Source organism: Aristolochia californica, unplaced genomic scaffold (assembly GCF_029961685.1).
Source record: "Aristolochia californica isolate CCGP_79_NKW_82.1479 unplaced genomic scaffold, dmAriCali1.0.hap1 SCAF_5, whole genome shotgun sequence".
Taxonomy (NCBI): Eukaryota; Viridiplantae; Streptophyta; class Magnoliopsida; order Piperales; family Aristolochiaceae; genus Aristolochia; species Aristolochia californica.
In genome coordinates this window covers 40,858,935-40,919,882 of record NW_027182214.1, presented here as the reverse complement: position 1 = coordinate 40,919,882, position 60,948 = coordinate 40,858,935, and the positions used below count along the sequence as shown (strand labels likewise).

The following is a 60,948-nucleotide window of genomic DNA, read 5'->3' as shown; positions in this document are numbered from 1 at the left end:
AAATGCACCAACAAACTTTACCAGCAAAAAAAAAAAGAAATTGTAAAAGAGAATTTCATTGGCAGCAAAATCACTATTTTATGCTCATTTCCTTTAAGATTGCTCCCTTCCCACAAAATTTACATCCCTCCCCAACCTCTCTTCCTCTATTAGTATAATTTACCTTCTCTAGTAAAGTTTTGCCTCTATCTCAGGTGGATGTAATATTTTTTAAAAATAAAAAACAAAAGAAAGTGATTTGTGGGAGTTTTTGCCTTCCCGTTAGTGTAAGTAAAACCCTTGCCTTTCCGTCTCTTTGTTTCCAACAGGGGGGGGTTCATATCTTGCGATTGCCAAACCAGTTGACGTTGTCATTTCCCTCGGGTCGCTCTTAACAATGACAAAATATCAAGTATGATCTTCATAAAAACACTTAAGATCGATAAGGAGCATGGATGCTGTATGGATTCTGGTCCGTGTTTCATCGTCTTTCTTTCTATCTTCCTTGTCTTTTCTTTCAAATCACTCGACAGCGTCACGGAACGGCATTGCCACTTTGACGCCAGCCGTCCACGAGGGAGGGACCAAACCAGTTTGGCACCCATTTGCCCTTTGAGAAAGTGGGTATCAGACATAGATGCCCACCCTTAAGTTGGGTTGGGTCACCCCTATGTAAAGTTCAATGTTGGGATCGAAGTGAGTCATGGGCTCTCCTCCAAAACATAAAGGGCGTGTCCGTGTCCAATAGACCATGTTAGGAACATGTCCACTTCAAATTTCATCAATTTGACCTACTTTTTCTTTTTCCACCGTCCTCCCGTGCGGGTCCTACTTCAAATACGTTTGAAGACTGTGCAAGATTTCCTGTCTAAATGTGACCTGTCTTGATCTTGGAATTTTGACGATTTGAATTCCTATAACACAAATAAATAAATAATTAAAAAATAAAAGAAATATTCCCTCGAGGTGAGTTCATGGGCACATCTTTCACGATCTTTCTTAAAGTGAGACGCGACTTAGATGCGCTTTACAAAAGTAAAAACTATTCCTCCGACACGACAGGCAAGTAGTAAGATCTCCAGCATCTCATCTCTGTTCTTTTAAAGTTATTCGTTTTTTCCCCTCCTTTCTGACAATCCATGTGGTTCTCACCGAAAGAAAAAGTCATTGTAGCGCAAAGGTGAAAACGTGAAACGAGTGATTCGTGCCTCCGTGACAAGGCTTCGAAGGCCGGAGGATAGGGTGTCACAAATGTTATGTGGGTGTGCCTCAAATCTCTGTAACCAGTTTTTTTTTTCATCTTTTTCCGTATCCGAACTTCACGAATTGGTGTCGTCGTGGACACTGTCAGAGTGCAGTCTCAAGCCCCTGCCCGGACTATATTAAGAAGCAGGAGGCTCTGCTCCTGCCCCAAGCTAGCTTTGCGACTCTTCCATTTCTCCCGGATCTCCCCACAGAATGGGCGTCTCCTCCGAGAAGAATCGGAGGTTGAACCTCACCGCACCTCTCCGGCTCGCTCCCTTCAGCGATGAGGGAGCCGGTGAGGGGGAGACTGACAAAAGCGTAAACGGGGGGGACGAGTTTGATCCAGGTGCTCCGCCGCCTTTCAGTATTGGGGATATCCGCGCAGCTATCCCGAAGCATTGTTGGGTGAAGGATCCCTGGAGGTCGATGAGTTACGTTGTACGAGACGTGGTTGTCGTTTTCGGATTGGCCGCCGCCGCTGTCTATTATAACAACTGGTATGTCTGGCCGCTTTACTGGGTCGCGCAGGGAACCATGTTCTGGGCTCTCTTCGTTCTTGGTCACGACTGGTAAAATTTCACTGCTTTTTTTTTTTTTTTTTTGAAATGTCTTTGCTTCTTTCGACTGTTATCATTTTGTTTTTCCTCGTTTTGACTGTTGAATGTGGCTTACATTTGTTCCTTGTCAAGGGAAAAACAGTAATCTCAGTGTGATAAAATGCTTCCACCCCTCTTTCTGTGTATATTTTGACTGATGCTGAGTTTATTATTTGTATAGTGGGCACGGGAGTTTCTCAAACAACCCAAACTTGAACAGCGTAGTTGGTCATTTATTGCATTCCTCCATTCTCGTACCTTATCATGGATGGTAATATTTCTCTATCCGTAGCTTTGCGATTCTATTCTGCAGATTTAGTCTCTATCCATGCTCCAAATTAAGGAATGCGGACAGTTTACAATCATGATCAAGCTACATTTCGGTTCCGCTGTGAAAGTTTATGCCTTTTTTCTTCTCTCTCTATGGTCGGCAGGAGAATCAGCCATCGTACCCATCATCAGAATCATGGGCATGTTGAGAATGACGAATCATGGCACCCTGTTAGTATCTCTCAATCTCTCTCTCGTCCACTCAATTCGTTGAAACGACGACTATGTTCTTTTCTTAAGCTGGTAGATACCGGATGGATGGCTGTTTAATTTATAAAAGTTTTGTCTTGAAGCTCCCAGAGAACATTTACAAGGAGTTAGATCCTCTCACCCGCAAAATGAGATTCACTGCGCCTTTCCCCATGCTCGCATACCCTGTCTATCTGGTGAGTTTCTGAAATTTTCTCTCCATGCGCCGAGGTAAATTACTTGTGCAGGGAGGTGTTTCACAGTTCGTCTCATCCTCTGTTTTCTTGTGGATAGTGGTGGCGAAGTCCAGGAAAATCAGGGTCCCATTTCGATCCAAACTGTGACTTATTCAACCCAAATGAAAGGAAAGATGTGACGATCTCTACACTGTGCTGGACGGCAATGGTGGCTCTGCTGGTGGGATTGACAGTCATCCTGGGTCATATCCCGATGCTGAAGCTCTATGTGGTGCCATACTGGGTATCTTCATTACGATGTTCCTGTTTATCTACAATTGAGCCCCAAGGTTTTCTCTGATAAAAAAAAAGTTAACATAATATTTGTTGCAAATTTTCTGCTAAAAATGCAGATATTTGTTGTCTGGTTGGACCTTGTTACCTACTTGCATCACCATGGATCTGACGAAAAGCTTCCTTGGTACCGTGGAAAGGTATTATTAGGGTGCAGCTTTTTTGGTATTCTCAATTTAAGGCTGGCTGGCTGGAGGACAGTTCACCTTCTTCCTCTGTATTTATTGGGTTCTTATGAAGCCATGTTTTACAGGAATGGAGCTATTTAAGAGGAGGACTGACAACTGTGGATCGTGATTATGGATGGATTAACAATGTACACCATGACATCGGGACCCATGTCATTCATCACCTCTTCCCTCAGATTCCTCACTACCGTTTAACTGAAGCTGTAAGGGCTCCTCGAATGCTTTTAAAAAAGAAAGAAAAAAAAAATAAAAGAGCATCTTTTGAATAGCTCAATTCGTTCAATGCAGGAGTGGAACTAATTCTTGCTTCTTCTGTTGTGTAGACGAAGGCTGCCAAGCCCATCCTAGGAAAGTATTATCGAGAACCCAAGAAATCCAGCCCCCTTCCGTTTCATTTATTAGGAAACCTGCTTAGAAGCTTGAGGCAAGACCACTTCGTTAACGACACAGAGACTGTTGTGTACTACCAGACTGATCCCAACTTGTTTGCTCCCTCAACGAAGAAGACGAAGTGAAGCCTCTGGAGCTTAGATAAGTCACCGAGAAGAGATGCCTCCATCTTCTCTGGGAGTTGATTTGGAGGCCAAAGATTATTTTTTTTCCCTTTTTTGGTCTATTTATGAAGGAGGGGCTGTAAGATAAAACTTTCTGCAGCTTAAATCAAGTGATAATCAAACCAATTGAGCATATTTTCTGCAATTTTGTTGAATAAACTCAGGTAGAATTTCAGAACTTGTGCACTCTCCTATTTCAATGGCTTCTATCTTTCGTTCTGTATTAATAAAAAAAAACACAAGGCCAAAACACAAGTCGATGGCGGGACCACAAGGCCAATGGTTCAGCCTCTCTCGTGGTCTTGCCTCTTGCAACATAAAACAAATCCAACGTTATCTCTTACCCATACAACCACATGGTGGTTTTTAGATCCATGTCGTCCATTTCAGTCTTTTAAGGCTATGTTGGTACTCCTGGTTAGAAATTACTAACCTAAGGAAAACTAAAAATGATTTTCTTAAGATATACATTTTCAAAAAAAAACTTCAAATAAAATCCTATTAGTGCCTTACTAGGAAATTATACGGAAAATTAAATGGAAGTGTTAGTGCTTTTTCCAAGGAAATAAATGAAAATTAATAATCAATCTCGTACATTACAATACTTATTCGATAAAATTTTAATTAAATAAAATATCAAATATAAAATTGCCATAAAAATACCTTGTGCTGAAAGTATTACCGCATCAATTATATCGTATTTATTCAAAAAAAAAAATCTATATGGTTTTTTGGCCCACGTAGGCTGAAAAATCTTACAAAAAAAACTCCTATGATTTTCCTGATAAGATTTTCAAGTTAGAGAAGTATTTCCAAGAAACATATGGCACCAATAGTCTCTAGAAACATGTTTCTACTAGAAATGATTTTCCAATGTTTCTTATTAAAGGCATGTTTATGCTCAAATGGAATGCTGGTTCTGGTTTTTAAAATAAGTTGACAAGAGGGTCACATTGAAGTGATCCATTTGAGCAGAGCTCACTCCCATTAATAGTTGAAAATACTAACAAACAAGGACTTAGGAGTGGCATCAAGCCAAGTCAAGCTCAAACCTGCATATGTTCGAGTTTGGCTTGATTTGAATACTTTCAAAAAATTTAACCGATTTCGAGCCCGAGCTCGAGCTAGGTTAAAGCTCCAACCTACATTTAACTTTTTTTTATAAAAATAAATAAAAAAGATATTGTGATGACCTTGTTGCCATTAAAGTGCGAGGTATCGCAAAGGAGTCCAATACTTTGCAATGGAGCATACTAATGTATAATAACCAGCTTATTAGACCTAAAAGAAAGAGAAAATACCTTCATCAATAATATTTATTCTATAGGCAAACAACAACATTAGATGATGGACCCAAAAAGGTTGAACGACCAATCGTCTTTAAGGTTTGAGGTAAATTAGAGTAACTCAACTAATTAAAGAGAGATTTTACAAGATCAATTAGAGTTAAGAGTATTTTCGTAAAAAATCTATATTAACAAGTAGGCTAAGGAACTAACAAGCCGAGCTAGAAAGAGGTAACTCAATTACTGTAAGAAACAAATGACACATGTGAGGGATGGAGGTAACTCTTAAGTGGGAGTGAAATGAAGTCACAGACTCGTACTCAGTAATCATCCTCACACACTAGGCATGCTTCATGCTTGCCATGACCCCTTACCACCCCGGGCATGCCAGCCATGCCTTTCACATCGGTCTTTCCTTTCCCTGCCTCGGATGTCCTGAACTCTTCTGCAGCCACAAGTCTGAAGGCCCGTCGCTTAACGCTTCTCTGCTCTCCCCCTCGTCGCCATGTAAACTGCAGAATGCCGGGGAAGGGATTACTTCGTGTAGGTCCAGTTGTGATTCTTCGTCATTCAAGTACCGTACGAGGCAACATTTATTTATGTATTTATTTTGGTCTCCTCCGCCTCTCCGGCACCACCACAACTGAAGCAGTTGTTTTAACATAAAGAGCTCCTTCCACAGCTTCAACCACCCGTTTCCCGTATGAGATAATCGCCATCAATGAGAACTGGTACATTTTGTTTGTTTTTCTATCAATAAATTTAATCTTCTGACGGTCCCCAATTGTACAGTCGCCCTCAGCTTTAAATTGCGGAGAGTTTTGAATTCTTATACAGCTGGATTTGCAGGAGGCCATTGATTTCCCTCGCCTGTCAAAATTGAGAGTTATAGCTTGCGAGTAATACCGACCAACGAGACAAAAATGCTTAACTAAGATTCGGCTGCTTGGCCCTAGCCGACGATGAGTCTGTTGATTGACTAGAGATATCAATTATGTTACTCTGTCAAGTTTATTCTCAAGATGTACCAAGGAACAGAAGGTTAAGATTGTATTTGAGTAAGTTACCTAATTTTGAAGCGATCGTCATAATGGCTAATGGCCGTCAAAGCCACATATCGGGCAGCGAGGAGGACAACACCGTGCACCAGAACAGATTTGCCTGCGGTTGGCATAATGGCTCCCACAACCATTGGGGCAGTGATGGGTTCGACCAGAGCTGTAGTGGGTGGACGGTCAAAACCACGGGATGCGCCGGTGAAAACAGCTCCAGGAGGAACAGGGCTCTCGAGCAATTTCTAGAAGAGCTCAAATACCTCAGCTTTAGAGACAAGGAGAAACAGGGGAGAGGCTTTAAGGCCATTTGTGTAATGGAGAAGTCGATAAATTGGCACAGAGCCCATGGAGAAATCAGTGGAATTTGTTGGTGTTATCGATAGGTTTGCTTATCGCGTGAAACTGGTCACAGAGACCCTGAAAAATGTGGGTGTAGGCGACAACAGATTAATTGTTGCGCCTTAACTACTGGAGGTCATCCTTGAGAAGGATTTGGCGAGCCTTTGACAGGTGGTTAAAGGCATTTTCTAACGCGAGTCTAATCTCACGTGAATGGGGAGGCCAACGGCTTCGGCCATTGCCTCCTCGGTAAAGAAGAAATTAGGAGGTTGAGAAGGCATTGATCCATTGCTTTTCATGCAAAATATCTGGCAATAGGGGGGGTAGAATGCGCGACAGCAAATTGAGGTGGTAGTGCAAAGGTTCTGTCTACATAGCTGAAGAGATTCTAATTTTCAAGAAGGGGAACAAATTGGCTTTTACAGAGGAGGTAGGTTGTGGAGGAGAATTTAATGATAATCATATGAATTAGGGTATGAAAGGGGAAAAGATGAGGAAGATTCAATGGCCATTGAGGTTTGACTTGAAGACCGACTAGTTATGGGGGGGTTAGTCCACAATGAACTTGAAATGAAGTGAAAAATTCATTTCATCTTAAATAAATTGATTTAACTTCAACTCATCCATGGGTGTTAGTATAGACAAGTTCAAGTGCACTGGAAAACAAATTCCAGTGTTAGTGCCCCTAAATGAAAAGTATGATATAAACAAGAGAATGAGTAACCTTTTATAATATACTTAAATAGAACATATACCTCAACAGATAATTAACCAAAGTAAACATGGTTACTACACTTATAAGTGATTTAACGTGTAGTATTAAAATATATTAATATCCTAATTAATGAAAAACTATATTATATTACTTAATGATTATAATTTATTATAAATTAATACAATAATTACGTGTGACTACAATAAATTATTAAATGAAAAAAATAACATAAGCGAATATAATAAATAAATAAATTATTTTTTAATAACATAAGATATGTTTTAACATTAAAAACCACTAATTTAATACAATAATAAAAAATTAGTTTAATATATATATTTATGTATTATTAATTAATAATAATCACAAAATTTAAAACCATCGGTTTAATTAATTATAGTAATGGGATAATTAAACCAAAACAATTTATCAAATATTTATTTTAAAAATGTTTTAATTATGATTATTAAATCACAAATTTAATATAGTAATTATAAAAATGAATATATTAAATAAATAAAAATAATTATTTTATAAATAAAAAATAAAAAAATATTATTTTTATGACGATGGTTTAATTTTTCCTAACTTAGGAAAAATTAAACTATCGTCTTCCTCATGCATGCACGTCGTCTTCCTCAACGGCGGGTTAGCGGGCAACGGAGGTAGAGGGGGGGGAACATTTTGTGGGGTGGGAGATGAAGTCCCGCACTTCAAGTAATTGATTCGAAAAACAGGTCCGAATCTAAATTCCTTGTTTTTTGCCTCAAGGAATAAATTGATGTGATTCACTTGAAGTGGAATTCATTCTACACTAACCCCTTAATCTAATGAACTAAGTAATGCAGGAGTAATTCCCCTAGGGTTAGTCAACAAAACGAAAATTTGAAGTTCATCTTCATCTCCAACATGAACTTACTGTTAGTCATCTACATGAACTTTATCTTCGCACTTGGTATTAGTGTTAATGTTATGAGACATCCTAGTTATGGGTCTGGGTTAAGTACCTATGTCTTCCGCTCCTAACAGGCCGGTCTTTTGGGTAGCATTGGCTAGGTACTTAACATTTGGTATCAGAGCCGACCCTCGGTCACGAGTTCGATTCCCGACAACGCTGCAGAGGCTGGATTTAAATACTGGTAGGCCGTAGGATAAAAACCCGGGTCGGGCCAGTGTCGTTGCATCACGCGCAAAGGCTGGATTAAAATACAGGTAGGTCGTAGGATAAAAACCCGGGTCGGGCCTGTGTCGTTGGCTCGTGAAGGGGGTGTGATGTTATGGGACATCCTAGTTATGGGCCTGGGTTAAGTACCTATGTCTTCCGCTCCTAACAGGTCGGTCTTTTGGGTAGTATTGGCTAGGTGGTTAACAGTTAACTACTTCATGTGCATTGGAAAATTGTTTTCCAGTGTTAGTGCCCCAACATGAGAAAAACATAAAAAATAAAAGAATCCCTAGCCTTTACAGTACACTTAATTACAACATAATCCTTAAGCCCCAAATTAGGTAAAACAACCATTATTACTATAAGAATAAGTTATTTAATGTATAATTAAAATATATTAATATATTTATTAATTGAATTAGATATTTTATTGTACATTAATATGGTAATTACGTGAGCCAATGAAATACGCACATGATTAATCACAAGTAATAAATAAATAACATTATAAATAACAAAAACGAAAGTAATACGTTTAGTTATTAATTTATTAATAACATATGATATACTTTAACCTAAAAATGAATGATTTAAGAGGAAAAATTGATCTACTAATAACTTTAACACACTATATATTTGTACGTAATATTAATTTATAATAAATTTGGGGGAAACTGAAGTCGAAGGGTGAAATCGAAGTTGAATGGGGAAATCAATGCCGAATCGAAGTAGAAATTAAGAAATCGAAGCCCAAATGTCAAAATCGAAATCGAAATAGGAGAAATCGAACGAAATTAGAAGGTATTTTGGGGGAAAAGATAATAGCGACAAGGAGAAGGGAGTGAGAGGCTGGAAGGGAGAAGAGAGGGAGAAGAGAGAGAGAAGAGAGGGAGGCCGAGAGGGATAAGAGAGAGGGAGAAGCGAGCGAGAAGTTCAGAGGGAGAGCGAGTTCGAGATGGAGAGAAGGACGCCGAAAGGACGTTCGTAGCGAGAGATGGAAGCTGTAGAGAGGGAGACCGGAGAGAGACGATGGAGACGAGAGATGGGGTACAGGAGATAGGGCAAAAAAAAAAAAAAACGAAACGAGAAGAGAGCATAAGAGGGTGTGCGTGAGAGAGAGGAGGGAAAAAATTAACCCCGGTGATCGTTTCATGTGGATGAAGAGCAAATATGGGCGAAAACCACATTCCGTCCCTTACGCCTTGGAGATGATTTTCAAAGTTATGTTAGTCATCTAAATGACTTGAAGTCTGGTGGAGACGAGAGAGGGGGTGCGGGAGATAGGGCGAAAAAAAAACGAAACGAGAAGAGAGCATAAGAGGGTGTGCGGGAGAGAGGGAAGGGAAAAAATTAACCCTGGCGATCATTTCATGTGGATGAAGAGAAAAAATGGGCGAAAACCACATTCCGTCCCTTACGCCTTGGAGATGATTTTCAAAGTCATGTTAGTCATCTAAATGACTTGAAGTCTGGCTCTCCACTAACGACCTCAAGAGATGAACTGAATAGTGTGGCTGAAATTCATCTCCTGAGTCAAGTTGACTAACCTGCCCCCCCATCCCTCTCCCCAAGATCGTGCAACTGCACATTCTTGCAAATGCATCATCAGTCATCACTCGCAGTCGAGCGGATAACAAAACGAGTACGAAACGAAGTTAAGGAGCTGAAGAAGCAGGACTGTGATCTAGAGGAATTATCAACTTTATGTACAGAGATATCTAGATTGATCAAAGGGGATATGAAGAAAACGAACCGCGTTTTCAGGGAGAGGTGGAAAGGAGAGGATTTTGAAGAGATTGGGATGGAAGTGGGTCTCCAATTCTTTGATCGTCTTCTCCACGAAGTTCTGAACTTTGGTTGTGAGGTGACCTATGCTTCTTCCCATCTCTCCTCGGCGACATAGGCCTATGGGAGTGAAGATTGTCAAGCAGCAATCACACTCAAGGACTCAAGCCCTCAGTTTTAGGATAGTGTTTGGGCTTTAAGATTTCGAATGGATAAAGGGCTGTGGGCTCCCTAGAGAGGATTGGCCATCTAGAGCGAGGAGTGCCACAAGCTGATTGATTCCATAAAAGTATAGTGGGTGGGAATGGGAGGGGACGCTTGGGCTTTTTAATTAGGGTGACACATGTCATATCAGACTAATTCGCGCCACATGAGATGTATCAGCTGATATGAGACGTATGTCGGTGATACATCCACCCTTGTGGACTATAACCTAAAAGGTTAGTTTTTGTGCAATTGTTAATTGCACTTAGATTTGGTCAGCGGCAATCCGTTGTAATTAAATTAAAAGGCTACACTTTTTCTTTGTAGTGGGGTTAGTGAATGAAACATGTAGATCACGTTGGGGAAAAGAGAGTAAAAATTCATTTTCAAGAGAGCTTTCGAAAAAAAAAAAAAAAAAGAGGGGAGGGCATCCCTTGCATGGCAGGAGGGGAGGGAAGATCGACCCTCTTTTTTTTTAATTATTATATAAAAATATAGAAATTGTAACATATTACTTATTAAAAAGTGAGTAGTTAAATAAGTTTAATGTTTTTTAAGATATAATAATAAATAGTATTAGATTAGGTTTGAATTCAGGATATACAATTTAATTGAGGAATACATTATCTAGAGGATTATATTAAAACACATCTGACTTTTGAGGACTTGGGAGCATGGTTGCTTGCTTGTTAGTCAAGCAACTGGATATGGGAAAGGATATAGGAATCTTGACCTTATATCTCATTTTCCTACATTACTTGGTCCATGAATTTTAACAAAAAAGAAAAAAGAAAAAAAAAAGCCCTTGACCTCTTATTCATTAGTGTCGAAGGTCTCCCTCAGTCCCAATCATCTCCTGTCATGTATGAAGCTGAGAAGCTAATCCAGTCACAGCCATATATCAGTGTTGCTTCTTGACTCTTCAATTCGATGTAAATCTAGGAAACCAGAGGGAAGTAATATACAACACGGTTTGCTGATCGATGAACAGTTTGGTTGGTACCCTCGTCTTCTTATGCACTTAAAAAATTTATAAAAAGAATTGGATTGAGGCATTGGGGGCATTGAGCAAAGCTTTCAAATATTTTCCTTCTTTCTTCAAGTTGAAATCAACGCTACGAGGGCACACAATTGAAGTAGCCAGAAGACCCTTTTGGGTTGTTGCTTTACCTGTATTAATCATACAATTCAATCGGGTTCCACCGTGTCCACACACTCAACGATCATGAATTAGCATCAACCAAATAGAAAATGAGGAGTTCAAGACACAGCAAGTGAACATGAAAATGTAATAAAAAAACTCTGAGAAACTTTTGTTGAGTTGCAGAGAAATGAAGAAGAGAATATACACGAAAAGTAAAAACTTATGATAAGTAAAGTTTATTAACTGATAGTGTTCTTGAAACTTTGAGCTCAATGTAGTCACGTAATTCTAGACTTACAGTGCTGTAACGCGTTAACATGGAATAGAATCATTTGACTGTAAGTCAATATTGAATTTAGTGCAATGAAAATCAATTCGACAAAAACTGTTCAATTTTCAAAGTTGAAAGTTCAAACTTCAAAACTCCGGAGTTCAAATCCATTCAACTCCGGAATTCAAATCCATATGACTGACACTCACTGCGAAGCATCAGTTATATCAGATCCCAACCTTGTTTTGGCCAAATAGGACATTAGAACATCTAATGCTGTACTTCTCCATGATCTTTCTACTTTTTTTTTTCTTTTTTTTTTTTGAAATCGTCCAATACACACGAGTCTGCACCTAAGATTCCATCTAATTAAATAACAGTATTAAAAACTGATAATAATGGCCGACAATTGAACCAGAAGAGCTCGGCTCCTAAAGTAATATCGTCTGATCCAGCCATAAAGCAGATAACAACTATTTGTAGAAAAAGATAAGGTCACTCTCACGAGGAATTCTTTTTCTCCTTCTTCTTTGTAGGCAAGCAGTCGATCCGCAGGCTTTTTCCTTTCCTGCCAAAGAGAACCAAAAGGCGCGCGTCCTTATTTAACAAAACTATTTACTTCATTTAACTCCTGGTTCAGGAGAAGAACATCGGAGATGAAGCGGAGAAATTAATTCTAGAGATATGTAGAGATGGACAAAGCGAGATTCATGGAAGGAGAGAGATAGAAAAGTGAGGAGAAAGAATACATGAGTCGTCTCCGCCTAACGTTTGTCGTAATGTCGTCTTCCGCCATTGGCCTCATCTGATTGTAATTTTATTCTTCTGCAGGCCGACCTCTCCTCCTCGCTGCTTCTAGATTGTTGTTGACGAACGCCTCCGTTGAATATCTGGTTGGCTTGGCGCTCCTATGATGTATCTGAACCGTCCGTTTGAAGATATCGGGAAATAATTTTTGCATTTCCTTTGTTCTTGCTGCTTCCATTTGAGTACCAAAAGATTATGATAATGATGTCACTGAAAGCTCTGGAGATTAACAGTTGGACGGTCTCGATCGAGTTAGAGGAGAAAGCTGATAAGGTTCCCCAGTGGGCCCTGATGGTTTCCACGTGAGATAATGATCTGCAGCTGTCGTTTTAATAAAGAAAAGGAGACTCAACGGTGGAGATGGAGTTAGAGGCACACGTCCACATCCGAGACGAGTCAATCCATGGGGAGTGGTCATCGAACGAGTCGAGCACAACGTAGACGGCGGAGAAGACGCCACGTCATCTAGTGAGGAACGCGTAAAAGTAAAAATACTGGAATCTTTTGAATTTCCCCCGGTCATCTTGGTCAAGCCGCGTCAATGTGAGATTACCGGCACGTGGCAGCGCAGCCGGTTAGATTTTTTATCAGTGAGTAGTGGAGCGCGGAATCTTTTGTTTTTTTAATATTTCCTGCGTCTTTATTTATGGGTTGTCACCCCACCCGCCCGCTCGGCTTCCCCACTTTCTGAGCTCCGAAAGCGATACTTGAATTTCATGTGGGTTTCATTTGGGTTCATTCGGGCTGGATTTGGATTTAGGGAGCGCGAGGGGCAGGGACTAGCTTCCTCCGTTGCGAGTTCTTTTTGACCGGGACCGGAGAGAATTAAAAAACCGAGACTTTCCTCACGCCTTCCTTCTTCGCCATCGTTTTTTCTCCACTTTCTTCTCTTCCCCGCTTCACAGCCTTTGCTACAAAAAGACTCAAAAGCCTGATCTTCTCTTCGTCTCTCCAGGCCCTCTCTCTCTCTCCTCCAGAAGCAAAATTGGTGGAAACCGTTTCCGGAAAATCCGATCGCCCCTTTCTTTAGGTATGTTCTAGTCTGGATTGTTTGGATTTGTTCTTTTTCTTTTACATTCTTTTTGTTCCGGGTTTTTTTCATAGATGTGCTTTGAGGTTGTTTTAACTTCGGTATGAGTCGTTGTTATTGGGAGTTGAGGTTTTCCAGAGGGGGTGATAGGAAGATCATTTCTTTTTGTATGGAAGAAAGTTTGTCCGAAACATTTCACCACTTGGTCTTGTTTTAAGGTTATTGAGTTCGTTGCTGTAGGTTGGTTGATATTATATTTAGTCTAAAACGATTTATTGTGAATTCTGTATAGGTCGGACGATTTAGCTGTTTCTGGAGAGGTGTTGGACGAAAAGTAGGGTTGCTGACGACCTATTTTTGACGATGTGCGGTGTTCCGGAGAATACCAAGAGCGCATCGAGCCCTCCTGGGTTTGGAATGGATGCGGAGTTTAAGAAGCGGAAAAGTTTCGAGCAGTGCTCGGTTCTGCTCGAATTATCGGCTTTCAATGACCTGGTTGCTTTCAAAAAGGTTGTGGAAGAAGAGGGGATTTCTGCTCATGAACCATCTTGCTGGTATGGGCGATTTATCGGGTCTAGAAAGATGGGCTTCCAGCAAAGAACCCCTTTGATGATCGCCGCCTTGTATGGCAGTACGGATGTCCTGAAATTCATCCTCTCCATGGACGGCGTGGACGTTAAGAAAACCTGCGGGTCCGATGGTGCTGCAGCCCTCCACTGTGCTGCGGCTGGTGGGTCGAAGAACTCCGTGGAGATCGTCAAGCTCTTGCTTGAGGCCTCTGCTGATTTGAATTGTGTTGATTCGAATGGGAATCGTCCTGGGGATGTTATTCCTCGTTCTTTGGGCGGCACAAAGGTGAAATCTTTGGAGAACATGATTAAAGGCGAGGATGCTGGTAATTTCAGTGAGGAATCTGCCGCCTCAGGTTCAGAGTCTCCCCGGGTGGAGCAAGCTTCTGGGGAGAAAAAAGAGTACCCCATTGATCTTTCTTTGCCGGACATCAAGACCGGAATTTATGGCACAGACGAGTTCAGGATGTATACCTTCAAGGTAAAACCTTGTTCCCGGGCGTACTCTCATGATTGGACTGAGTGCCCTTTTGTTCATCCCGGGGAGAACGCCAGGCGACGTGATCCTCGCAAGTATCACTATAGCTGTGTTCCATGCCCAGAATTTCGCAAAGGAACTTGCAGACAGGGAGATGCTTGTGAGTACGCACACGGTGTGTTCGAGTGCTGGCTCCATCCGGCACAGTATCGGACCCGTCTTTGCAAGGATGAGACGAGCTGCACCCGGAGAGTATGTTTTTTTGCTCACAAGCCAGAGGAGCTACGCCCACTGTACCCTTCCACAGGGTCTGCTGTACCTTCACCTAGGTCGTCTACTGTAGCTTTGGATATGGCTTCTCTCAGTCCATTAGCTTTGGGTGGATCATCCATGCTTATGATCCCCACTTCAACTCCGCCTATGTCGCCGTCAACAGGATCTTCCTTGGGTGGACCTACCTGGTCGAACCAGTCCATGGTTCCCTCAAATTTGCAGTTACCTGGTAGCCGGCTCAAGTCAGCATTAAGTGCTAGAGATATGGAGTTGGACATGGATTTGGTTGGGTTGGAGGGTCTCCATCAACAGCAGTTGATCGATGAGATTGCAAACCTGTCTATGCAATCCAATCGGCCTAGTTCGTTGGCTAATGCGCTTGCTGCATCAGCTGGTAGTCGCAGTGGGAAATTTAGTCGCGTAGGCTCCGTAACTCCATCGAATCTCGATGAATTTTTTGGGTCTGTTGATCCTTCAACGGTAACTCAGCTGCAGGGGCATTCACTGAAATCCACCGGGTCCCAGTTCCAATCTCCAAACATGACCCATAGTTATGCGGGGAACCTTCCTTCATCCCCGGCAAGGACGCCTTCTCCCTTTGGTCTGGATCCATCAGTGGCCACTGCCGTCATGAATTCAAAGTCAGCTGCTTTTGCCAAGCGGAGCCAAAGTTTCTGTGACCGCAGTGGAGTGAATCGTTTTAACGGTCTCGCTACGTCAGCAATGGCTACCACTCCAACAACTAGTTCAATGATGTCGGATTGGGGATCTCCAAGCCCAACAACAATTTATTCGGATTGGGGATCTCCAAGCGGCAAACTGGATTGGGGAGTGCAAGGTGAGGAGCTGCACAAGCTGAGGAAGTCTGCGTCTGTTGCAATTCGCAGCGTGAACGGCAGCAGTGGGATGGCTGCAGTAGATGAACCAGATGTTTCGTGGGTCCAGTCACTGGTGAAGGAAGCCACTCCCACATCCCAAGGATGGCTGGGGGTGGATAATTATAACAGCAGCGGGACATCGGAGATGCTTTCTCCATGGGCTGAGCAGATGTACATGGAGCAGGAGCAGATGGTGGCCTGAAGGGCCGGGGCAAATGGCTGGCCTGCCCGTCTTCCCTAAGAGAACTAACAAGTTTTTCATCCTATTTTTTGAATTTTTAATATATTTGTTATATTCAAGCCAGGACGATGAAACAGCAAAACAAAAAGTGGTGTGAAAGAAGAGAAGCACCTACCACCGAAAAGGAGCAGGAAGAAGACACCTCCTCGCCCCCCCCTGAATTTAGACTTGTATGTAGCATAGGGTTTTTATTTTACTTTTTTTTTTCCTTTTTATTTTAGTGGGAGAAGAGGTAAGAAATGAAATAGATGAATATTTATTTTTAGGTAATTTCAGTCGGAGAGGATGATAATATATGGGGTTCTCCGGGTGGCATCGAGCCGAACGAGCCCAAATTTGTTTATGTTAGAGTCAAGTTGAGTTCGAGCCGAGTTCGAGTTTTAATATATATTTAATTTTTTTTTAAATATATATCGAATAAAATGTATATAAAATTATGTATATATTTTATATAAAATTGGGCATGATTTTTAGACATAACTTATATATATAATATGTGTAAAAGATTGGGTATAATTTTAATTTAAAATTAAATATAATTTATATATATAATATTTGTATAAAATTCGAAACTTTTACTTAAAATTGGGTATAATTAATATATATAATAATATTTGTATAAATATTTTATAAAATTATTTATATATTCTATAAACACTCCATAAAATTGTTTATACACTCTATAAAATAGTCTAAATATTCCATGTAAAACATTATTAATAAATTTCATACAATAATCAAATACAACAAAATTAAATAAAATATTACTATCAATTTACAATCACCCAAATAAAAACTATAAATCTTTTAAATAAAATCTTATTACTATTAGAGACTTACTAGAAAATTATACAAAATATTTTAAATTTTTATTAGGAAAGTTAAATGGACCTCTTATTGCTTTTTTTAAGGAAATAAATAAAAATTAATAATTAATCTAATATATTATTATACTTATCGATAAATTTTTAATCACATAAAATGTCAAACACAAAATTGTTATGAAAATTGGCTCATGCTCAAAGTATTATATCATCAACTGTAAAATACTTATTCAAAAAATTTCTATATAGTTTTCTAACCCATCTTGGCAAGAAAATCTTACTTAGAAAATTATATGATTTTTTAAAAATAATTTATAATTAGAAAAAATATTTTGAAAAAACATGATGCACTAATGGTCCCTATTTTTCTACTAAAAATGTCTTTTCAACATTTATTGAAAAAATCACTAATAATCTCTAGAAATGTATTTCTACTAAAATATCTTTTCAATTTTTTTAAGAGCCATGAGGAAAGGACAAAAATATTTTTTTTCCTTGTTTATGATCTCGCACGTAAGGGTGGCTTTGAATAAATTCTATATGAAATTATGCATACATTTTAAAAAAATATAATGATAGGGGAGGTTCAGGATTGAATTTCAATAATGGATTAAAATGCACCAATATTAATCTTTTTTACTCTAATTGTTGTCTAGCTTGTTTTGTAATTTTTGAATCTGGCCATAATTTATTATGACCTCCTTAGTGCCCCTAGATGAAAATTTATATTCTAAGAAAAACTAAAAATATTTTTCCTATGATACATATTCCCAAAAAAACTTTTAAATAAAATCTTATTACTATTAGTTACTTATTAGAAAATTACAAGAAATATTTTAAAATTTTCTTAGGAAAGTTAAATGGACCTTTTATTGTCTCTTCTAAGGAAATAAATAAAAATTAATAATCAATCTAATATATTATTATACTTATCGATAAATTTTTAATTAAATAAAATATCAAACACAAAATTGCAATGAAAATTGCTTCATGCTAAAATTATTACAGCATCAACTGTTAAATACTTATTCAAAAATTTTCTATACAGTTTTCTACCCCATCTTGGTACAAAAATCTTACTTAGAAAATTATATGATTTTTAATAAAAATTTTCAATTAAAAAAATATTTAAAAAAATATGAGACACTAATAGTTTATAGAAACTTATTTCTATAAAATTTATTTTTAATTTTTTTGAGAGGAAATTTTTTTTTTGTTTACTTCATGATATCGAGATCAACTTCGCGGGGGAGAGGGGGGAGATTATTTCTCCCCTCAACTTAGGTTCAGGTTTTTCACCGAGACGACGCAGAGGGAAGGGGGTTAAGGCACCAGGAAGGACCTATTGTCGGGGATGATGGCTGCGACGGAAGCAGCGGTGACGGAAGCGGCGGCGACGGAAACAGAGGCAATAACGAGGAGAGAAAGAAATCGAACGGACGGCCACAGAGGCGGCCGACAAGCAGTTGTGACGGCGATAGAGACGGGCGACGAACAACTGCGACGGCGGTAGAGGCGGCGACAACAGCCGACGAGAGGAGCTTGGCGGTGACGAGGGGAGGAAAAAATTTCCACCCCCTCGCTCTCGATCCCGCTCCCCCGCTCTCGATCCCGACCGATCCGACTCACTTCGATTTAGCTAGCGAGCCGACGAACTGAACCTGACTTCGATTGAGCTCGGCTCATTAAGGTAAACGAGCCGATTTCGGTGCTCGAGCTCGGCTCGAGCTCGATAGATAACGAATCTAACCGAGCCGAACTCGAGCCGCTCGCTAACCGGCTCGGTTCGAAGCCACCCCTAGTTTTGGGGACAAATATAACGATCTTCCTCTATGTGCATGGTTTTATATCCATTATATTGTTCATATAATTAATTCACCACGTTATTTACAATTTGACGTAAAGAAATAATGCCATTGGTATTGGTATTGATATTGATATTGGCTCGCCAACCATTTTTGTTTGGCTCCAAAAAATGTTTGGTATCAAGTTTATTCCAAACGGTTTTATATACTACAAATAATTGTCTATTTCCTTAAAAAAATAAAAGTGGTACACTTATGGGAGACTGAGTAGCGCAACAGTGTGACATGATGTCCCATTTGTCTAACCCCTCCTAACTACTACGAAATTATCAAATGGTTCCACATCGGCTCTCCCTTGAACAAGTCCAAAGACCAAGTCATAATGTATGTTGCTATCACTGTTATTTTCAATTGTTCCATGAAAATTGATGACTATTTAGTCGGAGGTAGTTGTTGTTGACGGGCTTGCCCTTGCCCTCATAAGCATGGAGGTAAGAGTGAGTGAAAATCTTGATTGACAATTTCATGGCCCTTAATGGTGGGCATAGGTTGGATCGAGGTCAGGTTTTTTTAAATCCAAAAAGAACTTAAAAGATCAAATCCAATCCTGTAATCTTGTCAACCGGTTTTCTCCTTCCGCTCTCACAGATTTGGAGAGGAAGGCAGGTCTGATCAAATCCCATGAGTTAGGCAATTGGGCACTTCTCTTTATTTTTCGAAGATTGGGAATTTCGGATCCGTATAGTGTAAACGAAAGCAGTTTATAAACTCTACTCGGAGAAAAAATATTTTCCCTTGTTCGCCCAAAAACGTGGAGGCGAAAGAAAAATGCCTGACAATTGACAAAGTCGTTCTCTTTTCTAAAAGCGAGGAATTGGGAAAGAAGCAGAAGAGAACAAGGAGTTTCTTCACGGAGGAAGAAGAGCGTCCCTTCTCAAGTGATCGTTTGAGCGTTTCAAGTGAGCGTCCCTTTTCAGGAGTTTGAGCGTCTGTTTACTGGATTTTGTTTAGCTTTACTTCTGCGGATAAACACCGGTTTCAACAAAGCCCATTAGATTTCTTCCAGAGTTTCCGTTGAAAACCTTTTTGATCTTTAAATTTGGCTTATTAGAGGGGATAAGAGAACCAGCATAGTCCAGTTGGAAACGGCTTTCTATTAGGTGTTTGAAAAAATTCCTCTTTTATAAAAGGCTTATGGCTTTTATGTTGCATGCTTGCTTTATTTTACATTTGCATGTAAATAAATTAGTTTCATGTGGAAGAATTGAAAATCTAACATTTACTTTAATACACCATTTATATGTCATACCCTTCTAGTGAAGGCTATTTGTAGAATTTGATAATTCTAAATAAGTTTTAGGGCTGGAAGTCATACCTCTAATATCCCTTCTAGTAGGCTCAGTAGCACTCCTCTTTCTTTTGATTTAATAACAAATAAGAGAAGGGAGCCAATCAGTTAATTCTCATTCCTCTAATGTGTGAAAGGTTGTCAATATTTCTTCTATTCTCTCTTATGGATTTTTGTAATACTGGTGGACATGAGACAATGTTTCTCGTAGGGTGGCCATTTTGCTTAATTCTTGTGTCCCTAACTGTGAATCAAGTCCTTTTTTGAGTTAAGTGTGCTTTGTCTTCTTGCTAGTTCTTGTCTCGTCCATTATCCTATGTCTTCTTTCCTTTGCTTTGCAAACATAAAGCCATAAAGAATTAACAAAATCAACAGAGTTCTTGTAGCAGAACTGGCCATGTTTTGCAGTAACTGTGCTCATGGACAGCCTTCGAAGAGGGACTTATATACGATATTCAGGTCTTTTTTCTATGGTTTCAGACTTTGTTACGCCGTATCTCAGCTTCAGGGAACTGACACTATTTCAGACAAACATGTGGGACATATATGAAGGTTTTCAGTTTTTTCCCAACTCATCATTTCCACCCAAGGAAACTACAAAAGTAACACTAGAGAAGCTGAGAGAAATCACAAAGGAGTTCTCTTTCTTCTAGGTGCTGCATATACTGGTTAAGAACTCTTTGTATAGCTACTGATCCTGAAGAAGATCAAATTAGTGAATTCCCTGACTGCAATGACTTAACAGAGGTGGCTTTGCCCATTCAAGTAGGTTGGAGTGGTGCCTCTGCTGGCACAAGTATTCTATTCCCTACCTTAACTGTCCAGTGGCATAATCAATCTGTGCTGAAAAGCCCTCTTCCTTTCTTTTATATATATTTCTGACCTCAATCATTGTTTTTGTCAACTTTCTGTTAAATGCCAAAATGACCCTGAACCTGATCTTGATTGGGACTCTGTAGTCCCATTCATTTTATGGTTATCAATAAGTGGCCCATGTTGTTGATTAAAATGCCAGTTCATAAGAAGAAAGCAAAGCTGAGTGTAATCTCCCCAGCACATGTAACAAAAATCCACAATTGAAATCATGAATGATGTGTGTGGTGCAAATGTGTGAAAAAAATTCTAAGCAACAATGGCACCAAGTGATCTATAGATCCCTTTAAGGTAGTCTGAACTAGCAAAAAACTGCAGAGAAAAGAAGAGCTGAATAGTAGGAAATGGTACTGAGATACAGGTTGAATGATAGCTTGTCCATCTCATCTCCCATATACAGGCTACATCAGAAGATTCCAATCGATAGTCTAATACAATCATTGGATGACCTTGCATATTTTTTTATTTTCAACTGGCTAAATTCTCATCTTTATGGCCTAGCATAGTTCTTCTGTAGCTCATAATTAGTTCCATAAGTTCTCATATTTATGTTTTTAATACTGTTCTTTAAGCTTTTAAAATTTTCTTTTCTGCTTCGTACGTGCATCCAAACTTCATAGTTATGTCCACCATGTTCAGAGCGCAATATAACATGCTAATAAAAGTTATTTATTCATGGACAATCTAACATTTTGGTGTGGTTTACTATTTCTCTCAAATAGAGGAGAAGGTTAGATAATTCAAATGCATTTGATGCTGCTTTGATTTGTGGAGTTCTCCCAATTTGGAAGTTTGAGAACAGGACATGGTCTTATTGGATTTCCATTTGCATAAAGTGTTCTTCGTACACATTCAAACGGCCTGAGTACTGTAAGCAATGAGCAGCATTGACAAGGGTACATCTGACTTAGACTTACTCCTGGCAAATATGGCATTTTGATTTCTCTCTGATCAACCCTTTCTGTTGGATTGTTCCAATTACATCATCCACATACTTCCAAGGAGGGCAGCTGCCCCACTGGTGACTGTGAATTATGATGAATGCATTATCTCCAATGACGGGTGAAATATATTTGACCAAATACAGAGGTAAAACATTTCTCTTTTTGTCTTTCCTTCTTTTTAGAGGGATACACAGAGTAGCAAGAAAGAAAATAAACTTCCTCTCTCTGCTTAATTTTTTGAACTTATTTGACTTTTGAGGTTTCGTTTGGGTTTCCACTTATGGACTCATTGGGCATTAATAGATGGTTTCTTTGTTTTTTTGTATGGATATGATAAACATTTTTTTTCAGAAAATAATAAGTATCTTTGAATAGTTGAAAAATCTAATCTTGTACGGCAAGCTCTTATGGCTAGGACAAGGACCAATTGTTTTCGAAAAATTCATGGGAACTATCACATGGAGATTGCAATTATCTGCTGTTGAGCTGGAATCTCAGATTCTTTTATTAGTCGGATAAGCTTGCCAATGAGGGGGTTAGCCTGCAATATCTTATCGTTTCCAGGGCCCCCTTTTGATGCTTTTTGTTAGCTTTTGGTCTTTTGGTCTTTAATAAAATATCGCCTTTCTAAAAAAAACCCGATTTTTTTATTATCACCAAAATTTGAAAACCAAAAAAATTAGTGGAAGGTGGATTAAATTTAGTTCAAGATTAAGAAGGAATATGTAATGTGAAGAACAAATGATCATAGCAAAAATAATTCTCTTGTGCCTAGATATGATGTTGCATGTTTATGGTAGTAACTGTCATTGGTTTATTGTGCAGAACTCACCTTGCTTCTTCCCTCATACACTAGCAGGTTGTTGTAATTTTCTTCTTGAAACCGTCAGATTTTTTTACTTGTTGTTTCATCTTTCCTTTTCAGGATTAGCTAGTGGTAATCATCGTCCATCCTCTGTGGTGAATAAAAGACATAATCCTGGTATTAATCACTATTGTTGTTACATTCATAGTATGTCACTTTCTGTTTCTATTTTGGATTATTAATGGTTCATAAGAAATTTTAAATGGCCTAAAAGTGTTCATAGGACTGTTTGACATGTGCCCCACATCATGACTCTAGTTATTGGTCGCTGTCGCGATGACTTGTTTGAAGTCTCCCTGAAAAATTGTTATGTGAATTGATCCATAAAAGTTCAGTCTTCTATCTTGCAGTAGTTTCTCACACCGAGGAACTTGCTTGCAGCTTCATGAATCACACCAATTTTATCTAAACCTGGACTAGATTATGTAAACCGGGTTCAATTAAACCCGCTCCTCTATTCAGGCCTTATATTTAACAAACTAGGGGAAAGGGTAAAAATCTGGTCGGTTTTAGCGGTTTGACGGGTGAACTCTCCAAAACAGGTGCAGTTTCCCCTTCTCTTCAAATATGCAGATGGGGGAGAGGAGGCTTCCTGCCCACCCTCTCCCTTTTTTTTGCCTGTAGGAAGGGCCCCCCACTCTCCCTCCACTGGCTGAAGGGGGAGGGATACCCACCCGATTTTTATTTTTTTTCAAAAGTGATGTGACATCAGATGACATTTACTTGGGGTAAATCGGTTGGCTGTTCCTGGTCACCTCACTGGATTAGTGCCCACTGATTCCCTGTTCAGGTCAACAGATTGGACAATTAAACTCATTCAGGAGGTGGTCACGTGTACATATCCGCTGTACAATGTCTGAATCTCTTGAATCATCTACCCAGAATTTAGAACTTGCAAGGAGCCCTCCTATTGTTAAAATGTGTGGCATCACATCACCTAGAGATGCAGCCTTGGCTGCAGAGGCTGGTGCTAGCCTTATCGGGATGATTCTTTGGCCAAAATCCAAACGTTCCGTATCTCTATCAGTGGCTAAGGAAATTTCAAAAGTTGCAAGGAATTATGGAGCAGAACCTGTTGGCGTATTTGTGGATGATGATGTGAACACCATATTAAGAGCTTCCGGTGCATCTGATGTCAAAGTTTTTCAGGTATTCACCACCCAAAGTACAGTGTTATGCTGGGATGATGTTCTGATGCTCATGAACTGAAACTGCAGCTTCATGGAGATGGTTCTCGTGCTAGTTTTCCTGCTTTACAAGGGCAAGGCCAGATCATTTATGTTCTTCACGCTGATGAAAGTGGCAACCTCCTCAACCAAATTAGTGATCAAGAAAGTGCTCTGGTTGAGTGGGTCTTAGTGGATAGCACGACAGGAGGCAGGTTTGAAAAATTTCTGATCGCTCCAGCAAATTCTTTTTATTTGCTTTTGTACTGTCGCATCGCATTTGTTGAACGTTTTGAAACTGGGACTTCAAGTGGACTCATCTTGTATCCTGAAGACATCCAACTTGTTCAAGTCATCAATTGACTAGAGATTGTGTTAAAAGAAAAAAACAGGGGAAGCTATTTAAGTTTTTTTATGAAGCCTTCTCTTTTAGCAGAGCCTTCCTCTTCGATTAACAAAATTATGCATTCCTTTCTTTTCCTCTTGGTTTAATTCATGATAATGCCATGCCTGCAGTGGAAAAGGATTCGACTGGGAGAAATTCAAGTTACCTCAGATCAAGAGCAGAAACGGGTGGCTGCTAGCAGGAGGAATCAACGGCGAAAATGTTTCCAAAGCGATTACCACCCTGAAGCCAAATGGAGTGGACGTGAGCAGTGGCATCTGTGGCCCAGATGGTATCCAAAAAGATCCCCTCAAAGTATCTTCTTTCATCGCTAAAGTCAAGTCTGTTCGTTACTGATTGTATCACATCATATAATCCTAACGGGGTATGAGATGAATCATTTAGCATTTGCTAGTATTTCTTTACATCATCATGAGTTTGTCAAGTGCCAACCGCTCAAGATTACAGAAACCCTTTAACGAATGATTGTATTGGAGCAATCCGAACCTCTGCTATTATTTCCTTTTTCTTTGCAGTTGCCTCTGAAAAAATTGCGGTTTGGATACTTGAAGCAACCGGCCGCATCTCTCCGGTGGTGCTCGTTTGATCATTATTTTATTTTTATTAATTATTTATTAGAATAATAATGGAAATTCCTAAGATTATTTTCTTATTAAAGAAATTCCCTATGACCTATTTTTATAGTATTTATATATTCATAGAAAACAAAAAAATGTTTGAAAAAGGCTATGAGAGAAAGGGCGTAAGAGGGGGCGACTACCTCTCCCTCGTCGTTCTGCTCTACTGCTCCTTCCTCGTACGTACTCTCTTCTCGTCTTCCTTTTCCTTTTTGTCTTCCTACGAAAATGGGCTACGTAGAGGACGAATCTTGTCCATGTCCTTCGTTTCTCGTCGGTGACGATGAGGACGAGGAGCAGAGCTGCTGAGGGTCAACCTCAACCTCAACCCCAACCCTCTTTCTTTTGAATTGTCCTACTTCCATTATTTTATTTACTGTAAAAAAACTGAACTCTCCCATCACCCCTTCCGTTATCCATTAAAAAAATACCTTCGTCACCAAGTTTCCCGACGCGTCACCCTGACGCTTCTCTAACGCAATTCTTATTTCATACCAAGCCGCACCTCTCATAGGCCTCTTATGCGAGTCTTATTTCATAGGCCTCCACCCTCTCAAGCGCTGCGGCAGCTTCTTATATGCGTCTCACCATTGACTACTCTCCTCCTTGTTGTGTCCTCGCATAAAGCGGAAAATAAAAAAATCAGGCGTTTCCGCGTAGCCAGATAGATAAATATACGGCAGTGGGTCCCATGTTACGTTCGAGTCTTGATTCTCCACGACGCTTCCTTTGACCCTCTTCCATTTCCCTCCACGTCGACCTCCGCCTTGTTCTTCTTTTCTTTCTCTCGTTCACACTCTTTCTTTTCTTTCTTTTTCCCCTGGATTTCTCTCTCTCTCTCTCTCTCTCTCTCTCTCTCACAAGGGTTTACATACTGAAACTGCACCACGGCTATGGGGACTGCCCGCCTCAATCCTCACCCAGACTTGTTCGATCGATTCCCTCAATGGAGTCAGAACGAGACTCGCGAGTTCATAGCCATACGTGCCGAGCTCGATCGGACCTTCATGGAGACCAAACGGAATCGACTCCTCTGGGATCTAGTCTCCAACACAATGAAGGAGAAGGGATTCTATCGTAGCGCCGACCAGTGTAAATGCAAGTGGAAGAACCTCGTCACTCGCTATAAGGTAATAAATACAGTTTTGGGTCTTTGATGTATGTTGGGTTTGTATTCGTTGTTAACCCTAATGGTTTGAGAGTACTGCACCTCAGGGGAGCGAGACGATGGACCCTGACGCGATCCGGCAGTTCCCGTTTCAGGAGGAGTTGAGAGCGGTTTTTTCTGCCAGGATGCAGAGGTTGCTATGGCAGCAGGAATCTGACAGCGGCGGGGTCAAGAGGATGGTTAAATCCGATGAAGAAGAGGAGGAGTCGATGATGAACGAGTGCGACGCGGACAAGGGTGGCAAGAAGAAAAGAAAACTGGCACCGACAGGCCGAGGGGACAACCGTAACACTAGCAGCCGCACCGGTAGTAGTAATAACAAGTACGAGATATTGCAAGAGTTTTTGAAGAACCAGTTAAGGATTGAGATGCAGTGGTGCAAGGGTGAGGAGGCGAGGCAAGAGGAAAGAAGGGCGAAAGAGATGGAGTGGAGGCAGACGATGGAGGCTCTAGATAGAGAGAGGATTCTGATGGATAGGAGATGGACAGAGAAGGAAGAGCAGCGGCGGGTGAGGGAGGAAGTCAGGGCCGAGAGGAGGGATCAACTGATCACGGCTTTACTGAACAAGCTCATACACTAGACTATTTAGGTCCGTTCTACTCTCTTTTTCTGTAAGATAGATTACGTTCTACTCTCTTTTTCTGTAAGATAGATTACGTTCTACTCTCTTTTTCCGTAAGATTGATACCCTTGCAGCAGTAGTACTTGATTAGCTCTCTTCTGTAAAAAAACATCGGAGTTTTGACTCCTCCTTGTTATGATAGATGAAAGTTTTGATCTTATTCTCTGCCAAACAAACTCGAATCTAGGGTTAATAGCAGGAACACCATGATGCGATGTGAGGTTGCGTAAAAGAAAGCAAAAAAGTAGAGGTTCTTGAGTGTAAGCAACACATACATTTAAAAAGGGGAAAAAATCCAAAATGCTGTCCCCTGTACCTGTGCTACGTAATCCTCTTCTTTATCTTTCCCTTGCTAGAGCCTAGCTAGAACTGATCAGTTTCAGCTTTCTGGGTCGCCACCATTTTTTTCAATCGAGTAGAAAGGGAGAAGATACTACTTAAGGTTCCCTGGGTGCAAGACAGCAAAAGCAAGCTTCACGTAGGGTCGGGTTTGATCAGAAGCTGGTTGGAGACCCCGATTTGCGAAGAAACAAACTGAATCGCTGTCAAACCTTTATGATTTCTCATGGTTTCGGAGGTTCTGAATTACATGAGACGATGCCATATACCAATCGTGTTCACTAATCAGATAAGAACCTTATGAGAAACCTTACTTTACAGGTCTCTCTACTATGCTTCAAATTACGAGCATTCGATCTGCTTCTGTGTGAGAAAACCATCTGCGAATACAGAGAAGCATCCTGCTGCTTCTATACGAAAAGTATTTATTACCTCTACTAGCTAGAGCTTTGAACGCTTGGTGCTCCTTACGAATGATTCCCAAGTATCGATTGCTCCTGATGGAGTGTGGTAATCGAGTAACTTTTGAGACAAGTTGAAAATTTGCAGGTATTATAGATGCACGATTTCATGTCCCACAGACAACAAACCGCGTCCAAAAAGGTTCTTCATTTGCTGATTCTCCCTGACTTTCTAGGATCTGCTGAATTTATAACAGTTTCTCACTTTTACATTCATGTATATTTTTAAAACCTCAACTTGCTGTTAACCATTGTTCATGAAAGATTTGGCTCATAATCATGCAAATCATGCATATATTACTTGCATGAAAAGGTTTTTCTCTTTATTTCATGGGCCAATATGTAAATTAAGCATCTTCAACATTATCAGCTTCAGATTGTGACTAAAGGGTGAACAATCACATTCTTCCTTGTCCAGAAGACAACTACTTGCAGAAGGTAGAAGAACTTTTCATTCTGTTTGAAGAACAACTCAATTGATTTTCTTTTTTCAGTTTTCCTTTTCCTTAAGACAGGTAGGACGGTGGAATGAGATTGATGCTGTTGGGCGATTCCCATGAGGAGGATCAAGCTGTCTCTTTTGATCTGCATATTCTCTTGTGTTCATACTTAAAAGACTTTTTTTTTTCCAAGGATCTGAGCGTTTTGTGTTGAATACATACGAGACTGATCCAGCTTGGCGGAGCTTGTCAAGATGGAACACCATTATCTTGCAAAAGGAACCTGATCAGTTGATGATATTTTTGAATCGGGATCAGGTGTTTGATCCCAGATGGGTCCACGCGATAATGATCCGGATTTTAAGAGAGAACCTTTTTCTCCTCCAAGCCAAAAGAGCTAAGAACTGATTCTTCTTTGATTTCCCACTTATGTTCCTCCTTCTTCACATTGAAAAGTCTAAAGAAAATTAAACCTGGTAACTTTGCAGTCCAATTAGTGCCAATCATGTCACCGTTTGGCATTAACTGTTTGATTTTAAGAGATTTGGATCCTTTCATCAAGAATCTGAAACTTCTGTACAGAACAACAACAACAAAAAAAAAAAAAAAAAAAAAATGGAATTCATGATTTCTCCTTCCATGGATGTAGGCCAACAGACAAACCATGTTAATCATTTCTTTTTGTCCTTATTTTTCTTTCATTTTCAAGTCTTAACGTCCTCACCTGCAAATTACATTTTTAACTAAGCTGCACTTCTTCTGTAGAAACAAGTAATAGGCATCCATGACCAGGGTAGCTTGCCCAAACTTCATCAGCTCATGTGAGTGAATCTCTCTTCTTTTCCCTCTTTATCTGGCTTGCATTGGTCATGAATCTTAATTACAGAACAGAAAATTAGAAAAGCAGGCATCTGATGCCTGCTTGTCTCATGGATCAGTGGGTAGTGAACAAGCCTAAACAAAATAATTATGGCTTGTTTCTACTGTGAATTGCATTTTATTTTTCATGGGCATCCAAACGCCAGAAAAGAAACCTCTTTTTTTTTCTTTTTTTTTTCTCTTTCTCTTTTCATTTCTCTCCACTTTTTGTGTTACAAACACAGCCTTAAAAGGTTACGATCGGATATATATAAGAATGTCTCCAAATTCATGGGTTTCAACATTTTTATCTGTTCTAGTAACCATCGATCATACTTATCTTATCCAACATCATCACCGCCTTGTGGAGCATCACTCGTTCGTGATGTCTATTGAGTTTTCTCGGTTAAGCAATGGATGCGCCTCGACTAATCTTCTTCACTAAAAATCAGCTCAGAGCTTTGAAGTTACTGGAATCTCTACTACTCTCATCGTCTTCAGTTAAAGGTTGCAGAATCTAATCTTTCGTCGCACTCTTTAGACATCGATGTGACCCACGTCGTGTCTTCTTACGCTTTGGAGGGTAGAAAAATCAACGGAGAGTCTCATGTCTCTCTTCCAACCGCTTTTGTTTCGTCTTTTACAAGTGCCTGTCTCGAATCTTTCTGCCGAAGGAATTATAAACGTATATTTTCTAAACAAATCCTTCTCGATTTATAGAAGACGAGAGTGTAAACTGATACAAACTCCGTCCCTGCCTAAGTTATAGGGTTTAACATTGCTCATATAAATGAGACTCAAGAGGTTTTATATGCCTCAACACTTCCTTAATATTTGATCACGTGCATGTCTATGCGAGGTTCCCATATGTGCTCGTGTTTGTGGTCTCATGCTTGAGCTGCCATGCATACGTGTGTGTGTGTGTGTGGGCTCTACATGTTAACGTGCATCATATATGTGGGGCCTGGATGGATGGTTATGGGTCTAACTTGTCAAATTGTTTGATTATGGATTTGAACCATCAAATCGTGCAGTTAAAAATTTTAACCATCAAATGATGTAGTTATAGATTTAAACCATCACATTAGGCGTTACTGATCTGAACCGTTAGATTGAGCTGTTATAGGACAGTTAGATTAGTCTGGAAATCAAGAAAAAAATTTCCTTCTGTGGGTAGAAAGTTGTATAAATAAAAGCACATGCCGGAGAGAGACATACAAATAAGAAAATCATCGTGCCTTGAAAGAAAAAAAAGGTGTTCTTCCTGTTCTTGAGGAGATTTTTAGTTTTTTTATAAAAAAAGAAGAAAAATACCTTCATTTTATCCAGTTCAAGCAATCAGGAAAAAAATCTTATAGAGGTCGTTGGCCCATCTTAGTATTGTTTACATCAAAGAGGGCATAAGGTCTATTGTATTTTGGGTAGGGATTGTCAGCTTCTAGTACACTGCTGGAGGTGAAACTCTTTCGAAGACAATGCATACACACCTCGGGCCTATTTAAGGTATTATTTAATTTATTTATTTTATATCATTGGTGAAACAGTTCGGTGAAAAGGTATGCGTCAATACTAACATTACTTATTTGGGTTTATTAGTGTTGTTCAAGTTTTGAGAGTTTAGTTTTTCCAATAATTTTGAAAGAGATTTGACTTCTTGAATATTATGATGGGAAAATCCACAAACTTATTGAACAAAACATTGAAACCCTAATCTTTGGATGAAAATACTTTTGCTAGATGTCAGAAGGAAATAGAATACTAGTTAACAACATTAGATTAGTTTTATCTAATTCTTAATGAACCTCCCATAAGTAACTCTAAAGATCATGAGCTAGAGAGATCAGATACTAAACATAAATATGAAAGAGATGATTATTTGTACCATGGACTGATCCTTAGTGCTCTTAGCAACAACTTATATGACAAATAGTTTGATGCTAATATTGCGAGAGAGTTACAAAAAACTTTAGAGACAAAGTATGAGCAAAAAACTGAGTTAAAACAAAAAGGTTTTTATAGGAGAGCGTTTTACCAACATGATGGTAGATGGAAAATCAGTGATCAATCAATCACATGAGACTCAAAATATTGGTGCTAAGATCATCGTGAAGGGTATCCCAATAGATAACTAAATTCAAATATCTGCTCTCATAGAAAAACTTTATCATGGTCAGATTTTAAACTCCAAATGAAGCATAAAAGACAACTTCACTCATTAGATGAAGTGTTGTTTTCAATCCAGATTGAAGAAAAACATAGAAACAACATAGAAAAATTGGGTGTTGTCTTTGAAGTTGGTAGAAAAGTAAATTTGATAGAATTCAAGAAGACTAATTTTACCAAGAAGAAACCTAATAATCACTTTGGTAAGCCTAAAAAATAATAAGAAGAAATAGAATAAGAGGATTTGTTATGTCTGTGGAAATTCGAGTCACTTTGTTAAATAATGTAGACATAGAAAAGGTGATAAAACAACGACTCAGGCGAATATGATAATTGGGACTAGCTCAGTTGGAACCTATGATAGATTAGTTACAACTAACTTAAAAGTTAAAACTGGCATTTAATCAAATTGATTGATGGATTTACACAAATGCAACTTATTAGACCAATGGTAACAATATGTTAGTCTCCATTATTTTGATGATAATAAAATGGGTAGCTTGAAAGTATACTACTAATGGTGTTATCATTGTATTTTAGACATATTCCTTCGTACACATATATTATAAGGTCTATGGCACAAACTCACGGCAAAAAAATAATCAATCAAGTTGCTAACTTAATACCCAAAGTAAAAATTCATTGAAGATTGTTGCTATAAAAAAAAGTTTTTAGAAAAAAATAGGTTAAATATTTAAAAAAGGGTAAAAGTCAAGTAGTAAATCTCAAGAACTCTAGTTATGTAAGTAGATAACCAACCAAATTCACATTCTTAAGCCTATTTAAGTTATGGATTTTTAGGGAATACAATATTTTAAAACCATGTTTTATCGATGATTGTAAATATTTTACAATTGACAAATCCATTAGAATAACCTTTATCATGCTTAAATGTCAAAATAGTACAATAACATCTTGCATAATCAATCAACCTTCAAGAGTTTGATTGATCATATGAAATGTAGACTAGTAGAGTTTATAAAGCATGATCGATCGTCAAGTTTGGCATGATCAATCACATAGAATGCTACTAGATGTGGTTATAAAACATGATTGATCATCCTCTATTTCATGATTAATCTTTTGAAACTCTGCATAACCATTTCTATAAAACATAATCGTGAGTGTTTTGAAAAGTTCAAAACTCATTGATTGATGCACTGATCGATCAACAAGTTTCTGGAACATAAATATTATAGTCATTATATATGATTGATCGATTAACACTTTTTGCAATTTCTCAAAGATAAGCAAAAAACTGCTAGTAGAGGACAATGAGTTGAAGTTACATTTGTATACCAAACCTCTAAAGAATATTTTTGGGTTTAAAATTCTGATTTTACCATGTTGAAGAGAAAAACTTCAAATTTGCTTAAACATTCAATTTTCTCTTCACATTCTTTGCATTTAAGTTCTATCAAGCTCCCACATATTTCATTTAGAGTGAACAAAATTCCATTTTATGTCATGTTAGTTGATTCTTTTGTCTTTTGGCATGGTAGACTTGGACACATAAATATGAATACTTCAAAAAGAATGATGAAACTAGATCTAATCCTAAAAATAACATATATTGAAAAAATAAATGTGAGATATGTGTCCTATCAAAATAATCTACAAAGCCATTTAAGTCAACAAATAGAATCTTTCGACCTATTAAAGCTTATACGTAGTGACTTTTGTAAGATGATTGGTTTTTTTACCAGAGGAAAAAGATATTTTATTACATTTATAGATGATATGTCAAAATACTACTATGTGTATTTAATTAAGACTAAAAGATAAAGCAGTAGAAAGTTTTAAAAATTATAAACCAGAAATTAAAAATTGAACCTATAAAAACAATAGAAAGACTTAAGCCAATTGGAGGAGAATATAGTTGTACAAAATTTGGAATTTTTTTTTGAGGAATATAGTATCATTGATGAGAACACAACTCCTTGTTCTCCCCAGTCTAATGAAATTATTGAAAGGAAAAATAAAACATATTTAGACATGATTAACTCCATGTTGTCTAGTTTTGGTCTTCCCAATAATATTTAATCGTATATCATACAAAGACAATAAAAAAAACACCATATGAGTTATAGTGGGGTAGAAACCTAGTTTTAAATATTGCGGTTGCCTTGCTAAAGTTAAAATTAACTTCAACATGATGGCAAAGTTGAGTCCTAGAGCTTATGATATAGCTTTTATAGGATACTAAAAAACATGAACACATTGATTTTTAGTAGAACAATCAGATTTACAAGAGATTTCTATAAGCACTATTAAAGAATTTGATAAGGCAATGTTTTTTGAAGATCCATCTAATGGATGTTAAAACCACCTTTCTTAATGGTGAATTAAAGGAAGAAATTTTTGTGGAGCAGCTTGAGTTTTTGTAGTTCCTAGTCAAGAGAATAAAGTGTGTAAGTTAGTCAATTTTTATGGTCTAGAACATGCTCCTAGGCAATGACATGAAAATTTTGATAAGGTGATCCTTTCTTATGGTTTTAATATATATATTTTTTATTTTGACAAATGTGTGTACTAGAAAATATAAGATAACTCTTTCATTATTTTATGTCTTTAACTAAATGATATTTTAACTTTTAGAAATGAAAATGTCAAAACTTTAGAGGTAAAAAATATATTAGTGATAACTTTGACATAAATGACCTAAGGTTAGCGAATGTAATTTTAGGAATAAGAGTAATAAAAAATGAAAATGTGATTATTTTGAGTCAATCTCATTATGTGGAAAAAAGTTTTGAAATGGTTTGGGTATGAGAACAATAAACCAACTAGCACACCATAAAATTGTAGCATAAAATTAAAGAAGAATGGTGGGGGTAGTGTTTCTTTGATGAGGTATCTTCAAAATTTTGAAAGTCTAATATATTTATCAAATTATACCAGACCAGATTTTTCCTACAAAATAGGAAGATTGAGTATGTATACGAGTAACCTAAAAAAAGTCATTGGGATCCTATTGAAAGACTTCTGAAATATTTGAAAGGTACCTTTAATTACATAATACACTATTTTGGATTTCCTACTATACTTGAAAGGTTCAACGATGCTAACTGGATTTCTAATTTTGATAGTATAAAAGCCATTAGTGGTATTGTATTTGTACTATGTGGTGGTGTTGTCGCTTGGAAATCTTCCAAGCAATCCTTGATTGTAAAATATTCTATGGAGTCTGAAATGGTAAACTTAGAGTTGGCTGGTGGAGAAACTAAATAGCTTAGGGGTATACTATTAGACATTCACATGATGGATAAGCCAGATCCAGTTATTTGATTAATTGTGATAATCAAGCGATTATTGTGAAAGTAAAAAATAAAAATCATAATTCAAAGTCAGATAGGCATATTGAACTTTGATATAAAATTTTGAGGAAGGTCATATCTACTTAACTTATAACCTTGAGTTGTATTAAAACAGTAGAAAACTTGGCAGATCATCTGACCAAGGGTTTGTCAAGAGGACAAATATACTATGTTTCGAGGGAGATGGGATTAAAGCTTACTACATGAGTCACCATAAGTGGCAACCCAAATAATCTGAGTGGAAATCTCAATATGAAGGTTGAATGGGAAAACCAAGCTAAATAAGTGATTGGTAAGAGTACTAAATTAAAGTGAATTTATTTCACATTCCATCTTTATGAAACAAGTGGTCAATTGCACTGGATATAAAATTGGTTTATTACCTTAATGATATGGAGGCTATTATAGTAAGGTATAGAGTTGTAGTATACCCTAGGAGATACCACTGATGGGACTGTGATTGTGGGTCGTAGTCTATCAAGAATTAAGGCTTGTTCTCTAATCATTACTCACAAGACAAAATACCTACACATGGTAGTAACGTGCCACCCTGATGGAAATCCCATGTAGGTTTAATACTTAGTTGTTTAGTATTCTCATAGCTTATACATAAAGTCCAAGTTCAAGATTCATTCACCTACAACTAGTGTTAAAGTCCAAAAGGCACTTGTCATAAAATACTATAGCATACTAATTGCACAAACTTTGTTTTTGAAATTCTTTTTTTCTTTTCAAATCATTTGTCAGTTTTCAAATTTTTAAAAAACTTGTGGGGAATGTTAAACTTTTTTTTTAAGCATGCATTCTCGAGTGAGGCTCGAGCTTGCGTGCCTTATTTTTCCTTCAATCTCTTAGTCCCACATTGCTCAGAGCAAAGAGACTCAAGAGGTGTATATGCCTCAACACCTCCTTCATGTTTGAAAAATGTGTGAGACACGCGTGTGTGTAAGTGTGTAGGGGGTGCCCATGTGCACAAGTGTGCATAGTTTCTCAAGTAACATTGCATGTAGGCTTGCACATAACATGAACGAATCGATCAGAATAACCTGATCATTAGGATAGACGAGGATTATAGTCATTGGATGGATAAATACAGTCCTTGATCAAGGGGGAGATTTTCCTTGCTCTATAAATAGAGATACATTTGAGAGAGTGATATAAAGATAAGAAAATCAGTGTTCTTTGAAAGAACAAAAAAGCGTTCTTGAGTTCTCAAGTGTTTTTTTGGGTCTTTGATAGAAAAAGAGGAAAAGACCTCCATTTGATCCAATTCAAGCAATCTATGAAAATCCTACTAAGTTCTGCTATTTTAGTATTGTGCACATCTAAGAGGGCATAGGGTTTGTTGTATCATGGGGGATGATTGCCAGCATCAAGTGCAAAGGCAAGAGGCATATATCTTTCCAAGGCAATCAATACGTGCCTCGGGCCTATTTAAGTTTAATTTATTTTATGTGATTAGTAAAGGGGTTCAACAAAGAGGTACATGTCGACACTGGCATTACTTATTTGGGTTTATTAGTGTTATTCAAGTTTTACAAATTAAATTTTCCAAACAGAATCCTTTTAACTTTGCCAAGCTATTTGGGGAGTGACATAGACTTAACCTTAACATGGTATAATCAGAACAAGTCAGTAGGTCAATATGTGGACTTTGCTTAAAAATATCTTGGTGTAACATGTTATTGTGAAGGTTTGATGACTCAATTTTGATGTTTCAAATAGAAATGTTTCTATTGTTTTTTTTTCAAAGTTAAGTGTTTAGATTGATGAATCAACAAATGGGGCTGCAAATGGTTTAGATTGGATGGATGGATTACGAAAACCACAAATAATTCATTGTGGTTCACATATTAAAAAATTGACCAAATCCCTACCTTGGATCGGATTAGGTGATTTAATATTTTTTATTTATCTTTATGTATAAACCATGTTGACACAGACTAAATCAAGTATGGATTGAAGCGGATAAATATGCTATATAATTTAAAAGTTTTGTGTTTATTCATCAATCTTAATTATCAAAATCATAACTTAAATATTTTTCTTATAAAACAAGAACTATTCTAACCAGCAAAACATAGATCAAATTTTGAAATACAATTCTTACACCAAATGGTCTACTCTCAATTTTCTTTCATTGTTCATAATTATCAGCTTCTATAAGCAAATCTAAAAGTCTTAAAAATATCTTTCTTAGAAACACAACATGCAAAGTCTGAAACATAAATCTTAGTTCTTAAAAACATAATTTGGAACTATATCTTTCTTAGGGGTGACATCAAATCGAGTCGGTTTGCGAACAGCTAAAGCTCGGCTCGATTCAGACTCAGTTCGACTTGATAAATCTCGAACTCGAACTAAATTTGAGTAGAGGTTCGGGCTCATTTAAGTAAAAGAGTAGAGCTCGAGCGAACAACGGTTCAGTTCAGTGGTTCACGAGCCGACTTGTTACTTAACGAGCAATTTCGGGCCCAAACCCTAATTTTTGGCAAACCTTCATCTCTTCGACTTTCTGTCTTTGGGCTTTGATTTCGAGGAGTCAGCGAATTAGGGATTCGGAAGCTCGGTAAATCTTCCGTTTATCCTCTCAACTCTCAATAATGCCTCCCACGTGACCTTGCTTCCTCTGCAAATTTATCTCCAAATACCCTTTTCGACAACCTTCGAAACCCTTATCCTCCTTCCTTTTGGAAAACCTTGTTCTTCTACAAAAGCGAACCATTTCAGGACCTCTTTCACTTGCAAACCCCAACATGTCTTCCTTATCTATTTCAAAAATTTGTCCTTTTCTGTTCTCTAGCCGCTTGAGTCTCTTGACCCAATTTAGGGATCATGCGACAATTAAGTATTTTAGTACCAAGTTGGATGCAAGTTGTGATCACAACAAGGAAATAGACAAGATAAATCTGAAATTTGTGGAAGCTCGTGAGGAGATTGAGATGGTGTTGGAATCAAAATAAATTGTTTATTTCAACGAAGAGGCAGAATGTGTTCGGGATGCGGTGAAAATTGTTTTAGATATGTTCAATGGCCTTTTGGCTAAACTATCGAAAGATGATAAAGTAGCATTGCAGAGATCAATGGGCCTTAAAATTGAGCAACTGAAAGCATAGCTCAAACAATTGGATGATTGAAGGAGGTCGGTCTGGTTTAGGGTTTTCTTCCTTTTTCTATAATTCCAAGGATTTTTTTTTTCAATCTTACCATTAAATGAGTGGATAGATGTTGGAACACACTTTTGGCAAAGATGAATTCTAAGTACATAATTTGCATTTTATAGAAGTCTAATTTCAACTTGATGTGTCAAAAACCCATCGAACATTAATGCCATCAAATCAACTTCTTACTTATCTTGCCGTTGAATCCTCTTCACTTTGACTGCTACGTTACTCTGTTGTTTTTGCTCACCTTCGCTTATATATGGACTTACCATCGCCAAAATCTGCAATTTTTAGTATAAAAATTAGCTAGTTTTGCAATGAAATCAAATTAAGTATCAAGGCTTATTCATCACAGTTGGATATGTCTCATAAATATGTTAAATTGTGGAGCCTAATTAACGCCTTACATTGAGTCGATATGCCAGTTGACCTTCACAGTAAGGTTGTCATGGGGGCGGAGCCCTCTTCAGATCCACGATATATTGACTGTTGTTTCATTATGGGTAGTTTGGGGATTTCACACTTGTGATCCAATTGCCCTAATTTTCTCTTTATATTTGAGGGCGCTGCTATTAGGGTTTTATCATCCGAGGAACTTCATAAGTTGCAGCCCAAGAGGTTAGAGAAAAATTCCTGTAAGTGTGTGGGATTTCTCTTGTAAACTATTTGATATTCATAGTGGATTACTGCAGTGGCAGAAGACAAGTCTTAGTCTCACCTTGAGGCGAACTTGTATAAATCTTGTTGTTTGTTCTTGTGCTTGTTTTTCTTTTTTTTGCGATTATTATTATTGCTCTCGTTAGTTTGGAATTAGGGCGTCTAATTCCTAACAAGATTGTCCTATTTTTTTTGCGAGAAGAAAGGCAACAAGCATATGGTTGGTCCCCGAAGATCATAAAACAGTTCAAAAGAAGCCAGTTGAGTTGTTGTACTGATTTTGTCAGGTATTAGTTGAGGCACAGGCGTTGTGAGCCTTTTGAATTTATTGTAGGTGAATGAGTATGGAAAATTAAACAACACCCTAATTCATGGAAGAAGATCGTCCACAAACAACCATGCCTACAGTTAGAGAGATCACATCCTTGAAAGAGCCAAAGTGATTGACCGACATCACCGCTTTGACATTTTTTATGTTTGTCTATGCACAACCGGACAATTATCCCAACAAAAGTTACAAATACAAATTAAGTTCATTCATATATTACTTTTGATGTTCTTGTCGAAATGGATCACTTATTTTTTCATCTTAAACACCATAAACATTTTGAATCGAATATGAGTGCGCCTTGCTACTGTTAAGACAATATTATTCTCCATTCCTACATTTTATTCTTTTATTTTTTTCATAGGTGGAGATTTTGTTCATGCGGGGACATAGTATATTGTTTTCTAGCATGAAGAGAAAGAGATAGAGTTTATAAATTTATACTGGTTTTATAGTTTTTATTAGGGTGATTGTAAATTGATATTGATATTCCATTTAATTTTTTATGTTTGATTATTGTATAAAGTTTATGCATAATATTATGCACTGTTTATGAATAATTTTATGTAGAGTATATAAACAATTTTATGCAGGTATTATGTACATAAGCTATGCCCAATTTTAAGTAGACGTCATGCCCAATTTTATGTAAAATATATGTATAATTTTATATACAATTTATTTGACATGTATTTTTTGCCAAGTTTTAAATGTAGGTTAGAGTTCGAGCTCGAACTCAATTTAAATCAAACCCAATTCGATCATAGGCAGGTTCGAGTTCAGCTCGATTCAATGCTACCCCTACATAGCATTGTTTGGTTAGTTGAAACATTACTATATTAATATATTAAATAATTAATCAAATGATAATAAATTATTTAGAGACAGGGTTTGTTGGATATTTTTAAATACTAATCTATTATTATATGAATATGAAAATATTGAATTCATATACAAATAAAATACATTATTTTATAAGTTTGATCAAAATATTGAGGATTAGGAGTGGATTGAGTTGTAGATTAACCAAATGCACTTAGATTATTTAATTTATGAAACTTTCAAAGCAATTCATGAAGTCAAGGAATAATTTTAGTTCAAACAATTGGAGCAAAATTGAGGTTAACTTAGTTTTTATAAGATTAGCTCAAATGAAAGAAAAATTCTTTTGACTCTGAAAAACCAAAGAAGAGAAAATAAATTCAAACAAGAGTAATAAAATATCAAATAATAAATCAATTAAAAGAAGTACATGTCCCCTTGTTTGATGTTCATCCTTACAAAGTACAAACACAAAAAAACAACCTTAATTAAAATCAAGTAGGGAGAAACTGATTTCAAATTCATTGAATGATCAAACCAAACCTAACCATCCATTAATGAGCTTTTTAATCTATTCAAAGTTGAAACTCAAAAGCAAACATTGGAAAGCTTTTGAACAATCCTGGATAGTAATCACCACCACTCATGACTTTCATTAATTTAAGTAAGATAGACTCCAAATAATCCCCATCAACAAATCCAGAGAGAAAGAAAAGAGAAAACAAGCCTTGAAGAATCCCCATTCTTTGCCTTGAAGAATAAGATTGCAAAAGAAAATGAAGAGAGTAAAATAAAATAGCTCTTTGAGGTCTCATCTTCTCTTTTATCTCAAAAGAAGGGAAAATCAAAGCATGCTAAATAAGAATTCAGGCCCCACATGTTCCCTCCAATTATAGCAACCAGAACCTAACATTCTACTTAACACCATTAGGTATTTAAAAAACAAAAGGACATGTTTCTTTTTTTCTTTTTTTTTTTTCAAATAAAAAAAAAAAGGGGAAACTCACGCTGATCATGGTCGTTCAAGTGGTCTGGGCCCACTTACTTGGGCCTTGCGCATGGCCCATGCAACCCCCACACTCTGCCATCCATCATGCCTGTAGAGGAATCCAAGGGAAGCGGTGACTAGGTGTCTAGGTGGATTTTGTGGGACCCGGTGGCATTTGTGACAGAAAAGTCCATTCTGTCTTGCAGTGTGGGGGAGATGGGTGGGGCCAATCGTGTACAAATGTGGAATGAGCGAAGCCAGTATCGCGAGTATACCTGGCGGGCTGTACCAAACCAAATTCAAAGAAGAAAAGAGGAGACCAATCGCAGCAGTAAAGGAAGCCGTCTTGGCTCGTCCTTTCGACGGCCGACAAAGACTAATAAAGCGCGAACGGCGCGAGTACGATTGGAAGAGGGCGACAGGGCGAGAGTACGGGCAACCGAAGCTTGCTTTTTATTTATTTATTTTTAAACTTTATTTTTTACTTAATGATAAAAAAGGGGAATTAAGAAAAGTAATTCTCGTTAAATAAAGGTTCCGAAGAAAAAGCGTACTCGCGGACGTCTGTTGCTTCTTTCACTCTCTCCTACTGTCGGAACTCCCATGTAAGAATTAAGTAATCCAAGGGAAGGAAAAAAGGGGAAAATTGAAGAAAAGAAGGGAGGAAGATGGGGAATTGTTGCCGCTCGCCGGCGGCGGTGGCGAGGGAGGATGTGAAACCGAGGCCTCTCCAACCCACCTCCGAGCAGGCGCGCAGGGAAAAGGAGCCCAACCTGAAGAAGGGGTTCAACGTGCTGACCGACAAGTCCAGTGAGAAGATCGACGAAAAGTACGTGGTTGACCGGGAGCTCGGCCGGGGGGAGTTCGGTGTTACCTACCTCTGCATCGAACGAGAGTCGAGAGAGCTGCTCGCCTGCAAGTCCATTTCCAAGCGGAAGCTCCGGACGGCCGTCGACATCGAGGATGTGCGTCGGGAGGTAGCTATCATGAAGCATTTGCCAAAGGATGCCAGCATTGTTAGCTTGAGGGAGGCGTGTGAAGATGAGAATGCTGTGCATTTGGTTATGGAGCTTTGCGAGGGTGGTGAGCTCTTCGATCGGATTGTTGCCAGGGGACATTACTCCGAGAGGGCTGCTGCCACTGTCACCAGAACTATAGTGGAGGTCGTCCAGTTGTGTCACAAGCATGGAGTCATCCATCGGGATCTGAAGCCGGAGAATTTCTTGTTCGCAAACAAGAAGGAAAATTCTCCACTTAAGGCGATTGACTTTGGCCTTTCCATTTTCTTCAAACAAGGTACTCTTTTTCCTTTTATTTTTTTCGTGGATTCTCTTGTATGTTGGGATTATGTCAAGCCTATCTGCCTAAAGGAGGCAAGTGTTAATGTAACAAACTGTTGATTTCATTAATTAGAGATGGATCGTAAATGCGAGTTGAGGGTTTGTATTTTTATGTCTATTTGTGTATGTAGTGCTTAGAAGGAATGTATTAAGTTCCTTTTCTGTAGTGAAGTTGGCCAGTCGCGTGTGTTATGTAGTTCCTGTTTGCGAGTTCGAAATTAGTTAATTAGCAGGGAAAAAATTGTTTGTGGGCTGATGTCGCTGGCTAGGGTAAATGGGGCACACTGCGCGTGCGCGGTGTTAACAATGCTGCAATGGCGTGTTTTTTTCATGAAGTTATGACGGCGAGTAAAATCTAAGATGATTTTCAATCGTAATGGTTTTCTTATTACGTTTCTTATTGTTGAGCAATTACGTTTTTTATTTACTTTTTTCGTAACCCTGTGGATGGATTTTCTTCTTCATTTTTCTGGCTGATTTTTCTTTGTTATTTCTCTTCTTTTTGTTGTTCTATTGGGCATCCATATCTATATATATGGGGATGATGCTTACATCCAATAGATGAAGGCGCTTTAGGAAGTCCAGTCAACTGGAACAGATCTTTCTTAACATCCCATGATGCTCCAAGCTGATAGACAGGTTAAACTATATTCTGTCGGTGGAAAAATCTAGCTTGAGGTTTAATTGATAAAAGAGCAAAATTATTTACAATTGATTGAGTTAGAAGAAAAGATCTATCAACATTTCCAAAAATATAATCTTTCTGACCAATTTTTTTTTATGGGAATTTAGTATTTAGTCGGAATATATTGTTTCTTGTTGAAGGAGTGAGTTAATAAATAATCTATGGTTCAAAACTCATACTAATTGCACTGCTCCAAACAGAAAGGACACTAGTTGTCGCTGCTTCTTACCATCTCTTTAAGAACTTCTTTACTAGTTCCTGGCTATATGGATCCTTGCCACATCAAGAAATGATACATCTTTTAGAACCAATTAATGAAGCTGTTAGTATAAAGAATGGCTTTTAACTAAATCAACTGATGTGCTCAATGCCGCTGTGCTGTATTTTCTGCGTACTTTCTTCATTTGTTTCACAATTATGAATAGAACGGTTTGTCAATACTTTTGATTCTTTCCCAGCCAGTTATTATTTGGTGCAATGCGCATATAACTACCATGAGAAAAATGCATTGTACAGTTTCTCTGGCACTCAATGCTGTAGCTGTAATTTCACCTCTTTTCAGTGTCTAGTGGTGTTCTCGCTGAAAGACAGCATCATTTTCTTCACACTTCGTGTTCTATTTCAACCTACATTTCGCTCCATTTAGTTTGCATGAGTGGACTAATTGGAAGCTTTTAGAGTTTGCATTTTTAAACTACACATCTATGATATTGTTGATCTAAAAAGAAATTTGCATTTTGTAAAATTTAACTGTTTGGGTTGACATAAAGCAAGAACACTGAAAGGGGCTATTTGATTCTGTTCCCAATTGCTTATTATTTATTTGCACACTTAAAAAAGTGTTTGCGTGGGGAATGTCACTTGTATTTATCCTTGCCTTTTGTCAAGTAACTCAGCATTGGGCCTTGTTGGTTGTTACATTGTTTTGTCCCGAATTGCTTGGTATTTATTTGCACACTTAAAAAAGTGTTTGCGTGGGGAATGTCACTTGTATTTATCCTTTGCCTATTCCCAAGTAACTCAGCATTGGGTCTTGTTGCTTGTTACATTGTTTTGCCCCTCTCTTTGAACTTGCTCCTCTTTTTAAAGTTCTTGTTTCATTTTTTTAAAAGGCTAAATTAAGTTTACCATTTTCTCCAAAGTGTCTATGGATATAAGGAACATATTAAACACTGATCTCATTTTTCAGAAGCTGCCTGTGAGTGTCAATATGAAATTATGCTGAGCATTTTATTATTATTTTTTGTCCACTTTGTTGGTTTTGGTTAGAAGCTAGCAAGTTTCGGTTCTGGTTCTAACATTTTATTCTTTGACATCATAGGAGAAAAGTTCTCTGAGATTGTTGGAAGCCCTTACTACATGGCTCCAGAAGTGCTGAAGCGAAACTATGGTCCTGAAATAGATATTTGGAGTGCTGGAGTCATTCTGTACATTTTATTGTGTGGAGTCCCTCCATTTTGGGCTGGTAAGTTCTGTTCAGGTTGATCCTATCTTTTTAATCACAGGGTAATAGATGTCCATTCACTGCTTAAGAAATATGTTGTAATAACTGTACATCAGTGTCACCTGTCTCTCTTTTTCTCTCTCTCTCTCTTCCCTTGCCCCCCTCCTCCCTCTTCAAACTATGACAAGTTTATGTTCTTGATGCAGAGACGGAACAGGGAGTTGCACAGGCAATTCTTCGTGGAAATATAGACTTTAAACGGGACCCATGGCCTAATGTTTCAGATAATGCCAAGGATTTGGTACGGTGCATGTTGGAGCCAGATTCAAAACTTCGATTAACAGCCAAGCAAGTTCTTGGTATTTTGCTCCTTTCTTGCAACCCATGTTTTGATGTTGAAGTGTAATATTTACTAGGTTTTTGTTAGGACCTGTATACTTTTTTCATATTTTTACTATAAACATGCCTTGCATATTTTTTGTGAAAAGTAATTTATACACAAGGATGAATAAAGCACTAGTTATAGGTTTTTCTTTTTGAACTTACTACTGTTTTTGTGAGATGCTTATATACTGTGGTCTTTACTTGAACTGGATACTGAGGAAAGATAGTTTATTTATTTGATTTCAAGTTATGCATTGAAGGCCTAAAACTTATGTTGGCTTTTACGGCTCACTCTGTGGAGAGATTATTGAAAGAGAAAAGAAAAAGCCTGCCCAATGTTAATGTTATATTGTTATTCATGCAGTGCATTATAGTATGAAAGAGTTAGTTTTAAGAATATGGATAGGAGATCACCCTGATGTCACCCATGTTTATGAAATACGTGGAAGGAGGCTCAATTTAAAGAGAAAGAAGCTCAATTAAAAGAGAAGGAAGTTGAATTTAACTAGAGCTGACTTTCTTTTTACAGAATTAAATTTGAAAAGCCTATACCAGTCATTGCTTTAGACTTTTGATTTCAACAAAACAGAAATTGCAGCTTATAGACCACCTTTCAAATTAAGTTTTATTTTAAGAACTTGTTTCAAAAATAGAAAACTCAACTATCTCTAAATTCAACTTCCTTTTCTTTTGATTAGGCCTCATTGTCTTTAAGTTGAAGCCCCTTCTTTTATAAACACGAGTGACATTAAGTGGATCTTCTGTCTTTACATATTCTTCAGCTAACTCTTCTACATTGTAATGTACCACATCAGTTACTCTTTCCAAAGAAAAGAGAAAGGAAAATGTTGCATGGTTAGTATCTGTTACGAAGGCTCTTGAATGTCTGATCTTGTGATTCTTCAGATATCTTTAAGTTAATCCATGTAAAGCCCTCCAACTCAGATTTGCGCTATTTAACATGGTCTAATGATTGTCCTTTCCCCACATGTTGTTGAGAAGATTGGGATGTAAAAGGTTGAATGTGATTGTGAGGTTGAGTTCTTATAGGTCCATCTTTTACCAATTGGAGAATACTCTTGTAAGAGATGGTAAGATAGGGGTAACTGACTTCTATGATAACTGTATTATTGTTCAGAGTGTGCTTATTTTGATTTTGGATAGATATACATGTTTAATTTTGAAGGGGGCATCTGAAGTTTTGAAAGAAGTTGGAATACTATCCTCTTTTGTAGGTGTTGTAGATTTGACAAAAACTGCTACTTTTCTGGTTAGCTAGAGCTGGAACATTTTACTGAGATTTTTCCCAGCTATAATAGATACATATTGTAATTTTGATCCAATTCAATAATTTCTTCTAAAAATTAAATAAATCGTTTTTATTTGACGTTATAATTTATTTAATTCATACTATATTCAAGCATAAGAATGTCATTTGAAAATAAATAATATATACTTTTTTATGCAGTAGATTTAAAAAAAATTTAACTCCACTCATTCTATGTGAGTCTTTTTCTTCGATTCATAGCTTTCTAGTGTGTGTGAAAATGCAATCCATTCCTTGTGTTGAATATGGTCTGGGAGGGTTCCCTATTACCCTACACTGCTGCAATTCCCAGATCTTGAAAGGTTGGTTGATCACGTTGCAGTGAAAATTCTCTTTCTCCTCCAGTCTACTCTTCAAAGAGTGAACCCTTAATCATTCATAAAAAGCAAAAAAAGAAAAGGTGAAATTTAGTAGACCTAAAATGTCTTTGCTCTGTATTTTCATGCTACTAGTCTCAGTCTTAGCTTAGTTGCAGATTTCCATACACCATGCACCACTTTTTCAATTTTATTTTATTTTTTCAAAAAATATCATCCTGCACCTTCATCTATATCTGACTATATCAACAGGGAAAGGCTTAGCGCATCTGATATTTAATTCTACCTGGATACCTGGCTTTTGTGGTCTTTTGTGCTTTCCTTTCTCTTATTTGAGCTCTACGTCAGGCCTTGTTTTTCTGGAATGAATAAAATAGAATTGAATTTAATGTTCTTAAACCTTGTTAGACTTTGTCTTTCATGGAACAAGATTTGGGCTAGTTTTACTTCACAACTGAGCTTAAGAAATTAGGGTGAGGTCAACTTGATGAGCCAGTGTATTTATTGAGTATGTTTGTTTGTCCTGAGTTGAAATCTTCAAATTTCTAAAACAGATGTTCGTTAGACTCGCAACAGTATTTCTTGCAAGTGGTAGTTGTCATGACTCCTAGTACCAACTTATAGCTACTGTTACTTGCAGCCTTGCTCATCAATGTTTTCAATGCTATTTGTTGACATATATGATTTACACTCTAGGGGTATTTCTGTCACAATGCTATACTGGGATAATTTTGTCATTGTTTTGATTCAGAGGGTTTGATATGTGTGTCTATGTTGCTGAGGATATTATTCTTGAAAAAGTAAGGAGTGAGAGATGAAGAAAGAACGAGAGAAAGAGAGAAGAATGGGAAGAAGGCTCAATAAAATCCAGCTGTGTTGGGGGTATGACCCCCAACCTATTTGTTTAAGTGGTTTTCATAAAATTACAATAGTGTCCCTCACTTAAGTGGAACACTAATCTTCTTATTTGTCCCATTCTACATGTCCTATATTCATGAAACTTGGACTATAGACATAATTCAATACAGGGAACAAAATTACATCAAGATATGAGAGTGAGGTAAGGTAAATGCCCTTGTACTAGTTTTTCAACACTCCTCAAGCTAGAGCGTATGTAACAAAGAGACCCAGCTTGTTATAGAAGTTCAGAAGTTTACGCTTCTCCGGTACTTTAGTGAAAACATCATCAAGTTGATCACCAGATCGAACATATGGGATAATCACCTCTTTCTTCGTTATTGCATCCCGAATGAAATGACAGTCTACTTCTCATGAAATATCGGATTACTAACAATATAGATTGCAACCTGGTTATCACAGTACATAGTCATAGGTTCCTTCTGATAGAAGCCTAATTCCTAAGCAACATATCTCACCCACATTAATTCACTTATAGTGTGGGCCATTGCTCTATATTCCGCTTCTGCACTAGATCAAACAACAATATTTTGTTTCTTACTCTTCCTACTGATTAAGTTTTCTCCTAGCATTATACAGTACCCAATGGTTGATTTTTTGTCAAGCTTGAAGCTACATAATCAACATCGTTAAAAACTTCAATCCTCAAGTGATCATTGGGGTCTAAAGAGAAGATCCTTTCCCGGCTCCTTTCAGATATCTTTAAATTCTTTGTGCAGCTTCTAGGTGAATCTTATGCGGATGCTCCATGAACTGAATCACTACAAAGATTGAAAATGAGATATTTGGTCTAGTAACTTTAGCATATATGAGCTTGCTTGCCCATTAATCTCCGATATATTGTTTTATGTTTCAATTTTGGACTCTAATCATCATGAAGATCGTGTCCTACCTCTATAGGTGTATCAAATTGTTTTAGCTCCCAAAAGACCATACTCTTGAAGTATGTCAGTTACATATTTCCTTTGAGTCAAAACAATTCCTTCTTTTCGACCCAAAGAAATCAGTGTATAATCCATATACCCTTGAAAGATTGCTCTCCTGAGTATATAAAGTTTCTAATGATAACCACATAGCTTTGGCAGTTTCAAAATTCCTAACTTGGTTCCAAAGAGAAGAATTTATACCGTTGAAAATCCAAGTTATAACTGGGCTCTCTTCTACTTCCCAATCATCATGCAGGGGAATGGGAGGATCATCCCTAATAAATTTTAGTTTTTTTTTGCTTTTAAATACTTCCTAACAGATTTGGCCCAATTGAGATGATTGTCACCATTCAATTTTTCAGATGTAATAGTAATAATGTCCTTTCCATCAGGACCTGAAACTTCTTTAGATGACATATATACTTCACCAGAATCAGCCATAATGCTTGTATAGAATCACAAATCTGATCAATTTTACCTTCCAAAAGTTTCTGTGTGACTAGCCTAGGTGGGCCCCACCATGCAGAATTAGGGTTAGGGCAGTTACTGTGATATCCACACTTCAAAATTCATAGATTATAGCATAGACTTCAAATTCCAGATCAAATGACCCAAATAATCAACAATTAGGGCTGACATCAGCATAGGCTAGGGATGATGTCAGCACAATAGAAAAGAGAGCTGGTGCACCTCCAAGATGAGCATAAAAAACCCTTTTTGGGCAGTTTAAATCATAAAGAGTTGTCCTAGGAATAGTAGAACTAGTAACCCTAAGGTTATGGCAGAGAAAAAGAAAGAAAAATTGGATTTTTACCAACCAGTAGCCCAAAAAAACCTGAGGAGATCCTTCTTTTATGTAAATGTCGGCTTCAAAAGATGATAAAGGTTTCAAAAGGCCTTCCCAAAAGTGATCTACTGTTTTGATACCATGATAAAAGTAAGAAGAGAGAGAGAGAGATGAAGAGAGAGTGAGAAAAAGAGAGAAGAATGAGAAGATGGCTCAATATAATGAGCTGCGCTGGGGGTCTTGCATGACCCCCAACCTATTTGTTTAAGTATTTTCATAAAATTACAATAATGCCCCTCATTTAAGTGAAACCCTAATCTTCTTACATCTCCCATTCTACATGTCCTATATACATGAAACTTGGACTATAGACATAATTCAATATAGGGAACAAGATTACATCAAGATATGAGAGTGAAGGTAAGGTAAAATGACCAAAATGCCCTTGTACTAGTTTTTCAACAATTCTCTTATTGTAATTTGTGACTTAAGTCAGTCTTTGTAAGGGACAATTTTGTCTTCATTGTAATATTCTATTAAATGACTTGATTTAAGGGAGAAGGATTAACATCTAGCTAACTCACTTTTTCTTGGCTGATTCAAGTTACCTGGTCCTGGTGTCCTCTGTTTGCTAATTTCTCCTCTTTCTTCAAATTTACACTTATTTATCTTAAAATGAGTAGCATTATCATGCATTTGTCTTTTATATGGACTATGAAATCATGCTCAATGAAGATATGAACTGGTGACTCAGCTTCAGTTTTCCTGTGAAAATTTATCCATAGGTTGTGGAACTTACGACCCTAAGTAAGTTTTTGTGCCCTTCAACTTGGTGCCAAAGCATCTCACAGATCTATGTGGCTTGTAAAAGATGGTGTATGTATATGTGAGAGAAGAACCAATAGGCTAATCTCATTTACTTTTATTTTCCTTTCTAGGCTAGCTTTCACATAGGTGGATAGAATTTGTTTTGTCGTACAGAAGTCATGTGGGATAAAGACCTGTCTATTAAATGCATACGAGGATTACTTCAGAAACCTGGTAATGATTTGGTTGACATTTTAGTGTCTTGAGAGAATGTGAAACTGCAAAACCGGGAAACTTGCACACTGTTGGTTTTCTCTCTAGTTATTCAAGAGGTCAACTTTGCATTTCCTCTGATCTAACACGCTTTGTTGAAGCAGTTTATCTCTGCTGTTTTCTTTCTTAAATAATATGGGTATATAGACTTAAAGAAAGTCAATTAATACACATGAAACCCTTGATCATTTTCAGTGTTTTCTTATATAAGTAAATATACATCCCCTAATAGTTCTCCAGTAGAATCTATCTCTTGATGGGCATTTGTCTTTTGATACAGAGCACCCATGGCTTCAAAATGCTAGAAAAGCTTCGAATGTTCCACTTGGAGATGTTGTCAAGTCCAGACTTAAACAGTTTTCATTGATGAACAGATTCAAGAGAAAGGCTTTGAGGGTCTGTATACTAAAACATTATCCTCTATTTTTTGTGCTGTTCATGCTATGAGATTCTGGAGGTTGAGTCCTGACTTGTGATAGCCTCCTGATAGGTTATTGCCGATCATCTGTCTGTTGAAGAAGTTGGAGATATCAAAGACATGTTCAGGAAGATAGATACAGATAATGCTGGTGCTGTTACCTTTGAGGAACTGAAAGCTGGACTTCAAAAGCATGGTTCACACCTTGCAGAATCTGAGGTTCAAATTCTTCTAGAAGCTGTAAGTACATATAAACCCCTTGGCATAATTGTTTTCCTCTGGAAGAAGTTATTTGGCACATAATACAGAAAATAGTGGCACATGCGGAATATTACTCAACAATTCTCTTTCTTTTTCTGCATTAAGCTTTTGGAGGGATTTTAGAAGATATGTAAACTGGATTCTTTAGGATGCAGAAAATCCACTGTTGACTTTTTTTCATGTGTGTATTGAAACGAAAAAGCATGAATCCTGTCACTTTGGTAATCATGGGGTAGATAGTTATAAATAACTTGTCATCTTAATTCCTTTTTGGGGGCAATGTTGTGTATCTGTTAAAATGCTGTTCCCAACACTTTGTTCTTGTGCAATTCCAATCCAATAAAATTTCTGAGTCTGCTTCACATATATATTAGTATAGGTCTTGTACTAAGTTTGTCTGGAAGTAACTGCTCTAAAGTTACTGTCATTTCTCTCTTCACATTTGAAACTGTCTAGTTTAATGTTCCAACAGGTTGGTACAAATGCAAAAGGAACTCTAGATTATGGAGAATTTGTTGCTGTGTTCCTTCATCTTCAGAGAATGGCCAATGATGAACATCTTCGAAAAGCTTTCTCATATTTCGATAAAGATGGTAATGGTTATATTGAGCCAGAGGAGCTTCAGGAAGCTTTATTAGAAGATGGAGATGCAGGCTGTGCAGATGTGGCAAATGACATTTTTCAAGAAGTGGATACGGACAAGGTGAGTGTTTTATTCCCGTTGCTTCCTGTTTCATGTTATCTTCTCAGCGGCTGCATCCAACAAAAAGGGCAGTCTTCCTTTTCTCTAAATGGAAAGAAAAGTATGGTGACTTCTTCTTTCAGCGTGCATCTGTTTAAATGATTTCTTCTTAATATCACAGGATGGACGGATCAGTTACGAGGAGTTTGCTGCTATGATGAAGACAGGAACTGATTGGAGAAAGGCTTCTCGACATTACTCAAGAGGGAGGTTCAACAGCTTGAGCATAAAATTGATGAAAGATGGATCTCTTAATATGGGAAATGAGTGAAAAATATATGACAAGAGTGAGAGGTCCTGGGTCATTTGTGGTCGTCAATAGAGGTGACTCATTTTTCCTGATTATTTACGGTGGGAGGGGGGCTGTTTGATGTTTTTTAGGTGGCACCCTGTCTGGTTGGCTTACGAAGGTGGTGGGTGATGTGATGGTGGTGTGTGTAACAAGGGATAACTCTTTCCACTCTTTTGGTAATACAATCGATGCCTTGTGTATGTTTTTCTGCAATCTTGATACTCGCTCTTTCGGTTTCTGCATGATGAGTTTGAGAGGCTGCTAACTGCTCGCTGCTCTCTGCTCATTGCGCAACTTCGTCTCTATCAAAAATCAAATCAGGACTCCTGTCTCGGATTTGCCAACCAATGTTTCCTGTGGTGTCTTATTAATTACTTGGCTGACTGGCTTGTAACAACTTGTTCAGGAATATTAATTACCTGTTCCGACCGGCGGAGGCTCTTCTCCGCCGGAGTATGGGAACGAAGACTAGTGACCTGCAGGCTTTCGTTGCCGAAGGTTGTTTCTGTAGAAGATTTAAACTTCATCCCAGAGACGATGGAAGCGAATATTTCAGAAAATGATGTTGCTTTCTCGTGTCGCCAGATAAGAGATACCGGAGTAGCTGAAGCTGAGGAAAGAGAATAAGAATTTTTCAAAACTAACAAAATATTTGAAGCTATGAAATGCAAAACTATGTAATTTAATAAAGATCACACAAGCATAACCTTTTTATTTTATTTTTTTATTTTTTTATTTCTGTTTGACACTCTAAACCAGAATTTTAATCACTCAATGGTGATTAAAAAAGGAAAAAAAACTGAACCAGGTGCTAACAAGAAAGCAATAAAAAATGAACTACAACTAGTGAATACTTTCTAAAACTATTCTTTAAACCCTAATTTAGGGTTTTAATAGCTTAATTGAGTAGCTACTCCTGTAACAAACCTGAACTTAAGGAGAGCTTCAAAAAGTTTTGTTATAAAAATTAAATCAAACAAACGACGAATGAAAGAAACTCATGCGCATAATAAAAAAAAAAGGTGATTTCGGCAGTACAATATGAATAAAGAACTGAATTTTGAGGAGGATAATTAGGCTTGAATATATAAAACTTTGTGACTATCAAAATCTTGAATAGAATATAAGGTAAAACTTATCTGAATAAGGAGGGAACATGCTGAATTGACTTCAACTTTTTTCTCCTCTTCAAAACTAGCTGAAGCCTTTGTTGCTTGAAGGCTGAATAGGGTTTTCTTTCCACTAAACATTTATAACTTAATTAACTTTACTTTATACCCTAGAATTCCAGCTCTAATACTATGTTGAATTCTAGGATTTAATCATGGATAACTTGGTTTGAGAATAAGAAAAAGAAAGAAGAAGAAAGAAGGAAGAAAAGGAGAAGATGAGAAGGCAAGAACACGAGTTAAGGAGAGAAACTTTAGGGGTTAACAGAGAGGACGTGAATGAGCTCCTCCCCCTCTCTTTCTTATTTATATAGGTGAGGCATGAATGCTCTAATAAATAAGAATAAAAAAGAACACCTAAGGGGGGTTAGTCAACATTGAAGTTGAAGTTGAAGTTAGACTTCAAATTCAAGGCAATGATTTAATTCAATTTCAACTTTTCCTTGGGTGTTAGTGTAGACGAGTTCAAGTACATTAGAAAACATATTCCAATGTTAGTGCCCCAAAATGAAAAATATGATGTAAACAAGAGAATAAGTAACTTTGTATAATATACTTGAATAGAACATATACCTAAATAGATAATTAACCAAGATAAACATGGTTATTACACATAATATACCTGAATAAGTCTTTGAAGACTATATGTACTAGAATATATCAGAGCAGACAAAATAGAGTACTATAAGTAGGCTCCAAGCTTAGATGACTAAGATGATGGATTTGTTCATTCCTCGTGCCATCTTCTTTTGGTGATTTTAGAGGACCGTCTTCGCAACAACTAGGCAGCTCTAGTTCCTCCTCCCTTAATCCTTCATAACACACTATTTTTTGTATATTTTATGTTTTTGATTGACTTTTTGTGTACATTATTTTTTTTTGACTTTATTTTAAGTATATTCAGTTGTTTAGAATTTAGTTTTGTCAAAAAATTTATTTGATTAATCGGTTTAAATAGGTACAATTGAAAAACAAATAATTTTTAGGCGACTATTTCACCAAATATAATTTTATTTATTTTTATAAAAAAATTGGTCTCCTAAAAATTGATGTTATAAAAAATTAAAATATTTTTCATCAAAAAATTTTATTGAAGAATATTTCAGGAAAAAAAAAATTTAGAGAAATTTTTTGTTGAGAAAGTTTTAGGAAAAAAAAATTTTTAATGAAAATTTTTTCGAAAAAAAAATTTTATTAGCAAAAAAATTTCTAAAAAATAATTTTAATAAAAAGTTAGTTGGTGAAAATTTTGACGATAAATATATTTAGGGAATAAAAAAAATTGGAAATTTTTTTCAAAGGAAACTTTTTGAAAATGAAAATAAATATTATTATCTGCAACAAAAATTTGTCAAAAAGTATTATTAGGAAAATAAATAATATTTTTTGGAAACCAATTTTTTTCGAGAAATTTTTTTATGGAAATAAAAACTCTTAAAAATATTTTCCCAACAAATGCTCTTTTATTGATGGTGAAATTATTTTTTATCATAAATAATTATTTTTGGTGGGTTATTTGTGACAAAATTCCTTAGAAAAATGTCCAAGAATAGTTTCAACATTAAAAATTCTATCTTTTCTCAATAAGTTTTTCGCCAAGAAAAATTGAATTTTTTAGTGCCCATGTTCTTTATTCCAACGAATGTAATAGATGGAGCTAGTAGATGGATGTCAGAGATGCTGAAGCTATTTTTTGGAAATAAATACAAGTCATTATGCATTCTCCGACTGGCTTTGATTTGTCCATTTTGCAGATCCTTCACATGAAGTTTGGGGTGAAATTTTGTAATATTGTTGAAGAACAAGTATGAAAGAGTTTACAGAAAAATTCTCGTGGAGCCAGAACTAATATAGTGAAGTTTAAGTGGAATCTAATGGGAAGGAAGTCTTACATAAGAGGTTCAATTTAAATGTATTTTAGTTATATTAATCTTCTATTTATGTTCAGTTATTTAATTACTTTAAGACTTTCTTTTAAGTATTTCACTATCGGTGTAACTACGACAAAAATAATTTAATTATAATTTGATTCTATTTATTTCTTCCATGATGAATAGAGGCTCATTGTACTTACTATAATCAAGTCAATGTATTATTTATCTTTTCCAAAAATTCAGTATGGTATCAAAGCAAGTTCTATAAATTGGCATTTACAAAGATAATGTGTTTCTCTCTCCCAATCATAGTTTAGTATAATTTATCTTTCCATTTTCGGAGTGTAGTATGATTTCATCTCTTGTTTTCAGTTCTCTCTTGAAACCCTACCAGTTCTTCGTATGTGATTTTCAAACTACTTTATATCTACCGGTTTCACCCCTTGTATACATGCCGGAACAAAAGTCACCACCAGGCTAACAAAGAACGAGACGTTGACCTTCCAAGTGACTGATAAGGGAGTATCTTCCCTTTGTATTTATCATTATCCCTTAGGTTTAGGAGATAAAATCTCCATGATTATATTTATCCTTTTTTGTTTTAAACTTTATATAAATACCACCTTTAATCAATACAAAAGTGTGATTTAGTTTAGGTATAAGTGCAAATCTATTAATCCTTTGCATCTGCCATATTTCAATTTTTTTTGCATCAAAATCCTCTCCGCCCCGTAGCTCCCTCTCAGTAAGGCCCTCTCCGGCGGAAACTCGCACCGGCCGAGCTTCCATGCGCCTCCAATTCCTTCGATCATCACCCTTCCGTAACTGACCTCCCTTCCATCGTTTACTACACGAGGAACCATCGGCCCGCCGCCTACCTCCCTCTCTTAGCCGTTTGTGTAGACCCCTTGCAGTGTTGACCCCCACCATCAGCCCATACTCGCTCGTATTCCTCCCGTTTCCCCTTCTTTCGTCGTTGACCAACGTTTTCGACCTATCCACTGTCTAAAAAAAAATCCTAATGTCGCAACCGCCTAACCCAATCAGCCATCCTGGCCGAATATTGTCGCAGGTTTTGTTCTGACATTGCCAACAACATTTCCCTTCAATTTGAGTATTTACCGCCGATCATGGCTGCCGTCAACATCATCTCCATCAATTCAATTGCCTGTTGACATTTTTGAAAGTTTCAATCACAAAAATCTCTGCAAATGTTGCCGCCGTCGTCATGACCGCCGCCACCACCACGACTTTGTCGTCATTGTCGCTATCGACTGGTAGATCCCCCGCCCCGTTTACATCTCTCATTGAGCTTTGACTAATCTCAACCCTTTTGATTAATTGAAGGAAAGGGTGCCCGCACACGTGCGAATAATGGACGTGTAACTCAAGTGGGTCATTCCCACGTGTTAGAAGTAAAAAAAAAAAATCTCACAGTCAACGACTTCTTCCTCACTGTTTCTCAATTCGAACTCACGGGAAATCTCTCTCCAAATTCAAGTTTTTCCCTCTTGGCTCAAATTTGCCCTTATTAGGTATGACCTCTATGGGTACATTGATGGCACCAAACCCTGTCCACCAAAAATCCTTACTGCAAATCTCTCCCCAAATTCAAGCTTCAACTCAATTTCACCCTTATCGGGTATGATCTCCTCGGGTACATTGATGGCTCCAAACCTTGTCCACCATAAACCTTCACAACAAATTTCTCCCCAAATTCAAACCTCTCCCTCTTGACTCAAATTTGTCTTTATCAGGTATGATCTCCTTACAAACCTAGTGCCATGTTCACAATTTCAGTTGCTAGGAGACAAGATTGGCTCTTGACTTGTCTTGAAGGGGCGTGATAAGGTTATCTTCCCTTTGTATTTATCTTTATCCCACTATTTAGAAGATAACATCTCATGGTATTTATCTTTTTTGTTCTAAATTGTATATAAAAACCACCCTTAATCAATGCAAATGTGTGGTTCAATGGTTGTTGATCGAGACTTGGCTCTAGCTGAGTGAATTGTCGGCATTGTTTCCTGGTACAGCAAATGCACCAGCCACATCCCTCCAGCCGAACATAACAAACTTGCGCCAACCAGCTCCTTAACATGGGTGGCTGAAGTGGCTAATGACAGATGGCTTTCCTTCAAACAGAATCATACGTGTTCTAGCTTCTATTCGAATGTTCTTCTCAAACTCATCTGACTGCTCAAAGTCATCGTCGAGATCATCGTTGGAATTCAAACATCGTATTTGTAGTAAGAGTTCTACTTACAGACGACAGTGCCGCCTGTTTTTCAGTAAATCTGCAAAATAGGGGAGAGTGGTGAGAGCCATCTGAGCGGTAGAAAAACTGGAAAACTCAGTGCCGAGGCCACGAAGGAACCAATACACTTTGTCAATATCCTCGACAGGTCTACCAATGGCATGGAGCTGGTCACAGAGGGCTTTAAAAGTACGAGCGTACTCAACAACTGGTTTGGTGCCGCGTTTCATCAGTTGCAAATCATCCTTGAGTCGTAGTTCACGAGCTTTCGAATGATGGCTGAAGGTATTCTCCAGCGCAACCCAAACATCATGGGAAGTGGAGAGGCCAACAACAGCAGCCATGGCTTCCTCTGTGAGAGAGGATAGCAGTAAGCTGAGAAGTCTTTGATCGGCTGATTTTCACGCAAGAAATGTGGGGTTAAGTGTGGTAGAAGTGGCTGGTGCAAATCGAGGTGGCGGGACAAGAGTACCATCGACGTACGCTAACAGTTCTTGACTCTCAAGGAGAGGAAGAAATTGGCTTTTCCAGAGAAGATAATTATAGGAAGAAAACTTGATGGTGATCATGTGGATTAGAGTGTTAAAAGGGAGAAGATGGGAAGAAGATTCGGAAGCCATGGGAGAAGCCGAGCGATTTTTTTTTTTTTGATAACTTTGACTTTGATGTTGACTTTGACTATAACTATGACGTTGAATTTAATGAAAGAGGTAAGAGAGGAAAGAAGCAGCGAAGCGCAAAAAAAAAAAATTTTAGGCAAAGCGGCGAAACGAACAAATGTGGATGAAGCAGTGAAGCGAGAAAAAAGGAAAACAAAAAATTTGGGCAAAACGGCGAAGCGAATAAATGTGGACGAAGCAACGAAGCAAAGAAAAATAAATTTGAGCGAAGAAGGATACGAAGGGATGATAGCCGACTCACCAGGAGGCGCGGCGACTTCTTCTGTAAATACCGAAGCGAGAAACAGCAAAGCCGAAAATCGGTGAAGGAGAAACCGGCAAACGGCGATCGGACAGCGATCGACGGTAGATTGGTTCACGTTCGGCTAGAGGTTCGCGTCGGATAGCAGTGAGCAGACGACGAACAGGGGAGATGAACAACGACGGGATGCACCGCCACTGGCTCCGCCAAGAAAGCGAAGTTGTCGTCTTTCTTCAACAGCGACGATGACAGAGACGATGAACAGGGACACCGTGAAAATAAAATAAAGAGGTAGTGAAACTCGGCGGAGAGAAAAAAATAAATAAATTTAGAATCGCTCAACAAAGACAGGGTAGAACGCCTACTTTGATACCATGAGAGGATTTGATAAAAACCACCACAATCTGAAGGTGGAGTTGATGATCAATTTATAAGCTTTACAATGCCATATACAGAATATTACAATCAATCTAGAATGGAAATTATATAAAGAATTAGCCAGTAATCAGGGTTAATTATCCGCAACGGATATACAGAATTAGAGCCTTGAATCAAGGCGAGATATCTTTAACAGTATCTTCAACACCGAGGCCTCCCGATATCTCCTCCTTGGACTAGCAAGTAGTGCTACTTTGGGTAGGACTCAACAGCCACGACAACTCAATCTCTTTCCAGTCGTTGCCGGCCAGTAAGAGACGTAGAGCAAACGCACCAAGCAACAAACTTCTGAAGAAGCAGAGTTGGAACAAGCGTCACAACGAACAGTTTTCAAGTTATCGATGCTATGTGGCAGTTTCAGCTCTCCTAGCTCGAGTCATGGCTGATTTTATTCGATAACGACGTTCTGTGACCTGATGCTAATCGGAGAAGTATGGAGTGGTGAGGTTGGTGTCATTGATTTCTTCTCGCTGCCATTGTTGACTTTTCTGGGTTCGGCTGATACTCAAACGGCATTGAAGAAAGAAGAGAACAGCAGCGTCAACAACAGCAGCAGATGGCCCATTCACGATGTCTCGTTAAAGATCGATGCTGGAGTTGAGCACGTAGTCGTTGTCGTCGTCACCGGAGAATCTTATACCTCGCTTCACAAAGGTACTGACGAGGTCTGTTTTCTCTTCCTTGTCTGTCCATTCCATATACGGTAGTCTTCTCTTGATGAATCGATTGAAGATAGAGAAAGCCGGGAATATTTTCTGGACCAGCTAGTACTTTCCCACCGTCAGGATTTATTTGGCTTTAGTTTGGCAAGAATTGGAGGTTACGGAGGTGGATTGAAGTGGTGTAGAATCCGCAAAACAGTAAGGTAAACGAGGAAGAGAGGGTGAAGAAGAAGAAAAGAACGTATAAAGAATATAGCAGGTATTCTTGGTTGGGAAAATAATCAAAAGATTAAAAAGATGTTGTTTTGGACACTGTTCTCGGAGGTGAACAACCACTTGTGAACCCACATAATAGAACACTCCTCAACTGAGAAAAAGATGAGCTAGAACCAATCTCTTATGGACAAAAAAACATCATTAAGTAAAGCTGCTGATAGATGGCTCATAAGAACCTGATGAGCATGTCAAACGAGCTATGAATGAAATTAATGCAGTTGCACTGATAAGGGTGGCACCCCATTCACACTAGTGGAACAACCAATCCAAGCAAGATGGTTTAGACACGGAAAATTTTGATCTGGGTCGAATTCATATAATCTGGTTCAGCCTACAAATTGCCACGCAAAACCTATTTCTATTAAAATTATTGTCGTATTGAGGAAAAATGGCACTAGCCAATTCAGCTCGGAGTCTCCTCTCTAGTGTTGACTTTCTTGTACATTGATTGCATATTTTTTCCATTGTCAGCACAAAATTTTTTATCACCCCCCAAAAATTCGGTTGAAGTAATACTTGGTTCAACTAGTTTGTTAAGTTATTTTAGGTCTATTGTTACAATCTCCTTCTCATTACCGTAGTGGTTATTTGAGATTGTGTCCAGTTGAATGCTTATTCTGGTTGTACACTTTAATGGAGGAGATAATTATTATAATTATTTTTTTGTTTGTTTCAAACTAGGATTACTACCGATACCTCCCAGTTTGAGGGGGTGAATAGGAGAAGTATGAAAGTTTTCTTCAAAAATTTTATAAGCATAAGAATTTGTGAGTGCAACGATGGTTCCTCCTCCAAATTTATTTTCCTTAAGTGTCAGAATTCTGTTTGAAAGCTGAGTGCTACAATGGTTGCGCGTCTTTCCAGAATCGAAGTACGGGTGCTGTTGTCACTAGAAGTAGGGGTGGCATCGAGCCGAGCTTGATTTAAATATTTTGAGCCGAGCTTCGAGTCGAGCCTTGTCTCGAGCCTAAAATTGTTATCGAGCTCGAGCCCAAAAATCTTAACCGAGCTCGAGCCGAGCTTCGAGCCGAACTCGAGCCTCAACATATATTTAAAAATTTTCAAAAAATATATATCAAATTAATTATATATAAAATTATAAATACATTTTACATAAAATTGGACATGACTTCTACAAAAAATTAAGCATAACCTATATATATAATACATCTATAAGATTGAGGCATAACCTCTTCTTAAAATTGAATATAATCTATGTATATAATACCTGTATAAAATTTGGCATGACCTCTACTTAAAATTGGACATAATCAATATACATAATACCTGCACAAACACTCCATAAATACTCCATAAACACTCCATAAATACTCCATAAACACTCCATAAATACTCCATAAACACTCCATAAACACTCCATAAAATTATCTATACATTCCATAAACACTTCATAAAATAGTCTAAACACTTCATACACTGCATAATATTATAAATAAACTTCATACAATAATCAAACACAACAAAATTAAGTGAAATATCACTATCAATTTACAATCACCCAAATAAAAACTATAAATCCATTATAAAATTACAAACTATAATTGTTTCTCTTAATGCTAGAAAATAATATACATCCCTGCATGAGTAAAATCTTCACCTACGACAAAAACAAAAAAATAAAATTAGTTATTTTCAGATAAAAAAATACTCTTCCATTACTAGTTACTTAATGTCGTTAAAAATATTAAAATTACCATGATGAGAGAAACATGAAAAATCATGTAGCTAGTAGCATTATCTCTACACTCTTCTTCTCAGGCTGTAATCATAAAACAAAATTTTAATAAATAAAACTAAAAAATATCATAATAAAGAATTGATCAAAGAAATTCACCTTTTGATTTTTCTTTACACCATGAAGAACCCGAATCTAATCACTGCCACAAATCAAAGCTTGAACTGTACTTGGTGCCAAGGAAGAACGATATGAGTCTATTACTCTACCACCAACACTAAATGTAGACTCTGAAGCCACTGTGGATATGGGAATTACAAGGATGTCTGCTGCCATCTTAGATAATACTCGAAATTTTATATGATTCACTTTCCAACATTCTAAAACATCAAAATCATATTGTGAAGTTTCCTCACAAGTATATACACCTTTCTTCAAGATAAATTTCCAATTCTGACCTTGGTAAATTAACTGCATCCTTTTGTTTCATATAACTCATCAACTTTGACCAACCTGAACTTGATGAAGGCCTATGACTTGTGGAAACACCCATAGAGCTACTAGTACTTGAAGCGATCTCTTCATTTCTAATATCCACATTATTTAAGGATACATATTCATCGTAGATCTCATATAAGGTGCGTCGAACTAAATTTATATTCATTGTAGCTTCCTCCATAGAATATATCACTGGAAAACACATTTTG

At 37.5% G+C, this 60,948-nt stretch overlaps 5 protein-coding genes and 1 long non-coding RNA gene across 7 annotated transcripts; 5 read left to right on the top strand and 1 right to left on the bottom strand.

Moving 5' to 3' along the window:
- The first annotated feature begins 1,373 nt into the window (after window positions 1-1,373).
- On the top strand, window positions 1,374-3,797 carry LOC137965927 (omega-3 fatty acid desaturase, chloroplastic-like). The gene is made up of 8 exons (XM_068812327.1): window positions 1,374-1,793; window positions 2,002-2,091; window positions 2,255-2,321; window positions 2,444-2,536; window positions 2,634-2,819; window positions 2,929-3,009; window positions 3,123-3,260; window positions 3,381-3,797. Exons 1-8 carry the CDS (start codon window positions 1,438-1,440, stop codon window positions 3,570-3,572), a joined length of 1,203 nt encoding a protein of 400 aa, XP_068668428.1. The 5' UTR covers window positions 1,374-1,437; the 3' UTR covers window positions 3,573-3,797.
- An 8,126-nt stretch (window positions 3,798-11,923) lies between these two features.
- LOC137965721 (uncharacterized) lies at window positions 11,924-12,523 on the bottom strand. The gene is made up of 2 exons (XR_011116152.1): window positions 12,325-12,523; window positions 11,924-12,143 (listed from the first exon to the last, which is right to left on the bottom strand). It is a non-coding gene; the product is annotated as an uncharacterized lncRNA (long non-coding RNA).
- A 634-nt stretch (window positions 12,524-13,157) lies between these two features.
- On the top strand, window positions 13,158-16,121 carry LOC137965720 (zinc finger CCCH domain-containing protein 66-like). Its single transcript, XM_068812043.1, has 2 exons — window positions 13,158-13,412; window positions 13,705-16,121. Exon 2 carries the CDS (start codon window positions 13,776-13,778, stop codon window positions 15,810-15,812), a length of 2,037 nt encoding a protein of 678 aa, XP_068668144.1. The 5' UTR covers window positions 13,158-13,412; window positions 13,705-13,775; the 3' UTR covers window positions 15,813-16,121.
- Window positions 16,122-19,026: 2,905 nt separating this feature from the next.
- On the top strand, window positions 19,027-24,589 carry LOC137966116 (N-(5'-phosphoribosyl)anthranilate isomerase 1, chloroplastic). Of its 2 annotated transcripts, none has more exons than XM_068812611.1 (6): window positions 19,027-19,439; window positions 21,424-21,790; window positions 22,571-22,657; window positions 23,301-23,659; window positions 23,728-23,891; window positions 24,193-24,589. In XM_068812611.1, the coding sequence occupies exons 2-6, from the start codon at window positions 21,736-21,738 to the stop codon at window positions 24,416-24,418; spliced, it is 891 nt and encodes a 296-aa protein (XP_068668712.1). In that variant the 5' UTR covers window positions 19,027-19,439; window positions 21,424-21,735; the 3' UTR covers window positions 24,419-24,589. The 2 variants fall into 2 exon arrangements, with proteins under 2 accessions (XP_068668712.1, XP_068668713.1); XM_068812612.1 differs by having other exon boundaries at window positions 19,029-19,439; window positions 22,571-22,627.
- Window positions 24,590-25,592: 1,003 nt separating this feature from the next.
- On the top strand, window positions 25,593-26,553 carry LOC137965330 (trihelix transcription factor GT-3b-like). Its single transcript, XM_068811640.1, has 2 exons — window positions 25,593-25,829; window positions 25,915-26,553. Exons 1-2 carry the CDS (start codon window positions 25,593-25,595, stop codon window positions 26,446-26,448), a joined length of 771 nt encoding a protein of 256 aa, XP_068667741.1. The 3' UTR covers window positions 26,449-26,553.
- Window positions 26,554-40,595: 14,042 nt separating this feature from the next.
- On the top strand, window positions 40,596-51,161 carry LOC137965029 (calcium-dependent protein kinase 13-like). The gene is made up of 7 exons (XM_068811422.1): window positions 40,596-41,323; window positions 43,374-43,517; window positions 43,703-43,855; window positions 49,516-49,631; window positions 49,726-49,893; window positions 50,387-50,617; window positions 50,778-51,161. The coding sequence occupies exons 1-7, from the start codon at window positions 40,696-40,698 to the stop codon at window positions 50,925-50,927; spliced, it is 1,590 nt and encodes a 529-aa protein (XP_068667523.1). The 5' UTR covers window positions 40,596-40,695; the 3' UTR covers window positions 50,928-51,161.
- The last annotated feature ends 9,787 nt before the right edge of the window (window positions 51,162-60,948 follow it).

What these genes read in the sequence shown, in the direction of transcription:
- LOC137965927 (XM_068812327.1), top strand. Translation starts at nt 1,438, where the DNA reads ATGGGCGTCTCCTCCGAGAAGAATCGGAGGTTGAACCTCACCGCACCT. An exon ending in CTCGTACCTTATCATGGATG is followed by an intron (nt 2,092 to 2,254) that starts GTAATATTTCTC and finishes TATGGTCGGCAG; the next exon opens with GAGAATCAGCCATCGTACCC. An exon ending in TCTATGTGGTGCCATACTGG is followed by an intron (nt 2,820 to 2,928) that starts GTATCTTCATTA and finishes CTAAAAATGCAG; the next exon opens with ATATTTGTTGTCTGGTTGGA.
- LOC137965720 (XM_068812043.1), top strand. Translation starts at nt 13,776, where the DNA reads ATGTGCGGTGTTCCGGAGAATACCAAGAGCGCATCGAGCCCTCCTGGG.
- LOC137966116 (XM_068812611.1), top strand. Translation starts at nt 21,736, where the DNA reads ATGATGAATGCATTATCTCCAATGACGGGTGAAATATATTTGACCAAA. An exon ending in CTGATGTCAAAGTTTTTCAG is followed by an intron (nt 23,660 to 23,727) that starts GTATTCACCACC and finishes CTGAAACTGCAG; the next exon opens with CTTCATGGAGATGGTTCTCG. An exon ending in GATAGCACGACAGGAGGCAG is followed by an intron (nt 23,892 to 24,192) that starts GTTTGAAAAATT and finishes CCATGCCTGCAG; the next exon opens with TGGAAAAGGATTCGACTGGG.
- LOC137965330 (XM_068811640.1), top strand. Translation starts at nt 25,593, where the DNA reads ATGGGGACTGCCCGCCTCAATCCTCACCCAGACTTGTTCGATCGATTC. An exon ending in ACCTCGTCACTCGCTATAAG is followed by an intron (nt 25,830 to 25,914) that starts GTAATAAATACA and finishes ACTGCACCTCAG; the next exon opens with GGGAGCGAGACGATGGACCC.
- LOC137965029 (XM_068811422.1), top strand. Translation starts at nt 40,696, where the DNA reads ATGGGGAATTGTTGCCGCTCGCCGGCGGCGGTGGCGAGGGAGGATGTG. An exon ending in AACAGCCAAGCAAGTTCTTG is followed by an intron (nt 43,856 to 49,515) that starts GTATTTTGCTCC and finishes CTTTTGATACAG; the next exon opens with AGCACCCATGGCTTCAAAAT. An exon ending in TTCAAATTCTTCTAGAAGCT is followed by an intron (nt 49,894 to 50,386) that starts GTAAGTACATAT and finishes ATGTTCCAACAG; the next exon opens with GTTGGTACAAATGCAAAAGG.